Source organism: Nelumbo nucifera, chromosome 3 (assembly GCF_055504915.1).
Source record: "Nelumbo nucifera cultivar China Antique chromosome 3, China Antique-T2T, whole genome shotgun sequence".
Classification (NCBI taxonomy): Eukaryota; Viridiplantae; Streptophyta; class Magnoliopsida; order Proteales; family Nelumbonaceae; genus Nelumbo; species Nelumbo nucifera.
Genome location: NC_142651.1, coordinates 63,240,070 through 63,312,158, shown reverse-complemented (window position 1 = coordinate 63,312,158; position 72,089 = coordinate 63,240,070). Strand labels below are relative to the sequence as shown.

The 72,089-nt window shown below is 39.9% G+C and overlaps 2 protein-coding genes across 5 annotated transcripts; one reads left to right on the top strand and one right to left on the bottom strand.

The window, feature by feature from the left end:
* Window positions 1-9,035: 9,035 nt before the first annotated feature.
* LOC148801269 (zinc finger BED domain-containing protein RICESLEEPER 2-like) lies at window positions 9,036-9,782 on the bottom strand. Its single transcript, XM_088900371.1, has one exon. It carries the CDS (start codon window positions 9,780-9,782, stop codon window positions 9,036-9,038), a length of 747 nt encoding a protein of 248 aa, XP_088756497.1.
* Window positions 9,783-40,238: 30,456 nt separating this feature from the next.
* Window positions 40,239-69,745, top strand: LOC104609445 (uncharacterized). 4 transcript variants are annotated; one of them, XR_737270.3, is made up of 5 exons: window positions 40,239-40,492; window positions 40,771-41,818; window positions 67,414-68,296; window positions 68,635-69,198; window positions 69,367-69,745. XR_737270.3 is itself a non-coding variant. In XM_010275770.3 (4 exons), the coding sequence occupies exons 2-4, from the start codon at window positions 41,741-41,743 to the stop codon at window positions 69,120-69,122; spliced, it is 1,449 nt and encodes a 482-aa protein (XP_010274072.1). In that variant the 5' UTR covers window positions 40,239-40,492; window positions 40,771-41,740; the 3' UTR covers window positions 69,123-69,745. The 4 variants fall into 4 exon arrangements, 2 of the variants coding, with proteins under 2 accessions (XP_010274072.1, XP_010274073.1); XR_737269.3 differs by having other exon boundaries at window positions 68,635-69,276; XM_010275770.3 differs by having other exon boundaries at window positions 68,635-69,745.
* The last annotated feature ends 2,344 nt before the right edge of the window (window positions 69,746-72,089 follow it).

Sequence of the window (72,089 nt, the reverse complement as noted above, 5' to 3'; positions counted from 1 at the left end):
ATAGGTATCATGATGGATATTCCAATTACTAGACTGTTCACCAACATGAAGAGAAGGAAAAAGAGGAAGGGATCCCTATCGTCGACTTAGTCGAAGAGGACCAGGGAACAAAGTCCATGCCTCACGAGCCCAAGGTGGCCAGGACACCTGAGCCTCAACCCAGTCATCCTGAGGTCAGTGTTTCCCCCCCAAACCCCAAGGAGAGCCAGAGTGTCTTCAATCCCTGGGTGGTCATCACCAAGAGCAAGGAGGTCGTCTTCCTTGACGAAGTCCTAAAGCGTGCCGAACTATCACCTCATCAGCTCGCCACGAAAGCCTTAAGTCATCTCATGGTGGTATGTTTCCTCCAACCTTTGTGCTACACTCAAACTTGTATTTTTCTTCTTTCCTTAGACGTGTTGTTCTCTTTTTTCTTGCAGATGAACTCTATGATCCATTCATTCCTCAAGCAGTCTGAGCTACAATCCGCTAGAGTACAGGCTACCGAGGCTAAGGCAAGAGCTTTTGAAGCCAAGGCACAAGTTGCCAAGTCCAAGGTCACAGAGTTCCAGACCAGACTGCTAAAGGCTGTTGACTGCACAAGGAAATGGGAGGTCGAGGCAAAGTCAAGGGGCGAGCACATTGATGGGATGGTGAAGGAGGTCGATGAGAAAAAGCTATTCTTGCTGAGCGTTTAGATAGTTTTACTCGAGATATTAAGGAGGTTGGGGTCCTTGCTGTCAAGGCTTACAAAGATTCACTAGAATTTAATCAATTCAAGCAAGCTCTTGCTACATAGGCCTTCTAGAAAGGCTTCAAGCTATGTCGTTTGCTAGCAAGGTGTACATTCCCCCAACTTGACCTCGGCCTGGTCACCACCGTTGGGTTACTATAGAGATGGTCATTCAATCGGAGAAAGAAGACCCTAATTCCGAGGAAGAGGGTGATGACAGTGTCAACAAGAGAATCACAGAGAAGTCAGGCAGCCCGGGAGCTACAACTAAAGAAAGCATGGGAACCAATGAGGTTGATGCTATTGAGGATGCAATAGAAGCCGAGCATGCTAAGGAATCTTCTGGAGATGTTGAAGGTGGGGGCGAGGAGTCCCATAAGGATTAAACTTGCATCTTTTCTTTGGACCTCCTTGTATACATAGTGTAGGTCAAGCTTCCGAGCTCGATTCAGTAGACCTTAGTTTTTCTCCCCTTTTTTTTTGCTGAATATACAAGACATTTCTTTTAAAAAGTAATGAAGCACTCCCCTTTTTTGTCACTTCGTGCACAACAATTTAATCTTGGAAAATTTTTTCTAAGTATAGGTTACCTCAAGGTGTCGAGCTGACAAGCTAGGCATGGTAAGGGATAACCTAAAGTTAATGTGAGCTGAGATGGATAGACATTGTAGGGTATATGCCTGACCTGCCTGTGCATCGACAAGGCACAAGTTGAGAATGCCTGTATTACCGATATGCTTAGGAAGCGACTAGGTCTTATTTGTGTCTAGCGCCGAGGTCACTTATTGGCTCGACACCATGGCCCTTAGGCTTTGGGAGCGATTCGTAGTCCACTCACTCTCCATTGTATTATTTAGCCAGCATGCAGCCTGACCAGTTCACTAGTCATTCGGACTTAGGAAAATCTTGCATATGCCTTTGCTCCTGAGCTTACAAGTAGTATCTCTTCAAGTTGTCGACATTCCAGGCACATGACACCTGCTTCCCTTCCAATATCTCGAGCTCGTACGTGCCTTCACCGAATACCCGTCTCACTTTGTATGGACCCTCCCAATTTGGTCCGAGCTTACCCACACCGAGCTCAAACACCATTACTTTCCGAAGAACAAGGTCACCAACTCAAAATTGGTGTCTCTTGACTCGGGCGTTGTAGTACCGAGCTACCCACTGTTAGTAAGCTGCAATCTGGATGTAGGCCAAGTGCGCACCTCTTCAATCAAGTTGAGGTACATCAGCAGCTCGTCGTCGTTGGCCTCCTCATCGTATGCCTCTAGTCCCAAGGTCGGTACTTCAATTTCATTTGGGATGATAGCTTCCATTCCATATATCAAATTGAATGGTGTCTCGCTCGTTGCAGTCTTGATGGTGATCCTATAGACCCAAAGGACACTGGGAAGATCTTCCACCCACAAACCCTTACCTCACACTAAATGAGCTTTCAGTCCATAGAGAATAGCCCTGTTCGTCACCTTGGCCTATCTGTTCGCTTGGGGATGTGCTACTGACGTAAAATTCTGTTGGATACCCATCTGTGCACACCAGTTCTGAAAATTGATGTCTTCAACCTCGTTGCCTGAGATCAGCACCTTGGGTAGTCCAAAGCGACATACTATGTTCTTCGAGAAGAAGTTCTGCAAGTTCCAGGCTGTAATCGTTACTAATGGCTCGGCCTCCACCTACTTCGTAAAGTAATCAACTACCATGACCAAAAATCTTCTCTACCTAGTTGCCGGTGGGAATGGGCCGAGGATATCTATCCCCCACTGGAAAAAAGGCTAGGGGCTAGTCAGATACGTCAGGTCGGTAATAGGCTGATGAAGGATGTTGGCGTGCCTTTGGCAGTTGTTGCACTTTTGGACGAGCTCGAGTGAATTCGCTTTCATCGTAAGCCAGTAATATCCTTGGCTTAGCACTTTTTGGGCGAGTACCCTGCCCCCTATATAGCTGCCTGTCGATCAGAACATACAGGGATGACTGATGCTCTACCCTGCGAGCTGCGTTATGCTTTGTCGGTAGGGTCCCATGGAGCAGATAGTCAACAAGTGGGTCGACCCAACTCAGTTGTGCTTGCAACACAAGCGACCTCTTCTGCCCCCCTAAGGATGCTGGGTTGAGGCAGGTCTTCAATGTATGTCGTCCTCCCGTCGCTTGTGCTTGCCAATTTTGAAAGTGTGTCAGCCTCGGCATTCTCCGGCCTCGGTACTTGTCGGATGAACAAAGAATGGAAGCTGGACAAGAGTTCCCTCACCTTGACCAAGTAAGCCATCATGGCGGGTTCTCGAGCCTCGTACTTGCCGTTCACCTGGTTCACAACCAGTTGGGAATCACTGCACACCACGACATGCTTTACTCTGACCTCTTTCGCCAAGTTCAGCCCGGCTATCAACGCCCCATACTCCGCTTCATTATTCGATGCCTCAAATCTGAACCGGAGATGCTCTAGCTTCACTTCACTCGGCCGGTACAATATGAGTCTAGCTTCACTTCCTCGCTGATTAGACAAGTCGTCAACGTAGAGGATGTAGGGCTCCTCGTCCTAGGTCGAGGCTTCCCTGATAGGAATCAGTGTCGCGTTGGTTGATGCCTCCAGCGTGCTGGTCGACTCAGTCACTTCAGGGGTCAGCGTGCTGAATGTGCATTCTGCGACGAAATCTGTTAGGACTTGAGCTTTAATGGATGAGCATGGCTCAAACCGGATATCGTATAACCCACTTTGTCAATATGCCTGAGACCTCGGGCTTCTATAGAACGTGCCTCAATGGTCTTTCTGTGAGGACAACGATGGTGTGAGCTTGGAAGTAGGGGTGTAGCTTCCGAGCTGCGATCACTAGGGCGTAGGTCAACTTCTTGATGTCAGGGTACCTTATCTTAGCTACCTGCAAAACTTTGCTTATATAATACATGGGCCTTTGGACCTAGTCTACTTCTCGAATTAGTGCCGAGCTGACCACCTCGTCATTCACTGAGAGGTATAGTCTAAGCTCGTCTCTAGGTGCAGGTCAGGTTAAAACTGGTGGTGTACTTGGGTATTTTTTTAGCTCGTCAAATACAAGCTGACACTCCTTGAACTATTCAAAATCCTCGTTTTTCTTGACAGCCTTAAAGAAGGGTAGGCATCGACTAGCTGATTTAGACATAAACCGATTTAGGGCAACTACCTGGCCAGTTAGCCTTTGTACTTCCTTTATGTTTCGGGGTGGTCTCATATCTAGTATGGTCTTTATTTTTTCCAGGATGGCCTCAATTCCATGCTAGTTCACTATGTAACCGAGGAATTTTCCTAACGTGACCCTGAAAACACACTTGTTCGGGTTGAGTTTCATGTTATACTTTCTTAAGATTTAAAAAACATAGTCAAGATCATTAAGTAAAGAAGAAAACGCAGTCTTCATGATCATGTCATCTAGATAACACTCAACTTTATTTCCAATAATTAGTTCAAAAATTTTATTTACAAGTCGTTGGAAAGTCGCTCCAACGTTTTTCAATCTCAATGGCATTACTTTATAACAGTATAGGCTCAGTTCAGTTACAAAAGCTATTTTCTTCTATTCAGCTAAGTCTATCCTAATCTAGTTGTAGCCAAAGTAGGCATCCATGAAGCTCAGCAACTCATGCCTCGAGGTCGCGTCTACCAGACAATCTATTCTGGGGAGGGGGAAGTTATCATTTAGGTAGGCTCTGTTGAGGTTGGTGTAGTTGACGCACATGCACCACTTGTAGTTGGCTTTCTCTACAAACAAAGGATTATCTACCCAGCTCGGATATTGGACCTCTCTAACGAAGTTCGCTGTGAGGAGCTTCCCGACCTCCTCGTCTACTACCCTCCACCACTCTAGGGCGAGGTCCCTTTTTCTTTGTCTAACTGGCCTAACTTAAGGGTCCACATTCAACTTATGAGTTACAAAACTAGGGTCTATGTTGGGCATTTCTTTTGCTGACCAAGCAAAAACATCCAAATTATTTAGTAAAAAACTTACTAATTGTGACCAAAGCGGTTCATTTAGGCGAGCACAGATTTGGAGGGTCTTCGTCGACTCGGCATCAGACACCAAGACCTGGATTGTCTCCTCCATTGGTGCAGCTCACTCCTTAGTTTGCTCGAGGGGTGGTTCTAGCTCGACATCATCCACCAATTTCGCCTTGCCCTTTAGCGCAGCCATATAGCACTTTTGCGACTCTAGTTGGTAGCCCCATATTACCCCCACTTCGTAGCTCATTGGAAATTTCATCGCGAGATAGTAGGTTGACACCACCGCACGTAGGGCATGAAAGATGGGTCGACCTAGAATTGCATTGTAGGGGATGGGGTCGTGACCACTAGGAACGTGTGCTCGAATTGAATTGTGTTGGGCCTTGCTCCTGCTACAACCGGAACCGTGATTCTGCCAAGGGGCTTCACCCGACCAAGGGTGTGTTTATGCTAGCTTCAAGTCTTTCTGCTCCAGTTGTAACTTATCGAACGCCTCCAAAAATAGGATATCTATGGAGCTGCCGGAGGCCACCAATATCCGCTTAACCTCGAAGTAGTTAATCACCATTTTGACTATAAGGGCATCATCGTGCGGGTACTGGATCCTATGAGCATCATCCTCGGTGAAGTAAATCACCTTTTCCACCCGAGGGAACTTAGGCAGGTTTCCTTCTTTGTGCACGAGCTCCCAGATTGATGCTTCCCCTATTGCCATGTTGCACCCGACAACAATTGATCCACTGGTGATCATGTTGATCACCCCGTAGATTGGCCTGTCCTCCAATGGTGGAGGTTGCTGAGGTGGTTTCTGGTCACGGTCAGTCTGCTTGCTTGATTCTGGCGCATCTCTCCACTAGTCGGTAGGTCAGTTCACCACTTCCCTGTCTTCGTACTTGATGAAATGCTTCAAGTATCCTCTGCGGATCAGCTCCTCAATCTCATCTTTCAAGTTGTGGCAACCTTCAATGCTATGTCCAATGTCGCGGTGGAAGTGGCACTACAATTTGGGGTTTCTGGCTGTTGGGTATCCTCACATCCTAAGCAGCCACTTGACATAGTTGGTGTCTTTTATTGCCATCAGAATCCCACCCCGTTTTCTCATTCAGGGTGGTGTAGATGGACCTTTGGATGGGAGGAGTTCTAGATCGCCGACCTGACCTAGTACCCCGAGGTGGTGACTTATTCGGCGACTTACTTCACCTGCTGCACAAGGACTTACTTTGCTTTGGCGACTTGCTCTTCCAAAGATGGTGCTTGTTGCTATTGCTCTCCTCATCTTCTCTCTTCCTCTTTTCACCCTAGTGTAGCTCTAACCTTGACCCAAGGGCCTCTTCCGCCTTGATGAATCTGTCAGCCTCAGCGAGGAACTTCTCCATGGTCTTTGGAGGGTTCAACTCGAGATGCCAACGAAAATCGGCATGGAGAATTCCCTTCTAGGTCATAGTGAGCTGCACAGCGTGATCGAGGACAGGTATCTACAATCTCTCCGAGTTGAATCTCTTGATGTAACTCCTAAGGGACTCGTTCTCCCACTGGACCACGTTTAGAAGGTTGTCGCAAACTTCAGGAATTTCTTACTTGTGATGAAGTGGGTTGTGAATAGGTCCACGAATTGCGCCCAGTTCTTGATCGATCCCAAAGGCGGATTCTTGTACCACGTTTTGGCTAAGTTTCTGAATGTTGTCAAGAAGGCCATGCATAGGATTGCATCATTCACTCCAGCAAGTAGCATCAATGATTGGAAGCTATTGACATAGTCATTGGGGTCGGAGTTCTCGCCATACATCTCTAGGGCGGGTGTCTTGAAGTTCTTTGGCCTTGGAGCCGAAATGATTTCTAGTGCGAGGGGGAAGGTCGGCTCAACAAAATAAGAGCCAGTTGTGCAGCTACTAAGTTCACTTCTTCCCTCCCCTTCTCTACCGCTGTTGTTGGGGCATTGCTTTTTGCCAAGGTGCGGCGTGCTTTGTGACAGCGTTGCTTCTTTGCTACTTCTTGATTAGTGTTGTTCAACTAGGTACTAACTAGGACCTCGACCCTAGTGTTCTCCCGATCTCGGATACTACTGCTAGGAGGGAGCTAATCTCTGTTGCTGGCATTTTCATGAACACGAGCTGGCTCCTGGCTGTTAAGGGGGATAGAAGGGTCCCGAGCTGGGTCCACTCCTCTTACCCCGGGCTACTGGTTGCTGACTTGTTCTCGTTGTTGCGGTGTTGTTGTTCATACGTGATCGTTGATGCTAATCATTGTGATGACTACGTTGCGGCTGGTTTCTCTAGTCCACAACCTATCGAGGTGGTGATGGATACCGACCTAGCGAGGGGTCCAGAGGTGGTGTCTGGTTGCGGGGTGGAGTTGGGACCTAAGGAGGTGTTCGGCGTCCGTTGAGGTTCATATTTTGGTTCTAGTTCTGGTTCTGCTGGTTCGGTTGAGTCTGCTGGAGAGGGGGGAACTACTGCTGATAGTATTGTTGGTACTGGTACTGCTAAAATTTTTGAATTTGTTGCATCTGGATTTGTTGCTCTTGGAACTACTGCGCTCTGACCCCAGGAAGAACCACAAAGGGCTCTGTGACTGGGATGGTGGTGCTCACATGAGGCAAAGGTGCACTGATTGACTGAGTGCTGAAAGTTTGGCTCTGGACTTTTGATATTAGGGGTGTCCATGGTTCGGTTAACCGAATTGTGGGCATATTTTATAAACTGAGCCGGTATCCCATGCTTTTGCATTAGTTCAAACCAACTGATCTTCGGTTTTTGATTTTTTGATTTTTTTTCATTTTTATTAAAAAAACACAAGTGAGAGATATCACTAATATTCCTCTCAATGGGTTGCAAAGGAATATCATGGGGACTATGGGGAGGCTGTTTAGTAGATCAGCCTTGGTCATTTGATGTTTCAATAAGTCTGTAACAGATTGTTTAGTAGACCAGAAACTAGCCATTCAAACTGGCCATTTGATGTTTCAAACACCTGGCCATTTACCTGTCAAAAAAAAAAAACACCTAGCCATTCAACAAATCACTATTTCTCCCCATAGTGAGAATTATTCGGTCAACTTACAGACAATTTAGTAGACTAGAAACTGAAACATCAAATTCAAAAAGCAAACTGGAGTAAAATTTGGCCCCTTAAAGTCCCATATAGATGTCTAATCTTAGTCTAGAAATATTACTTAAGGGCTGTGAAAACAAAAACAGCAAGTTGGAGTAGAAGGAAAGAAGGTGATCAGTTGTATTATGTGCAATAACACACCTGAAACATAACATCTATTTTTTGAGTGCAGCTTTTCTAAAACTTTATGGCTTCAATCTCAAGTGGGGCTGAACCCACTCAAATATTCAATAAGATATCTTATATCTTTACAAAAAGCATTCAATAACACAGGACAAGCAGTTTCTTTCAACACTTGGCCATTTAACAAGGTTCACAAATCACATTCAAGTCTTTTTCCATAGTGGATGGCTTATGGTACACATTCAAATATTCAATAAGATATCTCATATCTCTACAAAAAACCACTCAATAAGTTATTTCTTTCAATACTTGGCCATTCAACAAGGTTTACAAATTACAAGTTCACAATCATACACAAGAAAAAAGACCCACAACCATGAAAGTTTAAAATTCAATGAGGTCCACAAGACCACAACCATAAACATTCAAAACAACCTCCAAGGTTCACAATTCACAAGTTTACAACCATAAATAGTAAACAAGGTCCACAAACCACAACCATGAAAATTTAAATTGAATGAGGTCCATAAGACCACAACCATAAACATTCAATCATTAATAGCAATAAGATGATGCTCCTCGCTGATACATGATATCTCTGCAAAAAAGATTAAGACAAACACAAATTAGAATTAACATAACAAAATAAAAATGAACAGGAAAAATAGAATAGAAAACAAAAAGCTTACTTGATTCCATACTCTCAAGTTCTTCTAAACTCTCATCTAAATGAAGATAGCCATGTGATCTTTGTAGCCAATATTGCCCACAAATGATAGCTTCCACCATTCTTGAAGTTAGAGAACTATGGAATGAATCAAGCACACGGTCTCCAGTGCTAAAAGCCAACTCACATGCAACTGTAGATACATGCATAGCTAACACATCTCGAGCCATCATAGAAAGCACTTGATATTTAGACGAATTAACTTTCCACCAAGCCAATATGTCAAATGATTTATTTTTTGGATCTTCACATTACTCCCCTAAATATTTATCCAATTCTGTTTTGGTATCTATACCTCCTTGGCCTACCTTTTGCTTTTTATGCAATGCATTCATAAAATCAGCAACATCTTCTACACTATCAACTTCCATCTCATTTGTGTCTTGAATTTAATTGCTTGATTGAATATTATGAGATGACTTAGCTGAACTATGGAACTCAAACATGGAGACCAAAACATGATTCACCCTCTCTCTCAACACTTGAGCATTATCAACATCATAGGATTCATTAATAACCCAATCCACATACTCCGATTTACATCGAGGGTCAAGAACCACTGCAATGAACAACATAATGTTGATATTCCTCACATTTTCCCAATACTTTTCAAACTTCTTTTTCATCTTGGAAGCCATCAAACTAACACTAAAATCATCACTGGTACACCTCCTAGAAATAACAAGCCCAATATCATAAATTTCTTTCATGTATTCATTTCCATTTACATAAAGTGACCTAGACAATTTCAATGTAGTTTCATAGAAAATTTTAAGAAAAGGAATCAAACACCGAGTATATTCCCAATCATCATCATTAGGCAAACCCTTATTTTTTGAACTAGTAAGGTCCTCTATGTACTTACTATCAACAGTCTCTAACAAATCAAATGACTTCTGAAATTTTAAAGCAAATTCCAACATCAAGTAAGTAGAGTTCCACCTACTATCAACATCTAGGCAAGTAAGACTCTTACTCTCTATCTTTTCTTTCTCTACGCAATCATTAAACCTTTGCAATCGTAATGGAGAAGACCTTGCATACTTCACTGCAGAACAGATCTTAAAAATAGACTTATCCAACTCTGACAATCCCTCTTTGACAATTAAACTCAAAATATGTGCACCACATCTCATATGTAAGAACTAACTCTTTAAAACACTTTCCTTACAACTGTTAAGTCTCTTTTTCAAGTATTGAATTCCCACATCATTTGAGCTTGCATTGTCTACTGTTACAGTGAAAACTCTTTCAATGCCCAATCAAGCAAGCATCTCTCAATTGCCTTGCCAATCACTCCTAAGTGAGCAGTGAGGCACATATAACTAAGATTTTGACAAGATGTCCATGTGTTTGTAGTAAGGCAGATCCTTGATGGCAATTTCTTAAAATATTTCTTCAACTTCCCCTTCTCCTCCATAAAGAAATCATAGCAACCTCTAGTTATTGTTTGATGTGAAAGGACTATAAATCATGATTGCATGGTACCATAAAAGTCACGGAACCCCTCCCGTTCTACATGTTTAAAGGGCAATTCATCTACAATAATCATTCTAGCAAGTGCCCTTCTACAATCTTCTTGATCAAACTTGTAAGTTACAAGTATTGGCGTGGTACCCATCCCCCCTCTTTTGCATTTTGATATGAAGACTCCAATTTTTTTTTTGTTTCTTGTCTGCATTTAAAAGATACTTCTTGCATCTAATCAAGTGATTAATCAAGCAACTCGTACCACTTGCACTAGGACAAGCTAAGTCCTTACCACAATAGTTACATGATGCTCTTTGATCACTTTTAACTTGATCTATCTTAGTGAAGTGATCCCACACCCAAGATTTTTTTTAGAAGTATAAGAAAGACTAACCTTTGAATCAACCTCCATAATAGGTGGATTTGATGCATTGTCATCATCACTTTGAGGTTTAGGAGGAGGATTTGTGCATGTGTTACTATCACCCATACTTGACATCTAATAAAGAAAAAGGATGAATAAGAATGAATGAATAAGAAAAATAATTAATAAGAAATAATAAGCATGAATGAATAAGAAAAAGTTGGGAATTTTCAAGGCCCAAAAAATTTCCAAGAAAAAGAATGAATAAGTATAAATAAACATGAAACATCCATTGTTGAATATACAACGCAAGTAAACAATTGTTTACTTGATTAAATAGGTATCTGTTAAAGTTAGCAACTGGTAGGAATTGATCTTTCAACATAAATCATATTATGCAATAGAAGTCATCCATACAGAATCATAAATCCATAACTGAAGTTTGATTCATATTAAGAACTCTATTAGGACAAGATTAATTTTGTAGAATTATTTATCCTTTTCTCAAGTAGAAGTGCATTCTACTAAAATATTACAAATATCATGAAAACCACTAGCACAAGTTTGATTCCATACATAAGTTAAAAGTGCCAACAACAATGCAAAATAAATCATCACAGCTTTCTCAAATCTCCTTCTGAGTTCACCTTAGTATATTAAGCAGTAGCAAAACCCCTGTTCAAAGAGTAGCAAATTGTAAAATATAGAAAGTGGTGGAATGGCTCTAGTATAGCCTATCTGTTCATTCTTGTAAAATATATTAAGCAGTAGAAAAACCCTTGTTCATTCTTGAAAATTAATCACATAAATTTGAATTGGTCCCATTGCATGCCAAACATTCTATATAGCCTATATCAACCAAGATTATTATATTTGTAGCATTTTCCAAAAGAAAAATATACCTAAATAAGAGTCTAGAACTTAAACCAAAAGAAGGAATCTTTTAGTGGCATCATTCGACATTCAGAGTTTCAGACATGAGACATTCATATTTTAAACAAATTTTATATCAAATATTTAAGTAGTTTAACTAAAAAAATCATTTACCTGCAAGTCTACCACTATTGAAGTAAAACCGATGATGGCAACAGCGAATGGAGAGGACAAATGGTTCAGTATTCTGTGATTTTGTTTAAGGAGAAGAAACCATAGCCCATAGACGATGGCGATGGGGGAGAAATAGAAAGAAAAGTGGCATACTGGACGACAGCAATGACAATGGCGACGTCAGAGAAAAAAGAAGAGGTGACGGAAGAGGAGCGGCGGCAGACGGCTTAGTTGCTAGGGTTTATGGCGACTTACGAGTGACTTCTCTATTCAAAGTTCAAACAAGAAGAAAGAAAGAGGGGTTTTGTTGTTTTGGCCTTCTGGGGTTCGAATGGATGAAAAAAAATCATTTTTTTGGGCTTGAGCCGAGAGAGAGGGTCAGAGGGGTGCAGGGGGCTGGGATGGGATGGGCCGTTGGGGCAAGGAAATATAAAAAATATATATAATCTATAAAAACCGATCGGTTTGGTTAACCACCGATTTTTTGATAGGTTAACCAAAAACCGAACTGATCCTTCAGTTTTTTTAAAAAAACAAACCAAACTAAAACCGAACCGACCGATTCGGTTAACCAGATTTTTCAAATCAGTTTCTTCGGTTCAGGTCGGTTTTTTGGTTTTTCGGTTTCTTATGGACACCCCTAGTTGGTACCCCTGAAATAGTGAGGGGGATGGTAAACTGGCCGATAGTTACTGAGGGGATCTCAGGATTAAGTGCAGGATGCTCCTGCCCCCAATAATGGCGGTCATCTCGATGCTCTTTCCGGTGCTTGATGAAGCCATTAATAGGAAATTTGCAAGAAAAAAAATAGGGTAACTAGAAGTGAGAATGTAGCTTTTGTGTAGCGGTTCCCAGAGACGGTGCCAATTGATTGTGTGCGATCTAGTTGCTCCTAGCTGGATGGCAGCTCGGACGTCAATTGCTTAGTTGGCCGGTCAAACTACAAGGAAGGAATGCTCAGAGAACCCAGGGTGGCTCACCCGGTGTGGTTACTCTGATGCTTAAGTTAGTATCTAATGTGTGTGAACTGAACACTAGAGAGTAAGAGAGCTAGAATGCACTAAATCTCACGTACCTGGGTTATAGGGGTTGGTGCCCTTTTATAGATGAGCTACCGTGGGTCTCGCAAAACACCTCCGACATCCTCGGCTCACACTATTAGGAGTTCGTTCCACACCGGGAGGTGGATATCGTGCTAACCGATAAGGCTTATCATGTCCGCTTGATCCGATGAGATGAGGATAAGACCTACAGTCGTGTGGCGTGATCCCGAAGGGCTCAGAGACAACTGGCTTGCTTCTAAAAGTCTGTGATGTGTCACCTTGGTAGGTTGGGCCATCCCGAGCTACTCAGACCTTGGTCTTGGCCGAGGTGACCTAGCCTGCTGAGGTGGCAGGAAATGTTGAGTCATTGTCCAATCATCAAGTCACGTCCACGTGTCCGCTATTTAGTAGGTCGGGTCAAATCACCCCTCATCACTACTATTTTTATTATTGTTGTAATCTACAATGTTTAAATTATATAATTTCTAATCTATACAATATTATTGTTATACAATACGAAAAACATATATAGGGGAGGTTTATTAACTTTTATTTTTATATGGTCTCCTTGAAAGACAAAGGAAGACTGGAAGCAAGAAGTAGGTTGGAGGCTAGGGAAAGTGTGGATGATAAGATGATAGGATCGAATGATGATCTCATTATGAAATGGACCCCATTTATAGGGAGAAATCCTGAGGTCCCGAAAGGGAGGAGCCAAAAGTGTTTGACTCCCACTAGGAAAGGGAATCTCAGATTCACTATCAGTTATCAGGGAGAACTACTGGGATTTCTCCATGTGTCTTATGAGATCTTTCAATACGCACTTTCCTTTCGTCTAAGGATTCTCATAATCCATGTGTGCTACTTCCTTTTGTGACCCATTTAACCGACGTGGCACAAGTAACTTCATCATTTAATGGGTGTGCCTTTATTAGACCCACGTGGTGCCTTATCATGCACGTAATTTAAAGACGTGTAGCCGATATTTATTCTCGGTCTATAGTGATCCCACGGTTCTAGAATGGTCTCGAATTCATTGCAACTCCTCGAACATCTGAAGTTCATCGCAGGTTCGCACTAGCTGAAGTTCATCACGATATGTCTCGAGTATAGGTTTGTCGCAATCATGTGATGAGTCATATATTCATCGCAAATGTCCGATGAGTTATAAGCTAATCGCAAGCCACTACTGAGTTATGAACTCATTGCAAGGGTCCATGTGGTATAAATTCGATATCCTCTATATTTTGATGGTCAGAGTGATCACTATGCATCTACAAATACTACTATTTTATTATTTTAAATTGAACTAAAATGGATTTTATTTTTAACAACAATTTTATTTTTATTAAATATGTCTAAAATGCATGGGCTTTCTTAAAAAAAATTAAAGTATAAGAAGCCTTAAAACATTTCCATTTAGGAATAGTTGGTCAAAGTCCAACCCAATTATTAATTTTTTGATTATGTAATTTTACATAAATTTGTCTTATATTTTTATGGATTTTAAAATAAAAATTATTTTTATGATTAATAAACTTTTATTATTTTTTAAATGGAACCTAAATGGATTTTTAAGTTTTGATAATATTTGTTAATTATTAGTTTCACTAATATTTTATGCATATTAGTTGTTTTAAGATTAATTTGCATTAATTTTTAGGTATATAGAATTATTATGATTAACTAAGTTTGATTAATTTAATTATTCCTTTTATCAAGCTATTTTAATTATTAATTATTATATTAACGTGGTCATATTTATCTAAGTTGAAATTATATAATTAAAATAAAATATTGTAATTAAATTTTACTAAATAATTAAATTAATATTGTCTAAATTAATCAAAGTAAAGTGAACAAATCCAAAGTTGTGTACTATTAAATTTATCTAAATACAATTAAATTAATGTAATAGTTTTCCCTAAGGCTGTGTTTGGTTGTTGTGCAATGTTATTTGCACTAGTACAAATGCATAGGAGTGCAAATGAAAATAAAAAATGCAAATTCTAGTTTAATTTTATTTTGGGTTTTATTTTATTCTGCTGCATGTCTTAATTTACTTCATTTGTACTGCACTCAAACAAAATAAGCTAAAAATTGAAACAAAAATAGGTCAGAATTTACACTTGAATAATTTGCACTGTAATAGTTTTGCATCAGTGCAAATTTATTTGCATTGCAGCCAAACACAACCTCAAGAAACTTAGTTAATGAAAGAATTATTTATATGATGTGAATGGTGTCCAATCAAAGAAGTAATTAATTAAGTTATGAGGAAAGATTGTTTATTATAGTTATCTACAATACATTACTAAATTACAAGCGGGTCTGAAGAGACTTGAATATATATCCTTCCTCATCCTTGAGCAAAGTGTTGGAACTTTATTTAAATAGTGGAAGCAATGCACACCCATGTTATAAAAACAAATAAAAAGATGTTAAACGTTCTACAAATAATATCTGAGTTCAATAAACCGAGAAAAAATTGGCATTTTTTGAAAGACATGAAATAAAAGATACATGGAAGAATATTCAGTATTAATGACTATTGGGTACAAAGCCTTTCGTTTTATATTATTTTTTATGTATTTGTACTGTACGTATTTGTATTTGTATTCTTTCCAAACTAAGCCTTGAGTACTTGCAAATGAAGTATATTCTTTTGGAGATGGATGGTGATCATCCAAGTGGTAGAGACATCCACTAATATGATGTAAGGCCAAAACCAAAGATTTTTCGATTCATTCGTTATGGCACTCCACATGAACTCGTCTTGTCTAATTTTTCCATGAAAATAGAAAAAAATAAAATACCATTAGTGATTGCTAACCATGTTGACAAAACCAAAGTACCATTGAGAGCCCACAAACATGAATGAATATTAAGCAGGGAATTAAAAAATACCTAAAATTAAAAGAAAAAAGGAGAAAAGATAGACTTCCTTATTTTAGTGTATATATAGATTACAATTATTTTTGTGTTTTTAATAAAATTTTTAAATTATTATATAATTTTGTTATTTAACCTATTTTTTGTTATTTAAATAATATTTAAAACATGGTTTACTTATTAATTTTTTTTATATTTAAAATTTAGTCATTTAAAATAGGAAAAATGTCTAAAACCACTACAAGAAAATTGACCTTTGGCAACAGGCACTTCATTACAGTTATAATGATTGCTTCAACAATTTCAACAATTCCAACTCTACCAACAACAAGTGCTACACTAGGTTTCCCAATACCAATACCAGCAGCAGTTCCCCTCTCTGCCTCAGGCCCAGTCATCGCTTCCCCCTCGGCATATGACCACAAAGCAGACCAAGCCCTTCCGCTGGAGTGAGCGACCTTGCCGGGAAGAGGCCTCCCAGGCCCAGGATCCCTCCAAGAGCCAAGCCTCTACCCATAGCAAGAAGGAGAGGCCAACTACCCCCGCCTCGCAGCCTGTGGGCAGGTCGGGGGCCTCCCAGCCAACCAAGCCTGTATCGCCCCGGCCTTCGCAGTTTGAGCTCCCGCTCGCGGAGAATCTGTTCGAGGTCCTGGCCGCAGACTATGGGCATGGCCCTTCGGTCCAGAGTCACCACCAGCAGTCTGAGCCCGTCGAGCTCGGCGACACTGAAGCATCAAGCACCAACGCCGAGCCAGCGAAGCAACAGCGAAGACGCCGACAAGCTCGCCGAACTACTACCTAAGTCTCTCCCGAGCTCAAAGGAAAAGAGGAGGTATGCTCAGGTGAAGTGAAAGCTACCCCTCTCCTCTTAGTTTCTTCCCCGCTATCTCCAGAACTCCTCGCTATCTCCATGCCAAGGGACTTCAAACTCTCTCCACTGGACAAGTATGACGGATCCTTTGATCCAAATGATCACGTGGATGCCTTCCAGTCTCAGATGAACCTGAGCCAGCGAGTCCTGCATGTGCGTGGCCTTCTCCACTGAAGGGATGAGAGATCCATCCCATGGACGCCCAAAGATTGCGGAATAAGGGGCGAATTTCAAAAAATTTTTCCTCTCCCTTCAACTGGGAATCATATTCCCTATTTAGAAAATCATATTTTCAAGGATCAATCTTGAACCTTAAACTGAATCAGATCTGAACCAAAAGGAGTAGGGGAGAATTATACCTGATACGAAGAAGTAGTATCTCCCAATGGAGGTGTTCACGCCCAAGGAAGGATCCAAAAACTGCTCCCACTAAAGATGGCGCAGTGTAGGATGGAGCAGAATCAACAGCGTTCTTCTCTAAGAACTCTGTCCTTCGCAAGAATCAGCAGGATGGTACGTGAGCACAGCTTCCTTTCAATCTTTTCTCAAAAGAACAGATGTCAAGATCCAATCTTGACTTCTCCCACAACTAGAGATCAAACTAGTAAGTAGGGCAGCAAGAACAGGGAGGCGGCAAGAGGGTATTCGCAAGGAGCAGAATTCTCTTCTTCTTGATTTCAGTACTAGAGAAAATCTGTTGTCTGTGTATGTATATCTAAAGGCTGCCGCCCCCTTCTTCTTTTATTATCTTAAAGGGATCAGCTCCTAATCAGATTAGGAGTTGCTAATCCAAATCATATTTGGGTTAGAAGTCCCTTTAAGTGATAAGGGATAATCCTCATCTTATCTGCAGATCAGATCAGCCATCTCCTAATCTAATTAGAAGGTTTCCAGGTCTAAATCTCATTTAGATCTTGGACTCTCTAAGTGGATAGGGTCTAAGCCCAATCCTATTAGCTGATCCACTTTAGAATTTGCCCCTTCATTAACTAGACAAACAGTCCAGTTCGAAATGGGCTTTAGGCCCATTAAGCTTATGTGCTCACTTAACCTTCCTAACTACTGCCCAGTTGGGCTTCCTTGTATGGCGTGGGACCCAAGCATTGATCTACACATCAGCCACATAGGTTCGGCCCAGCCTTTGTTACAAGGCCTGGCCGAATACACTGTTAAAGACAGTGCACCCCCTGAAACCCATCAAATGGGCTCTATGGGCCCAACACTTACCCTAAGTGGTTCCTGGGCCAAGCTACCTTGTAACACCTAGGGACTGTGGGCAGATGCAAGATTAGCCCATCAAGCATTATCCCCAATGGTCTTACACTTAACCTCTCAGCCCATAATGATCATACACTGCCTGACAAGAGAGAACCTCTCCCTCGGCTACAAGGAACAGTGTTGCACTCTCCACTTTTATGGATCTCGGGAATTAAAACCTTTTGCAAACATTTTGGAAACCATAATATATATACATTTATATCTCATATAAAATATACTTTGCAAAACAAATCTCAACGGTTGAAATCGGCTGCCGGCAGTCTTGGTTTCCATCAGTGAGAGTGCATCCCCGATCATTACCTTGGTCCGACAAAGGGGCTGATCCTGTCACTATGATCACCCACTCAGATGAATCTCGGACTGTCCCAACATACCCAGATTTTGACCCCTGCTAAGGATCTCACTGATTGGTACATCAAAGACAGCCTGATCTGACACCTAGTGCAGTATCATAATCGAGTCTAGGGGTCGAGTGTAACTTTCTAGTTTTGCCCATCAATCTCCAAGGTCCAGGGCAATACTGGAAAACTGGTCCAGTTCAAAGATTCAAGTAATCCTACACTGTATGTGCCTAGGGTCTCACCCTGGCAGTTGAGACAAGCCACCCCAACCAACTTGGTGGCACCACAGTGTCAGCCTTGTCAGGATAGGTCTCCCCAGACCGATCCACTAGCTGTGAACATTCTAAACTAACACGAGCCTCATTAAGTGTCCAGTTTAAGGGTATTACACAGAAACATACCAAGGGAACATGAATCAAATATGTATCTTTATTCATTTACAATAAACTCATAAAGTACATCTTTCTTATTGAAGCTAAGGGCATACAAAACTGTCTAACATCCACCACTTTCAAAGGAGTAGCCCACACCTGGTACCGAAACCTCGCGCCCGGCTCGATAAGAAGTTGGGCGCAGTTCGTGCAAGTTTTCACCTCTCACTTCATCACGAGCAAAAGGTGCCCACAAACTCAGGAAAGCTTCCTCGGCATAGTCCAAAAGGAAGGGGAGTCAATTCGGAGCTACATCAAGCGGTTCAATGACGCTTGTTTGCAGATACCCGACCTGGATCCCGCAGTTCACCTCACAGCAGCCAAGCGAGGTATCACCCACAAAGAGTTCAAGTGGCACGTAGTTGTCAACCAACCCAAGACCATAACCGAGTTCCTTAAGCTCGTGGATCAGTTCATAGGGACAGAGGAGGAAATCAACCAGAAGGGCGAGCAGGCCCCAGAAAAAAGAAAGAGGGAGCCAGATCCCCCGTATCAAGGCGACAGCAGGAAGAAAAAGGACACAGCTCGGGGGGCAAGGCCAGTCCAGCCCTTCCGAGCTCCAGCAGTAGAAAGGGACTATACACCCCTCAACGCGAAGCAGACCGAGATCCTCATGGCAATCAAGGACACTCCGTACATGAAGTGACCACCTCGGCTGAAGGCCGACCCTAACACTAGGAATAAAAATTTGTATTGTAGCTTTCATAAAGATCACGGTCATAGCACCGAAAGTTGTAAAAATCTCCGCGATGAGATAGAAGGACTCATCCGTCGCGGGCACTTGAGAAATTTTTTACAAAGTAATGATAATAATAATAAAGCAGGTCGACAAGGGGAGCAAAGTAGAGACGCCCCCGAGTCCAGCAGGCAAGCGGAACAGCCGTAGAAGTAGCCCCTCGAAGAGAGACCAGTTCGGGGGATCATCCATGTTATAGTCAGAGGTTCGATTGTGGCGGGTTGCACCTCAGCAGCAGCTCGTGCATCAGCTCGCGAGACTAGCAGGGAAGAGCAGAACCCTCCGAAACGGCCAAGGATGAAAGAACCCATCTTCTTCACAGAGGATGATGCACGCGGGGTCCACAACCCCCATGACGACGCGCTCGTCATAAAGGTGAAGATCAATGACTTTGAAGTCAAGCGAGTCTTTGTTGATTCAGGCAGCTCGGCGGATATCCTCTTCAAAGTGGCCTTCGACAAACTCCAGCTTCAGGAGAGCGACCTAAAGCCCGTGAACACTCCCCTAGTAGGCTTCAACGGAGAGGAAGTTCAGCCCCTAGGAAGGGTGGCAGTACTTGTGGAAGTTGGCACCTGGCCTAGCATAGTGAGGCTCAACCACGACTTCTTGGTGGTCGCAACCCTCTCCCCGTACAATGCCATAGTAGGTCGGCCAATTACCCATGCCTTACGGGCTGTGGTGTCCACCCACTACTTGGCCATGAAGTTCCCCACGGACTTCGGTATCGGGGTAGTGCGAGGTGACCAGCTTGAGTCTCGCAAATGCTACGTCGCCACCCTCAAGGGAAAAACCAAGGTGACTGATGACCTCGAGCTGGAGCGACCTACGGAGCAGAGCGAGGAGTGAGCTGCGTCCACAGAAGATATTGTCTCTATCCCAGCCTCGACAGAGGACCCTGCCCGAACGTTTTAGATCGGTGCTTCCATCGAGGAGCCTCTGCGATCCAAACTGGTACGGATACACAGACATGATTGATAGTGATTGAGACTCACCGGAAAAGATGAAACAAAGTGAACGGAAGAGCTCGGGTAGATTAGATGGATGCGTGACCTCAGAATCCGAAGACAGCAAGATAGCATGAAAGGAAATGAAGCCTAGGGGGCCCTTCTATTTATAGTCACTGTGCCTCCGAATCAACGGCCCAGATTGAGGCAGATCTGACGGTTCGCAGTCAAGCTGACTGCACGCCTTCTGAAACCGAAATGTGACTGGCTGCACGTCTCCCATGATTGAGGTAATGGCGGCTGCACGACACCCAGAATTAAGAGCCGCTCAGTGCATTTTCAATATTCGAAAAGTCAGAAATCCCTTGAATCCCGCGCACGCATTTAATATGAGCAGTCAATCAAGTTTGAATTTTGGTCAAATCAACCCGTCACACTTCATGAACTCCCCACGCTAAGGCAGCACTCTTAGCCCGAGGAGTGGGGGGCAATTGATGGAGGATGATTTGACCCGACCTACAGAGACGATGACATGTGGATCTGACTCAGCACGAGCAACAGCTCAACATCATGGCCTGACCACAACTAAGTAACAAGCCTATAGAGCAGCTCGCTACGTCATAGCTCGCTATAGGGGGAGCTCGCTACAACGCGAGCTCCAGGCCCCCCGAGCTACTGAGAAGGGAATACTCTAAGACTATTTCAGCTCGCAAGATAAGGAAACCAGCTCGCTCCAGCACCTGAGCAGAAGAACTGCCCCAAAGACCAACCTTGATGAGGGTCACCTCGAAGTACCCCTAAGAGCTTGCTACAAAGTAGTTCGCGGCAAGGATAGCTCGCTACGAAGTAGCTTGCTACTGAATGATGCGATGCTCTCAGGAAGCTTCCACCTGACAAGACCGTACCGGTCAGACTGCACTACATTTCTCGACTGGCGGCGTAGTCCTTGTCCTTTCAACAGTCTGCACCCACGTCTCTTGACAGATGGAGGCGTGCCTGCCCCCTTTGGGACGTGTCGCTCAGCCAAGCGGATAGTACACTATAACGATCGCCTGCGCAGAACTAGCAGGTAACGGCTGCGACAGGAGCCCAGTGTCGGTTACGCCCGATTTGACAAGAACGCCCCTCTAAAAGCCTTTTAGGCAAAGGAGAGAGGGACAATCACTCACTCTGGAATTTTCATCTGAATTTGAATTATCTTACTTGCTCATGAGCTAACCTCACAAGCACAGTGATCTAGCGCGACCTACACTCTTAGCCTTTTACACTCTTTTCTTCCTCTCCAGCGTTCTAACTTAAGCTTCGAAGTATTCCCGCCGGACAAATCCCCGGGAATCCTTCTTCTTCGTCTTCTCAGGTGCCGTCTGTTGCCAACAAGGAGTCAGTCAGCAGCCATCTAGGAGTGCCCGGATCGTGCCGCATCAATAGTGTTGTAGCTTGCTTGGGTTATTCTTGTTGATTACTGATCTAGGGTTTGGGGAGAAGAGTTGATATCCTGTATGTGTTATTAAGTCTCGATTTTTTAGTTATGGATGAAGAAAGCTATCATTTTTTCAGTTCCCCTAATTTTGCTGGGAATTTTAGTTTAATTGGGGAAGGAATTGTGGTTATTCTTGCTCGTGTAGGAACAACTTTAGATGGATTTTTGGGCTAAAACATTGATATATGTAAACTGCAATTTGTCTCGTTGTTTAGCTAATTAGTTATGTTGTTTTATGTATTGTTTTATAGGAATCAACCCACTTCTCTCCTTACTCCCGAATCCTCTGGCGCTTCATAATCACGTCCGAAGGAAGGGTTGGCAGCAGTATTTCGAGAAATCAATTCAGGGAAGCCTGCGACTGCTGGTAATGGAGCAATGTATTCTATTTTTGATGGAGTCATCTCTTTTTTAGATGGCTTATAATGTCATTTTAATTTGAATCCTTCCTTCATAGGTCTAAGAAAGGTAACGGATGATATGAAGAAAAAGAACCGTGCTAATAGAACTGGCATTGTTGGAGCTTCAAATGGGTCGCAAGTGAGGATCCTAAGATTTTCTTTAACAATGAAAGCTAGCCATGTTTCAGGAAGCATCTTTCTTGATAAGCTTTATACTTATGAAAGAGGTGGGTTTGGTATTTGATTTGTCTATTGTTACATATTTAACAGATGGGTGGTTAAGAATCAAATTGGGAGAAAGAACTTGGTTATTGATGATTGTGATGCAAAACAATCTATATATGTTTTGCAAATCCAAGGTCATTGCTGCTTCCCGTAAGCTGTACCAGTATTTTTTTGGCTGGTTATCCAACTACTTATATATAACAAGGTTGGGCATCCAGCCCATGAATAAACTTTTCTAGGTTTTATGATCAGAAAGTAAATGAATTTATTATTACCTAAACAATTTGCAGGGAAAGTGAATAATATAACAGTTGACGAGTTCTCTAAGATGGGGATTGAATTCACGGTTAGTACATATGAATAAAATGGCTATTCTATTATTGCAAGAGACTTGAACATAGATTGGACTTGACTCTGATATGTGGCTTTTATGGTTGAAACACAGGATGTTGTAGCATTTGAGTTTTAAAAGGTTATGCAAAAATTTATCAATTAGAAGAAGGTGCATTCACCTTCCTGAATGAAATATGAGAATGGATTAGAGTTTGCTTCTTCTACTTTTTCTTTATTTGCTTACCAAAACAGTGAGATTTTTTTAGTTCGTTCTAGCAACTATTTCCATCTTCTACTGCTTTCAGGGCTCTCGACTCCAACAATTTCAGTGGACAATACAGGAGGCTGCCAATTATATCTGAGAAAAGAGTCCCTGGGGGCTTCTATAACAACAACTAAGTCAAGTGAAATAAATGTATTAGTACCTGGTGGTGGCCTTGATGCTGATTGGGTATGGACTTGTCTGGGTTTATCTGGATTTGCTAAATTTGCACTTTTGCAGATGCTGATCGAATTGTTTTATTTGGGTGGGGTGGGATGTTTCAAAGTGTCTAAATATGTTTCTCTAGGGTATTTATATTTCTGTTTTTATTTTGTACCATCTAATATAAAGTACCAACCTTTTAGAGTTTCAGATTATATAAGGAACCCACGAATTTGCATCTGATCTACCCCTGGTAAAAAGGAAAATAAAAAGAAATAGAGTTTCAGTTTGTAAGAATAGCCTTTCTTTTTTTTGGCGCAAAGTTAACTGAGAATTTTATTCAAAAGCAAGAGAGTTTGCAATTTGACAATGTGATTATTACTCTCTAGATAACAATATATTGCCCTTTGCCATAGGCTTTATATACCATAGTCAGTTCTTCATGTGGAGAGAGGCTCTCTTCATCTGCACAAACTGGTTGATGCATCAATTTTATATGTATGACGTTTTTTACTCTATAATTGTATAAAACTAACATGGTTTTGGCTTTATAACATGCATGGAGCATCCTAGTACTAAATCTTGCACTTGTTTTAACATTTTTTATTGAAATTGATATGAACTCTTTATTTATGAGACACCATCCAATCACCCTCAATTTTCGTGGAAGGAAACATGTTTAGAAATTTTGGAGGAATAACTGAACTCTTTGGCCAACATGTGGAATATATCTTGGAACTAAAATAAAAGGCCATTACCCAATGTTGGTCCCAACTATCTAGGGTCTTTGGAGGTGTGGACTGAAAGCCTTTGGCATTTTTTGCACAAAGTGGATGATCTTAGACTTGAACCCACATTCTCATGCATGGCAGCCCAAGAATTTTCTAATAGCATTACACCAAGTAATGGCCCCTATTATGGAACTAAATGAAGGGATGAGAAATCCATCATATGGATGGCCAAACCTTGCAGGTAGGTTGAGCGAAATTTCAAAAATTTCTCTCTCCCACGTGGGAATCACATTCCCTATTTTTGAAAACTGCATTTTCAAGGATCAATCTTGAACCTAAACCAGATCAGATTTGAAACCAAAAAGGGAGTTGAGGGTTATACCTTATATGAAGTAACAATAACCTCCAATGAAGGTGTTCACGCCCAAAGAAAGATCCAAAGACTACTTCCACCGAAAATGACACGGTGCAGGATGAAGCAGAATCAACAGGATGGCTCTTCAGCAAAAACCTGATCCTTCAGCAAGAATCTGATGGAGGGCTAGTGAGCACGACTTCTGATTACCTTTTCTGCCAAAAGGTAACATCAAGAACACTTCTTCATCACTCCCACAAGTGGAGATCGAACTGGTATGGCGGCAGGAGCAGGAAAGAGTAGAAGACACGAGCAGTCGAACTGCAGGTTCTTCATCACTCCCACAAGTTGAGGGTTATAACCGAGAATTGTGTTTTATAGCTTTTAAAGAGATCATCTCCTAATCCCATTAAGAGTTTCCTAATCCAAATCTTGTATTTGGATCTGGACTCTCTTTAAAAGATAAGGATAATCCCTTATCATATCTACAGATAAAGATCAGGCCTCCTAATCTAATTAAGAGTTTCCTGATCCAAATCTTTATTTGGATCTGGACTCTCCGAGTGGATAGGGACAATCCCTTATTCTATCTGCTGATCTAAATCCCAGAACCGCCCCCTTTTAATTAATCTCATTAAGCCAGTTCGAATTAGGCTTTAGGCCCGTTAAGTCCATCTACTCACTTACCCTCCAAACTACTGTCCAATTGTATATCCTTGTATGGCATAGGACCCAAACATTGATCAACACATCGGCCACATGGGTTCAGCTCAGCCTCTATTACAAGGCCTGGCCGAATTCACCGTAGAAAACAGTGAACCCCTGAGTCCATTACCATGGGCTCTTAATGGAACCAACATTTACACTAAATGGTCCCTGGGTCAAACCACCTTATAAAAACCCAAGGATTGTGGGCAGATGCAAGATTAGCCCATCAGGTATACCCTCAATGGTCTTACACTTAACCTCTCAGCCATTAATGATCAAACATTGCCTGACAAGAGAGGACCTCCCCCTCGACTGTAGGGTACAGTGCTGCACTCTCTACTCACATGGATCCTAGGAATTAAAACCTTTTGCAAACATTTTGAAACCATAATATATATATATATATATATATATATATATATATATATATGTGTGTGTGTGTGTGTATCTCTATATAAATATATTTTGCAAAACAAATTTCAACGGTTAAAATCGACTACCGGCAGTTTTGGTTTCCATCAGAGAGAGTGCATCCCCGATCATTCACTTTGTCCGACAAAGGGGCTGATCATGTCACTATGATCACCCACTCAGATGAATTCTCGGATTGTCCCAACATACCCAGGTTTTGACCCCCTCTAAGGATCTCACTGATTGGCATAATCAAGTCTAGGGGTCAGGTGTAACATTCCAGTTTTTCCCATTATCTCCAAGGTTCAGGGCAATACAGGAATTCTGGTCCGGTTCAAGGTTTCAAGAAAACCCACACTGCATGTATCTCAGGTCTCACCCTGGCAGTTGAGACAAACCACCCTAACCAACTTGGTGGCACACCAGTGTCAGCCTTGGCAGGATAAATCTCCCCAGATCTATCCAACGGCTGTGAAGATTCTAAACTAACACGAGTCTCATATGTGTCCAGTTTAAGGGTATTACACAAACATACCATAATAACATGAATCAAATATGTACTTTATTCATTTACATTAAATGTCATAATGTACATCATTCTGATTGGAGCTAAGGGCATACACTGTCTAATAGTTCCCACTTGCACTTAGGTCCAATCTGGTATAAACCGGAGTCTAATGCTTTCCACATGTTTCTCAAACACTTTTTTGTGTTAGTGGCTTAATCAATGGGTCTGTTACATTTTCCGCTGATGCTACCTTCTGAATTAGGATGTCCCCTCTTCCAACTATCTCCTGCAATACATGGTACTTCCTCTCGATGTGTTTCGACTTCGAGTGGGCTCGTGGCTCCATAGCCTGAGTAATGGCTCCAGGGTTGTCACACAACAATGGAATGGGTGATGTGTTAGATGGAACAACTTCCAATTTGTGAATGAACTTCTTCATCCATACGACTTCTTTGGCAGCTTCATTTGTGGCAATGTATTCGGTTTTGGTTGTGGAATCCGCCGTGGACTCTTATTTGCTACTTTTCCAGCAAACAACACATGATCCTATCGTGAAAACGTATCCAGATGTAGACTTTCTATCATTTGGATTTGACTGGAAGTCAGCATCAGTATACCCCTGGATCTATAGTGAACTACCATCGAATACCAGACAAAACTCTTTTGTCCTTCGGAGGTACTTAAGTATGTTTTTCACAGCGGTCCAATGCTCCTGCCCTGGGTTTGACTGGGATCTGCTTACCACACTCACTTCTTGAGAGATGTCAAGACGAGTGCACAGCATGGCATACATGATGCTCCCTATGGCGGAGGCATAGGAAACGTCCTTCATGCCCTCAATCTCTTCGGGAGTCTTGGGAGACATTCCCTTGGAGAGAGTGACTCCATGCCTGAAAGGAACATTTCCTTTCTTAGAGTTCCCCATGCTGTATCTCTTGACTATCTTGTCAATGTAAGTAGATTGGGATAATCCTATTATCCTCTTCGATCTAACTGTATAGAGCCGAAGACCCAGTATGTAGGAGGCTTCTCCAAGATCTTTTATGGAGAATTGTTGTGAAAGCCACACTTTCACCGTAGTCAACATTCCTACATCATTCCCAATGAGTAGAATGTCATCTACATACAGAACCAGGAACGTAACCTTATCCCCACTGGACTTCCTGTAAACACAAGGCTCATCCGGATTTTGCTTAAAGTCAAACTGTTTAACGATAGAGTCAAACTGGATGTTCCAACTCCTAGAAGTTTGCTTAAGTCCATATATGGATCGATTTAGTTTACATACCATGTGTTCCTGACCCGCAGTTATGAAACCTTGCGGTTACTGCATATAGATATCTTCACTAAGATCTACATTCAGGAACGCAGTTTTGGCATCTATTTGCCAAATCTCGTAATCATGGTACGTTGCTATAGCTAGCAGGATCCTAATGGATTTAAGCATGGCCACCGGCGAAAAGGTTTCCTCATAATTAATTCCTTCTTTCTAAGTGTACCCTTTCGCCACAAGACGAGCCTTGAAGGTCTCAACCTTACCATCAGGGCCCTTTTTCCTCTTATAGATCCATTTGCAACCAATTGCTTTTATCCCAGGGGGTGGATCTACCAGAGTCCAAACTCCACTGGTCTCCATTGAGTCCTTCTCAGCTCTCATGGCATCTACCCATTTCAAGGAATCTATGTCCAACATAGCTTTCGTATAAGTCATGGGATCCTCCTCACTAGTCGTGGTTTCCACTAAGTAACTTTCTTAGTCATAGCCGAAATGAACTAGAGGCCTGGAAACCCGGGTAGATCTTCTAGGTTGGTCATTAACTGGAGCTTGTGGGATATCTCCCACTACCCCTAAGCTCTCCTCATCAAGAACAACTTCTTTACGATGATTGTTCAAGATGTAATCATCTTCCAAGAAATGGGCATTTCGACTATAGAACACCTGTTCTCTTAGGATCATAGAATAAGTAACCTACAGAGCCTTTGGGGTAGCCTATGAATAGGCAACGGCTGGTCTTGGGTTCCAATTTGTCAGAAATCATTCTTTTAACATGTGTCTTGGGTTCCTGCATACTAACATTTAGCTTATTCATGTTATAATTCATGATGAACTGATTGAAGGAAGGAGGCAAAGAATTTAGGATGGTGTCAACCTTAGTGACATGATCAAGCCCAGATCCAAGAGCCTCAAGTTTATTGATATATCCCATCATCTTAAGACAATGGTCATGAATTTGCTGGTTCTTGGACATTTGCGTGGTCATTAACTGTTTCAAGACCTTATGACGAGTAGAACGATTCTGCTCCTCATACATCATCCTCAGACTGTCCAAGATATCCTTGGACAATTCGATTTGATCGAACTGTCGTTGTATCGGATTGTCTAAGGATGCTATGATGTAGCAGCGGGCAAGGGAATTTTTCTCTTCCCATTCTTGGTAGTCCCTCCTACGGGCCTCAGAAACCCTTTCACCTGGACGATCTGGAGCAAGGTTTTTAGCTACTTTGTCCAATTTTTTGGACGTCAGGACCAACAAGAGGTTACGATATCAATCAGCGTAGTTTGGGCCCTTAAGTTTGTTGTCATCCAACAATTTGGCGAGTTTTTCATTTGCCATTTCTGATAAAAAGCAAATATTAGTCCACAACCTTGTTTGATTCATGTTATGTACATAGATATGACTTTTAATCTATGTTCTATTTCCATTTATTCATCTCTGAGATTTACCTCCTATCTCAGTGATAGAGACTGCAAATTATGTCTCTAGAAATGTGGGAAATCACATAGGGTGCATGGAGCCAACTGTTTCAGCTGCATAACCCCACCACCTTTCTGTGAAGGATCATATCCACTCATCTTATGAACTTTCTCTTTGGCCTCTGTTAGATAAGGTTCATTGCCATTTTAGGTTAAACGTTTCTGTCCAGTGAGTGCTCACCCATCATATTCGTGAACGCCAAGGTACTGTGAGAGAGTCTTCCATTTTAGGATAGGCCCCTCCTACATCAGTCTATGACGCCCCTATCATCTTATGAAACATTCCAACAGATCCAGTAGCAAATGAATAGCCCAATTCTATGGTGCGTTTCCTCATTATTGAATGACCCATCTTCATGCTAATGATGAAAGGCCTTTAGAGAGTTCATCATATGAATCTCCCTATCACATGCACTCATATTTCAGTGAAGGGAACGAAATATTACACCCTAGTTTAATTTAGGTCAAACCAAAGTGGCTCCCACTGACTTTCATTAAGCCAGATTTAGGTGGGCCCTAAAGGGCTAGGCTTCCGCACGGTTCCTCTCGGGGAGGTGTGGAGCACACCACGAAGGGAGATCATCCAATGATCTTAAGGACACCATGGCAATTATGTGCATTCAGCCATGGTGTGCGCAAGAGCCACTATCGAACCAGCATGGGCCAAGTGCTTATGGCCTATGAACGTTGCACATCACACATCCATACATCACATGCAGGAACAAAATTGATCAAATCAATTAATAACTGTAAAACCCATGATTAAAGCCCATAAAAATTCATAATATTACTGATTAATATTATCTAGGTATATGGGCTGAATTGCAAAGAGCAGTTCGGCCCATATAGCTTTTATGTTGAAATGGGCTAAACCAGTTTTAACATATTAAAACTGGGTTTTACAGGTGTGAGCTGAATTGCATCTTGCAATTAACCATCAACTCCTGGACCCATATATTGAAAAATTAGGGCTAAGAACAGCCCCCATCAAACTATAAATTCGGTCCAACCAGTTTGGTCCAATCTAGTTCGAATGGGTCTAGGGTTTGATTTTTAATTTAAGATTTAATTCAAGAACATGATCTGAAATTAAATTACTGAAACAAGACATTCAAGAATTAGTAGGAGGGTTGTTCGTAGGACTACTACCCTGCAAAATAAAAGTTAGATCGTAGCATACAGTTTCCAAAACTGCAAATCACAGATGGTCGAACCCTAATCTGCGAAAATCTCCTCCTTGTGCTTTCTGCTTCAACTTTGAATTGAATAAAATAGAAAACCTAATTTCTATTAATATTACATCAAATTTAATTCCTATACATTCAGTCTAAAATTAAAAAAAAAAATAATTATAGACCAAGAATGTAAAAGAACAGCAAAAACGCAGATTTCTTGCGCCATTAAAGATTTCAATCTCCATCGTACGAACTGAAGGGATGAGAGATCCATCCTATGGACGCCCAAAGATTGCGGAATAAGGGGCGAATTTCCAAAATTTTATCTCTCCCTTCAACTGGGAATCGTATTCCCTATTTAGAAAATCATATTTTCAAGGATCAATCTTGAACCATAAACTGAACCAGATCTGAACCAAAAGGAGTGGGAGAGGATAATACCTGATACGGAGAAATACTATCTCCCAATGGAGGTGTTCACGCCCAAGGAAGGATCCAAAATCTGCTCCCACTGAAGATGGCGCAGTGAAGGATGGAGCAGAATCAGCAATGTTCTTCAAAAGAACTTGACCCTTCGCAAGAATCAACTGGACGGCTTGTGAGTACAGCTCCAATCAATCTTTTCCCAAAAGATTGAAATCAAGATCCAATCTTGATTGCTCCCAAGAACTGGAGATCGAACTGAAGGAATGGCAATGGCAGGAAAGTGGCAGCAGAAGAGAATTCGCAGTATGCAGGAAATCTCTTAATCTCTCTTTCTTAAAGAGAAGAATGCTATAGATGTTATTGTGTTCTTCAAGGCTGCCGCCCCCTTCCCCTTTTATAATCTTAAAGGGATCAGCTCCTAATCAGATTAGGAGTTGCTAATCCAAATCATATTTGGGTTAGAAGTCCCTTAGTGATAAGGGATAATCCTTATCTTATCTGTAGATCAGATCAGCTATCTCCTAATCTAATTAGGAGGTTTCCATATCTAAATCTTATTCAGATCTTGGACTCTCTGAGTGAATAGGGTCTAAGCCCAATCCTTTTAGCTGACCCACTTCAGAATTCTCCCCCTTTAGATGACTGATCAAATCAGCCCAGTTCGAAATGGGCTTAAGGCCCATTAAGGTTATGTACTCAAAAAACCTTCCAAATTGCTGCCCAGTTGGGCTTCCTTGTATGGCGTGGGACCCAAGCATTGATCTACACATCAGCCACATGGGTTCAGCCCAACCTTTGTTACAAGGTCTGGCCGAATGCACTGCTGAAGACAGTGTACCCCCTGAAACCCATCAAATGAGCTCTGTGGGCCCAACACTTACACTAAGTGGTCCCTGGGCCAAGCCACCTTGTAACACCCAGGGACTGTGGGTAGATGCAAGATTAGCCCATCAGGCATTATCCTCAATGGTCTTACACTTAACCTCTCAGCCCATAATGATCATACACTGCCCAACAAGAGAGGACCTCTCCCTCGGCTGCAAGGAACAGTGTTGCACTCTCCACTCATATGGATCCCGGGAATTAAAACATTTTGCAAACATTTTAGAAACCATATATATACTTTTATATCTTATATAAAATATATTTTGCAAAACAAATCTCAACGGTTGAAATCGGCTGCCGGCAGTCTTGGTTTCCATCAGTGAGAGTGCATCCCCGATCATTACCTTTGTCCAACAAAGGGGCTGATCCTATCACTATGATCACCCACTCAGATGAATTCTCGGACTGTCCCAACATACCCAGGTTTTGACCCCCGCTAAGGATCTCACTGATTGGTACATCAAAGATAGCCCAATCCGACACCTAGTGCAGTATCATAATCGAGTCTAGGGGTCGGGTGTAACTTTCCAGTTTTGCCCATCAATCTCCAAGGTCCAGGGCAATACTGGAAATCTGGTCCAGTTCAAAGATTCAATTAATCCTACACTGTATGTGCCTAGGGTCTCACCCTGGCAGCTGAGACAGGCCACCCCAACCGACTTGGTGGCACCACAGTGTCAGCCTTGTCAGGATAGGTCTCCCCAGACCGACCCACTGGCTGTGAACATTCTAAACTAACACGAGTCTCATTAAGTGTCCAGTTTAAGGGTATTACACAGAAACATACCAAGGGAACATGAATCAAATATGTATCTTTATTCATTTACAATAAACTCATAAAGTACATCATTCTGATTGAAGCTAAGGGCATACAAAACTGTCTAACACGAACAACCCAAAAATCAAGAAAAATATTCAGAACAATTCTAAATATAATTCAAATTTAAATATTTAATTTCAGATCAATTGCCCAAAATCTAGGAACAAATTTCCCAAAAAATGCTAATTTGCGCAAATCGGGTAGAACGCCTTCTACCCATTTGCGCAGTTCCAGATCTGGTTAATTTTGGATCAAGATTTGAACCTGGCTCTGATACCACTGAAGGGATGAAAGGTCCATCATATGGATGGCTGAACCCTGCAGGTAGGTTGGGCGAAATTTCAAAAAATTCTCTCTCTCCCACGTGGGAATCACATTCCCTATTTTTGAAAACTACATTTTCAATGATCAATCTTAAACCTAAACCAGACCAGATTTGAAACCAAAAAGGGAGTTGAGAGTTATACCTGATACGAAGTAACAATAACCTCCAATGAAGGTCTTCACGCCCAAGGAAAGATCCAAAGACTACTTCCACCGAAGATGACACGGTGTAGGATGAAGAAGAATTAGCAGGATGGCTCTTTAGCAAGAACCTGATTCTTCAGAAAGAATCTGATGGAGGGCTAGTCAGCACGACTTTTGATTACCTTTTCTGCCAAAAGGTAATATCAAGAACACTTCTTGATCTTTCCCACAGGTGGAGATCGAACTGGCATGGCGATAGGAGCAGAAGATAGGAGCAGTCGAACTACAGGTTCTCTCTTTAATCTCTGAACTAAGAATTGTGTTTTGGAGGTTCTCCCTGCTCTATTTATAGCTTTTAAAGAGAGCATCTCCTAATCCCATTAGGAGTTTCATAATCCAAATCTTGTATTTGGATCTAGACTCTCTTTAAAAGATAAGGATAATCCCTTATCTTATCTGTAGATAAAAATCAGGCCTCCTAATCTAATTAGGAGTTTTATGATCCAAATCTTTATTTGGATCTGGACTCTCTGAGTGGATAGGGACAATCCCTTATCCTATCTACTGATCTAAATCCCAGAACCGCCCCCTTTTAATTAATCTCATTAAGCCAGTTCGAATTAGGCTTTAGGCCCATTAAGTCCATCTGCTCACTTACCCTCCAAACTACTACCCAATTGGATATCTTTGTATGGCATGGGACCCAAACATTGATCTACACATCGGCCACATGGGTTCAGCCTAGCCTCTGTTACAAGGCCTGGCCGAATTCACTATAGGAGACAGTGAACCCCTGAGTCCATCACCATGGGCTCTTAATGGGCCCAACATTTACACTAAATGGTCCATGGGTCAAGCCACCTTATAAAAACCCAAGGACTGTGAGTAGATGCAAGATTAGCCCATCAGGTATTACCCTCAATGGTCTTACACTTAACCTCTCAGCCCATAATGATCAAACACTGCCTGACAAGAGAGAACCTCTCCCTCGACTGTAGGGTACAGTGTTGCACTCTCTACTCACATGGATCCCAGGAATTAAAACCTTTTGCAAACATTTTGAAACCATAATATATATATATATATGTATCTCTATGCAAAACAAATTTCAATGGTTGAAATCAACTGTCGGAAGTTTTGGTTTCCATCAGAGAGAGTGCATCCCCGATTATTCACTTTGTCCGACAAAGGGGCTGATCCTGTCACTATGATCATCCACTCAGATGAATTCTTGGACTGTCCCAACATACCTAGGTTTTGACCCCCTTTAAGGATCTCACTGATTGGCATATCAAAGATAGTCCAATCCGACACCTAGTGTAGTATCAAAATCGAGTCTAGGGGTTAGGTGTAACATTCCAGTTTTGCCCATCTATCTCTAAGGTTCACGGCAATATTAGAATTCTGGTCCGGTTCAGGGTTTCAAGAAAACCCACACTACATGTACCTCAGGTCTCACCCTGGCAGTTGAGACAAGCTACCCCAACCAAATTGGCGGCACATCAGTGTTAGCCTTGGTAGGATAAATCTCCTCAGATCTATCCAACGACTGTGAAGATTCTAAACTAACACGAGTCTCATATGTGTCAAGTTTAAGGGTATTACATAGAAACACACCATAATAACATGAATCAAATATGTAATTTATTCATTTACATTAAATATCATAATGTACATCATTCTGATTTGAGATAAGGGCATACAATGTCTAACACTAAAATGATAAGGTTGAAACAATTTTGTGGCATTATGCTGCCTTCAAAAAAAAACGTAACAAACAAAAGAAAAGGATTAAGATGGTTGAATAAATATTAAGGAAGATGATGCAGCAACCTTTACTGATTAGAAAAGTAAATTCCATTATGAGAGCCTCCAAAGAGACAATGCAGATTGCGGAGAACTAGAAGGGACAAGTTTAAATATTCTCAAGTCACATCCATTGAATTAAGTAAATAGTTTTGATGTCAGTAATTTCAGAGATAGGGGTATGCTAGAGGGTAGTGTGAGGATGGCAGGTTAGTGGAGAAAGTGTATGCTTTGGGGGGGTGGGGATAGTTGTAATTAGTTTTTGAGATAGCTGGAGTTGAGGGCAGATTTTCTGGGTATTGTTGCTTGGGATCTGTCTTTTGAGGATGGGGAGAGTGACTTTTATGGGGGCATTGACAGGAATGGCAAGATATTTTAAGGTAAAGAATTAGACACTAACTCCTTCATTTGCCTTTCCATGGTGTGAATTGCCCATTTAGTTTTGGCATGTGGTGTGTCTATTAATGGCCTATGGAGAGGATGGCAAATAGTTGCTGCCTATCAAGTGAAATCAGCAAAGACAAGAAGAGGTGAAAGGAATAGAATGATTTTTGACCAAAAACAGTCTCAAGAAGAGGTGTTGATTAAACAAATTATTGAAAACCTTAGAAGATGGTTGAGTATTAACCTACAGTTCAAGGATGATCTTTTGTCTTCTTTTTTTGTTGTTGACATTTTTTGGGGTCTCTTAATGGTTTATATGTGCACGATCTCTTTGTATAGTGAACTAACATACTTGTATACTTCTTTTTGATTAATATTAATACAATTTTACCCTAACTTTTAAAAAAATGCTGTACTAGTTGCTCTCACTATGTCCTTATAAATGGTGTTTATGTGCTAATTACTTTTTTTTCTAATTCTTGGTCAATAGTTTTATTATTTCTTGGTTGGTGCTCATTTGGTAAGTTGTAGTAGGGTTAGTAATTGATTTTTAAGTTGTAGTAGGATTATTAATTGATATTTAGTGTTTTAGCTGATAGAGTTGGTAGGGGTGTAAAATCTCAGGCTAATGTGAGTTGGAATTTGAGAGTAGCCACTTTATACAAAAATGCCAAATTTTAGGTCCATATCCAGTCCTCCCCTCCCAAGACCCTAAATAGCCAGCACCAACATTGGGTAATGACCCTTCTAGCGGTTAGAGTTGGTATTTGAGTTCCCATGTAGGGTAGTTTGTAAAGGACCCCCTCCCCCCCCCAAAAAAAAAAATAAAAACAAAAACAAAAGAAAGAAAGAAAGAAAAAAAAGAATTCAGGTCTTGTCTACATCCTCCACCACCAAAAAGATGAAGTTGATGTCCACTAAAACATGGATATCATTTCTTAGGTTACCACTACCTGTTGATGTGTACAAGGAGGTAGACTTAATAGCCCGTTCTTTGGTTTACTCTTTTTCAACTTTTATTTGTTTTATTTTAAATACTTTGCTTAGGCTAGTTTCTTTGTTTTTTCTTTTCTGTTACATGGAAAAGTTGCATAACTTAGAAAAAAAAATGAGCAAATAATAGAAAAATGAAGTCATAGAGAATAAGGATACAAATCCAAAATCATATTGATATTTTATAGAGTGCTCACCTGCATTATTTCCAAGTTGAAACTTCATGCACACAACCTACGTGAAAATTGAAATGATAGACAATAGAGTGCTCACTTCAATTATTTCCATGGTGCAACCACAGGTTTTTATCTTTCACACTTGCTGAAATTTAAATTGAACTCCTTAAACATGTGGAAAGCAATAAAAGGGTCACAATTGATAGTTAATTTTGCAATGGTGAAACCTCTATTAGCTATGGTGGATACACCAAGTTTCCTTGGTTCAATGGAAATTGAGCAGTCTGCTTAACCAAACCTCCCAACGCGTTTGAAACTGGAAGCTCTTGTCTACTGATAAAATTCTCTTTGTCATGAGAAATCTTCAAGTGAAATTCTACCATGTCATCATTGGGCGTTTGCAGTTTCAGAGCTGGCAAGGAAAGTACATGTTTCTGTTGGGGAATTTGAAGAAGTGGTTCTTGGGATTATTGAGGAGGAGAGAACTGTAGACTTTATGCAATGGATGCATTGCCTTGTTTCCGGTCTTCTCTTATATATGTGGATGGATACATTGGATTAAATTTTTATGTGTTAATTGTATATAGTTGGGATGTAATTTAACAATAGTTCACAAATATTTATGAGAAACATTTATTTAATTGTGGCCACTTTACAATTAGCAACGATTGACTTGATTGTTACATATAGAACCTTAAGGTAACAAGTGCTTGATTGTTATTAATTCAATAACAATTCATAAAAATTGTTGTCACAAATATTTATAAGAAACAATTTGTTCAGTTGTTGTTAATTTACAATTGGCAACAATTAACTTGATCGTTGTATAAGAAACTTTGGGGCAATAATTGTTTGATTGTTGCTCATTCAACAATAGACAACAAGGTTATACAGGTTATTGTCTAAGATGATTGTTAGATACAACTCTTCAATTGTTACAAATTTACAATTAACAATAGTTAACAAAATTGTTAGGGATGGTACCATTAGACAATAAGTAATTGGTTGTTGTTAAAACTATATAGGTAACAATTTTTATACATTGTTGCTATACAATTTGTTTGTCAACGTTGCAAATGGTTGTTGCAAAACACTATTTTTGCTAACAATTGGACCAACTATTGTAAAAAACATATTTCGCAATACTTAATTATTGCAAAACACTTTTAACAACAGCTTCACTAGTAACAGCTCGTTCAGTTGTAAATAAAACATTTGGCAATAGTTTTTTTTATATTGGAAATAATATTTGGTCTGTTGCCAAAGATCAATTTTCTTATAGTGAACTCACCATGATTTTTCAGCGTTTCTCTTAAACTCACCATAACTTTTTAAAATGTCCATGGAACCCCATGTCAGTAAATTTACGTTAAACCAACTAACGTTTGTTGTAGATTACTATTTTACCCTTTGCTATATATTTGATCCATTTTACAATATTCCAAGAATACCCCATCATTATTAGATTCAATACCTTAATTGTCTGAACCCTATCAAAAGAGAAAAAACAACACCACCGCTGAATCTTCACCACCTGAAACAAAGAAGATAACTTCCATCAAAGAAGAAATGGACGTCGTTATCTAATCGGTGGCAACAAAAACTGTGGTTTTACTTTGTTTTGGACTATTGGTGAGAGGAAATCAGATTGTTGACAAAAAACAATCATCACCTCTGCATCTTCATCGCTTGAGATGAAGAAGAAAACCACCACCGGTGAAGAAATGGATGCCAATACTTGATTGGTGGCGACAAAAGTCATGGTTTTACTCTATTTTGGACTACCAAGGAAATCAGATTGCTGACAAAACCAATCACCACCATTGCATCTTCATCACCTTAGACGAAGAAATGGATGCCAATACTTGATCGATGGCAACAAAAACCAAAAGAAAATCAGGTTGCCAATTTGGTACTTTATCGTCATTTGAAAACCCAAGCAAATATCTTTGTTGCTAGCTACTGTTGTGCATTCTTGTACATTGTGTTGGTTTGAAGGAAAAAGTAAGGAAAGGAAGGGAAAGGTAGGGAAACCTTTACAAATAGGTTTCCTACCTTTCCCTTCCTTTCCCTACCTTTTCCTTCAAACCAAAGATAGCCTAAGGGTTTGGAATATCTGCATCACTGTTATGACAGGCCTGTCATACATTGTGATAGGAAACCAAACAATACACTTTTTGGATGAGCTTTTGAAACCTCGAATCGCTGATTTTGGGCTCGCAAAGATTGTGCAAGTGAGTTGTAGGAAGGACTCTACGGCTGTGTTTGGTTTGAAGGAAGAGGTAGGGAAACCTTTACAAACCTTGTATAGATTTCCCTACCTTTTCCTTCAAACCAAACATAGCCTAAATGTATAAGGCAATTGGAAGCTTAAGGGAATTTTGGTCATAAAAATATGGTTAATAAGGCCGATTCACCATTTAGGGGCAGTTTGGTCATGAAAATTGCATTTATGCTTACATAGACAGCTTTTGTTAATGAACACTAACATTCCTCTAACAAATGGTGAGTTTTGGAAAACAAAAGCTCATTGACGTGGGGTTCTTTGGATGTTGTGAAAAGTTATGGTGAGTTTAAGAGAAATGCTAAAAGGTCATGGTGAGTTATAGACAATTTCCCTTTAAAATATTACTTAGTTATATAATTTCATTATTTAAATATTAATTATTTTTTAATTGAACAATTCACAAAATCATAGTTTCTACTATTATTACATAATTTTTATTAACTTTGTAAAATATAAAATTATTATTAATTTGAATATTATGAAATGCATTATAATTATTTTTCTATTTTTATGATTTTTTTAAATTTATTACATAATTTAATATTAAATATTCTGTTGTACAATTATTTAGTTCTAATGTTTTGTTAAAACATATAGTTATTAAAATATGTAAATAATATTTAAAATTTTTTATTTATTTAAAAAGCACTTAAATAGTTTTGTTATTTAATTTCTTAAAATATCATTTAGTTATCAAATTGGATAATCTATAAAATTATAATTTATATTGTTATTACATAATTTCATTATGAATTTTGTAAAAAAATAAAATTATTAATCCAAATATTATTAAATCTATTATAATATTGTTATGTTTTTAATAAATATTTTAAAGTTATTACATAATTTTGTTATAATATTTAAATAATTCTTAAAATTTTTAATTAAATATTTATTTAGATACATATAGATGAGGAAGTGGGAGAAAGGATAAATAGGAAATAGAGATAATTTAAGAGGGAATAATGGGTATGTTTGTTTGGAGAAATAATTTTTTAAAACAACACTTTTTCTATGGGAAGAGTGGATGAGATAATAAAAGGGAATCAAAATGGGACTCTAGTAAATGGGGTAGTGGTGCTACTTGACTATATATAATTAGATCAAATGACACATTATTTTCACAAGCAAGAGGGCTTTTCCATAAAACAATTGGGACTATATCTTCTCAAGAAAGAGGATCCAATAATTGAGTACCTTCCACTTTCAAATAGAAGTTTTCTTTATTAAATATGTGTATATTCATTATGAGAAAAAATGGGAATAGTTAACTCAATTCTTAAAAAACATGTTAACCTTAAATGCATGATTACTTAGAAAAAATTATCTACTCCAAAGAATATGGGGTTCATATTAATTTTTGTAATTCAATTGTATAATTTAAATAAAAATCATTATAAAAACTTTTAAATTACAAATTAAGCCTAATTTAATTATTTAAATTAAATATAATTATTAAATAAATAGTGTATCTCAAATAAAATAATAAAGATAATTGTAATTGCACCATATTTTTTTGGGAGAATGATGGTTCAGCCCAAGGGTCAGAATTTTTAGGCCCAAAGTACAGTTGGGGTGGGTGCCAACACGGAATTGATGCCAATTCATGGGTGGGCATTGGTGTATAGAATGTGGGCTTTGACATTTTGAATGTTTATAGCACTATAGTGGAAATCAGAAATCTGCATTGGGCCTGTCCGTATTTCCCTGTATTTTTTTGGCAAGAGCACTCCAATTAGACAGATGGATTGCCCACTCTACGGTAAACAACCGCTACGTGTATGGACAGATTTAGGGGGTGTTCTTTTTTCAGATTTTTAGAGGGGGGGAAGTTGGTCAATGGGATTTTGGTTCCCATTGACCAAGAATCCCATGTTATTTTTTCATATGGGGGCCAGGGAAAGTTTATTTTTCTAGATACCCATCTCCTAGGTGGGTAAATAACTTTCCCACTTAAGGGGAAAGTTGCCAAAACTTGAATGGGACAAAAATGCCCTTTTTAATAATGGATTTTTATGACTAAAATGGTCATTGCCTTATTTACATGAGAAATAAAAGAATATGAGTAAATACACTTACTCGGGTAAGTGTTTCGCAGGAAAAACTTACTCAAATAATTGCATTTACTCATATAAGTAATTTATCGAAAAGCGAACGAGGCCTTAAATTCAATGAGAACTGATTGGATCAATATTGCCACGTGTTAGATATAAGTCGAGAAAGAAAACCAACCCACATGTTCTCCCAATTAGGGCTTCTCTTGTATGTGTAAGTTTGTGCACTTTTTACCCCATTTACAACCCAAACCCCCTCGGCCACTCTCCTCCCCATTTAATTTCTTAGCATGTTTTGTTGTGTTCTTTTATTAACCCTCTTCACTTTCTCTATTTCTAATCTCTCTTTTCTCTCTCCTCTCAGCATTTATAAATAGGCGTTGCTTAGACGCTTCGAGAAATTGGGGTCGCACTCCTTTCAAGTTTCCATCGCGTATGACTTCTTTGGGGTCTGAAGAAAAAAGGAAAAATAAATATATGGACAGAGTAGACAAAGAAGAAAGAACCGAACACACACATACACAGAGAGACACGCACGACAGAGAGAGTGAGAAACAAGAACAGCTTTTGAAATCGGTTTTGATGATCTTGTCCTCCTACAATGTCTTCTTTGTAGCGGACAAGGTAATTATACATAAAAATTAATAAGGTTTTCATCATCATAAGTCTTCTCTCTTCCCTTTCCCCTCGTTGCATTAATGCTCTCAATCGAGCTTCTGCAACTCGTCTTCTGTTTCGGTAGAAGCCGAGAAGAAAGGGGAGAGAGAGAATTAGTTTCTTTGTTTTATTAATTTACTGGGTTTGACATATTTGTATTTTTGATTCGCTTTTGAACAATTTAATATTAGGGTTTTTCTTACTGGGGGTATGATTGGCGTGTTTCTGCTGATGGATTTTGCTAGGGTTTGGTCGGATCGTCAGTGGGGACGGCTCTAATTTTGTGGGGTTCGACTGTTAGGGTTACGATCAGTGTACAGGTTGGCGGAATAAGGAGGGGAGTATTGGATTATTGAGGTGGTGTTGTTCAGTGTGAAGTCGAGATCGAGAGGGGTTATATTATGGGCGCAAGTTTGGATTTTGTTCTGAGTTGGCTTTGTGGATTCAGCTCTTCTGGGGTTGTGTTTAACGACGTTTTTGTACGGTGAATCTGCAGTAGGAGATGGTAGAAGATTGCTTTTCTGGACATGGAAGAAGATTGTATTTTAGAATTTGTGAAAATGGTGATTCAGAATTTCGTATTTCCTTGATTGGAGGTTTGGGTGCTTGTATCTTGTGCTCTCCGAGTAGTTGATTTTCTGTGCTGGGAGATGCTCTTTACATTGGTTTTCTCCGATAAAGAGCAGGTGATGGTTCTTTATTGTCCCGTAAGGGGAGGCAGAGAATTGGATTGCAGTGGACATTCTTCGTTCCTCAAGAAGCCATTTGGATTGACTTAGCTTGATGTATTCTGTACCTCAGATGCTATCTTGTTATTCAATTTTTCTGTCTGGGATGAGATAACCTTGTTCACTGTCTGGATACAGTTGATTTGTTTTTTCTGGTATTTTCCCTATTGGGCACCGGTCAAGCTAGTGCACTGACCCCTTGCAGTAGATTTAATAGGTTGAGTTCATTTAGTTTTGATTTGCGTGGAATCTACACACATCTGCTCAATCCCCGGTTCCATTTCTGGCAAGAGAAGAATTTGGGAAATTTTGGGGCTGAGAATATCATGGGGCGTTATTGAACCTGGAAATGATTGCGGGGACATGGTGCATGGACAGGAGCGCTGTTGCTGGTCCGTTCCCTTCTTGGAACAACAGTACTGGAAACTAAGTCACGCTTTTGTGTTGGTAGAAGGAACCCAAGTTGCTAATTCTGGGCTTCCGTGCAATGTCTCGCTGCTTTCCATTTCCACCACCAGGATATGGAAAGAAGGCTAGGACTGATGATGCCGACATACTAACAAAGGTTCATCTCTTATTTATTTTCTCAATTCTCTTGATTGAACATATTTGCTGGCTTCAGTTACAGTTATTTTGCATTGAATTGTTTATTGTAGCTTCCTATTTTCTTGTTTTACAATGATATTTATCAATGAGTTAGTGACATACGATGTCTCATGAAGCTTTGGTATGACATTCTGTCTGGGTTAAACTATTAAATTTGTTGTGTAACTTATGTTGTATATGCTGATAGTTCCTATGTGTTGAATTGGCTACTTTCTCAAGAGCCTCTGAAACAGTTAGGTTATCAAGCGAAGTATTTTAAATCATGGGTTCATATTTTCCACCCCATGTTCTCAGGGTTTTGTTGCAAATAACCAAGGTTCAAAATTTTGATACTATACGCCCCGTATTGGGCGTATCGTTAGCTTTCTGAAACCCCAAATAAGGGGTGTTTTGGAATTTTGGCACTTTCACGGGGTAGGCAAGCCTAAAACCAACCCCCTGAAACAATTTGAAAAAAACTAAAAAAAAAGTTATAAAGCATTGAATACCCGAAACGCCTGTTTGTGTGTATTGATACTTTAAACCATGCAAATAACACTTTGTGCATGTTCAATCCATTCCTGCAGATGTTTTATGAATTGGGCCATATGGTGTTTATCATCTACTCATAGATGAATAAACCATTGAGAAAGGCTAGAAACAAAAAAGGACAAAGAAAAATAAATACAAGTTTTTGTTTTTCATATCCTCAGATTTATTCTTTGCAATTCAATTCTGACACCTTAAAGTGCAGCTGAAAATAAAGGCAATCAGGTCATGATATCTTCTTTCATATACCTGGAGATATTGTATTTACAATTGATTTTTGGGATACTCAATAAATCTTTTTCAATCTAGTGTAGATGGTTGACCTGCATTTATATGATCGATTGCCAATACCTGAATATTAGACTATTTGCATGTAATTCTGGTAGCATTGGGAAAGTTTTAATTATAAAAATAGCCCAATAAAAACAAGCTAGGTAATGTCATTTAATAAGTCTGTCCCATGTGTCTATAGGGAAAGCTAAATGGACTTTTATTATCCTTTATACATAATTGGTGCCACTTGAGCTATGTTTTTTGATATCAAGACCTTATGCGACCTTTCACACACACAAAAAAAGACCTTATGAGAGGCTTTGTTGTGCATATTTTTTAGAACTACCTGAGCCCAGAGTTTCTGGTTCAGATACATGAATCTGCCAATTATAATGTTTGAGGTGGTGCTTGGATATATTAGTGAAATTCCTAGAGTTGGAAGTTCATGGTGCTTGGACTTTCTCTTCTTGACCACATGTGCTTCTTGAAGAACATGTTGCATTTTTTTTTGAATAGTAAATCAAGGAAATATTGCAATTAAAATAAAAAGGAGTATGGTGCCAAATAAGGTCTAGCACCCCATCTCAGAAAAAGAAATACATACAACAGAAAACAGTTTTCTCATTTTTGGATTTCAAATTTCAACCTAAGATGCCAAACCACAGAATTAGCTCTTTTTTTTATCAGCAACTGTAAATTTTCATTAGATTAGAAAAATGATATAGTGCAGTGAGTAAAAAACATAGAAAAGACAGTGAGAGATAAAACATCTTTTCTCTCCCCTTAAATTTCACCCTTCCCTTACAATTGTGCCCAGAACAGAACTTGTCGTTCCACCCCTTGTTTTGCTAGAGTATTTGCAAAAGAGTTGGTGCTATGCTTGCACCAGGTGAATGATACTTCCATATCCCTGTTAGCCATCTGAATATTTTTCTTTTCATTGTTGTAAATTCACATCTTCATTTCATCACTATGCAGCCAATTTACAACCAACCGTGAATCCCCCCTTCCACTACTAATCTCCTAATATTCAAAGACCTTGCGCTTTGGACTCCTTCCATCATTGCCAAAACCTCTTCTCGAAGAGAATCTCCCTCTCCCGCCAGGCCTGAAAATAATGCGATTATTCTCCCCTCATCATCCCAAAATACACCTCCAATTCCGGATGGTCTTGGGTTTCCCATTCTACTACCATCAAAGTTTGATAAATCCCATTTCTGGTGGAAACCAAAGATGAGTAGTAGCAGGTGTATAAGGAACAGATTTTTGCCACTTCTTCCATTTCCTAAGAATATCATCCATAGTTACATAAGAAAAGGTTTCAAAAGCCCCAGGCCCAGATGGATTCACTATGGCTTTTTATCAAGACTGTTGGGACATTTTAGGTGATGACCTAGTGGAGGTCTTCTTGGAATTCTTTGAAAGAGGAAATATAAATGCGGGTGCAAATGCTACTTTCATAGCTTTGATCCCTAAGAAGGTGCCTGCAGTTCGGCCCAAGGACTTTAGACCGATCAGTCTGATTGAGAGTCTGTATAAGATCGTTTCTAAAGTTCTTGCACTAAGACTCAAGAAAGTCCTTCCTTAATCTCACCAAATCAAGGGGCCTTTGTGAAAGGGAGACAAATTATTGATCAGATTTTAATAGCCAATGAATGTGTGGATTACAAAAAAAGAAAAGGAGAAAAGGGTTTGATTTGTAAACTTGACTTAGAAAAGGCTTATGATTTGGTGGATTGGGATTTTTTGCTAGAAGTGTTGAAGAATAGAGGCGTTGGGGAGAGATGGTGTAAGTGGATGAAGGGTTGTATTACCTCTTGTCACTTTTCAATCTTAGTGAATGGAGTAGCTAGGGACTTCTTTCCTGCAAAGAGGGGCCTTAGACAAGGAGACCCTTTGTCACCTTTCCTCTTCACCTTAGTAGTGGATGTCCTAAGTGTCTTGATTTCTAGGGCTGATTCAAGAAATCTACTAAAAGGTTGGAGAGTTCGGAGGCAACAAGTGATTGTCACTCACCTACAGTTTATGGATGATATCATTCTCTTTTGTGAAGGGGAAATTGAGGAGATGGATAATTTGAGATTGGTGGTGATGCATTTTGAGAGAGTCTCCAATATGAAAATCAATTGGAACAAGAGTTGTGTAGTTGGTGGCTAGGGCTTTAAGTTGTGAGGTAAGTGGTTGGCCTCTGGTATATTTAGGTCTGCCCCGGGGGGGAAATCCTATAATAGAAAACTTTTGGTACCTAGTTTTAGAAAGATTCACTAAAAAGTTAGCAGGGTGGAAGAGAAATTATATCTCACTAGGGGTAGAATCACTTTAATCAAGTCCATTCTGGCAACCTTCCGGTGTATTTTCTGTCTACCTTTAAGTTTCCTGCCAAGGTTGCCAATAAGTTAGAAAAGCTCATGAGAGATTTTCTATGGGAACCGGGTGACTCAAAAAAGGACCATTTAGTGAAGTGGGAAGTAGTTTCTAGGAAAAAGGAAGCGGGGGGTCTAGGCATTGGCAATATAAGATTAAGAAATGTAGCTTTGTTAGGAAAGTGGTTGTGGAGATTTCCTTTGGAGCAAGACAGTTTGTGGCACTCGGTGGTGGAAAGCATTCATGTGATGGCAGCTAATGGATGGGATGCTGTCGTCGACCCTAGGGCTTCTCATTTCTCCCCTTGGAAAGCAATTGCTAGAGTCTTGCCTTCCTTTCAGCCTTTCATCAGATTTGATGTGTGCTCAGGTAATAAAATTCTGTTTTGAGAGGACCTTTGGCTTGGGAACACCCCCCTTAAGGATAGATTCCCGGTAATATATTCTCTTGCCCCAAATAAATTCAAAACCATATCCTCACTGTGTGTCTGAGGGGACTTGGGATTTGGGTTTGAGAAGAGGCTTGAGGGATTTAGAATTGGTTTCTGTAGGTGATATTCATTGTGTTGAATTCAATTTTCCTAGATCTTTCCTACCCAGATAGTAGAATTTGGAAAGAGTCCTCTTTAGGGACTTTCTCTTGTTCATCTTTTTTCAACGCCTTAGTTCAGTCTTCTGTTGTGTTTGTCTCTTTTCCTGCTAAAGAAATCTGGTATTCTCTTGTGCCGCTAAAGGTTAGGGCTTTTTGCTGGGAAGTGGCTCTTCAAAAGATCTCAATACTATGGATGTACTTCAAAGAAGAAGGCCAGACCGGAGCCTTTCCTCACATGTCTGTTACCTTTGCTTAAGAAATGGTGAGACATCGACTCATCTTTTGATTTTTTGTCCTTTTGCTTATTATTTGTGGGATTGATTTTCCTCTTTGTTTGGTTATAGATGGAACCCCCCTTGGGTGTGCTGAACCTTTTTTACTCTAGCTTCTTCCGACAACCAAGGAAAAGGGGTAGGGTAATGTGGAGAATAACAAGAGCAGCCATCCTATGGTCAATTTGGAAAGATAAACAATAGGATCTTCCTAGGGCAAGAAAAGTCCAAGGAAGCACTTGTGGAGGTTGTCACCATCAAGGTTATGCATTGGTTGAAAGTACATCATCTCTTCAAGGACTTCTCTTCAGCTGACTTAATTAGAAATTGGAGTGCTATAGCTGTATCCTCGCCTTCCTCCCCTGTGATACAAGAATGTTGGGTACCACCGCTTCAGTTTAGGGTGAAGCTAAACTTTGATGGAAGCTCCTTGGGTAATCCAGGTTAGTCGGGAGTTGGGGGTGTGTATAGAAACAAGGAAGGAATAGTCTTGGCCCTTTACTCAGGCCCAATTGGGGTGGGAGATTCATTAAGGGCAGAAGTAATGGCCTTACTTAAAGGTTTGAAACTGGCAAAACAATGGGTAATGCAACAATTAGAAGTGGAAGGAAACTCCAAGCTGGTAATAGGGTGGATGCAAGCTGGAAACCTGGGAGTGTGGTCTCTGTTGAGTTGGGCCTAGTTGTTTTTTTATTCTTATTTTAAGCTATTTAGTTAGGAAGTTGTTGTGCTTTAGGCCCATTAGTTTATTTTTTTAAGTTGTGATTGTTTAGCTACATTAGTAGCCGCCCTACTAAGGGCATCCTTGTAATATCTCATCCTTTAAGTTAAGTATAAATATAATGAGGGGTTGGCAGCTAGGGTTAATTCAAGAATCCTGGTTGACTTCCTACTCTTTTCTCTCTTTCTTTTCTTCTCTACTATTGAAATCTTTATCTTCTTCCCCTTTTCCTTTCACAAGAAATTCAACTAAATCTACAATCAGTGATTTCTACTTGGTATCAGAGCAAGGTTGAAGGTTCCTTGAGTTGTTTCCTCATGCAGCCCTAGATCGGCCGACTGCATGGTGATTTAAGAGGCTGATCGAAGTTCTCAGGTAAGCCCAATTTTTGGATTTTTTGGTGGATCTGTGTGCCCTGTAGCTGGTCTAGGGTTTCTCATCAAAATTAGGAAAAACTGGAGAAAGGGGAAGAGTCCTGTTTCTGTTAGACTCTTCAATTTTGACATAGGAAGTGGCGTCGTAATTTTTTAGGGTTCCTTGGAGTTTTCTAGAAGGGGCGGTTCAAGTCCTGCCTGATTTGGAGGCTTCTAGAGAGAGCGGCTGCCTCTTCTCTCTCTTCTTCTGTCCCACAGAAAAGGAATCTTTTGTGGGAAGACGGTCTAGGACACCAGAAAGGTGTTGTTGGTTCTAGAAGTATTTCATTTGATCTTGTTACATATTTCAGTTATTTTCTTTACACTTTTTGAGAAGCATGGAGGATCACGGAGTTGAAAATAAGCTCGAGAGTGAAATGGGACCAGTGGGAGGAGGTGCTGGAGACCTTTTCGGGACTGGGACCTTTACTACATTTAGAAGAGGGCGGAAGTGCCGACAAAGTTAGAAGAGGAGGTTGGCTAAAACATGGTTTGGTTGGTGCTGGACTGAAAAAAATTTAAAAAGGTTTATAAAAGAAGAGGGGGGAAGGTTTTAGCATCTTCATTTGAAGAGTTTGGGGAGGTGGATTCTTGGGCTCTCATCAGTTCAGACCATCAGGTGGTAAAAGAAAACGAATCAGCTGTCAGTTCTGAAGTGAGATTGGCTGATAGCAGTCTTGAGGAGCGGGAGGAGGGATCTAGAAGATCCCCTATCAAGAAAATTGTTGAGAGAGAAGGTGAGATTGGTAAAAGTCTTGACTTAATTTTTTTTTTGGGAGGCGAGGAGTTTGCTAAGAAGGCTTTTTAGGTGTTTGAGAGAAAGAGGATGGAAGAGAGGCTGAAGAAATTGGAAGTCAAGAAAAGGGGTGATTTGTGGGATGAAGAAATTGACGGGGAGGAGGTTAAGTCTTGAGGAGGAGATGTAGGGAGATCGGGTGTATGGATTCTGATTAGGGTCCTTGAATTTGGAGTTGATTGAAGGTGGTTAATGTGGAGTCTTTTGTCTTGATTATTTTATGTTTTTAGGTGGTCCTGGGTGTAAGTTTTTAGTGTCTGTTTTCCTCTCGGGTGATTTCTTGTCACGTTTCTCATGTAATATCTTTTTCTTTAATTAATTTTATATGTAGTAAAAACAGTTAAGACAGTTTAGCTCCCCTTTTTTTGTACTTCAATTTTTTTAATGATTAGTGAAAGTTACTTGTTATTGACAAGGAATATGTCTACTTCTATACAGTGGGTGGGGAGATTGGCAAATGCTTTGGCAGATGTGTTAGCCAAGCAGGGGCAAACAGGGAAGACCTTTTCTGGTCTCAATTGTGATATGTGTTGTTTCTTCCTTGTAATTTATTGGGGGAGGCTGCAACTCGTGCCTCCCCGAGGGTTGTATGAGCTTTCATTCTCAAACCTTTTTTTTATAGATAATAAGAAGGTATTGTATTAGTGAAAAGAGGAGGGCGAGAAGCCCTCAATCATATACAAAAGAAGTGTGCCTTTAATATGCACAGATGATGTACAAAGAGAGCTCTATAATTTCCAAAAGAAAGAAAACTCAAAAAATGATGGACTGCCACTGATAAGAGAAAGAGCTAGCAGGCACATCCACAGAAAGTTTCGATCACCTAGTCCAGCTCACAAGCAGCCTTTCCACCTTCCCTAAACTACCTCCACTGCATTGGATTTAGACTAAAAAATCCTCTGATTGTGCTCGTTCCACACCATCCAAAAAATTGCAAAAGGCAGGCTCTACCACAAGAATTGGCCTTTATCTGAGAAGCAGTTTAACCTCCAACCTGAGATTAAATTGGCCACAGAGGCAGGGGAAACCAGTGATTTAAAAGGCGTGCCTAGGTGCACAGGTGAGGCGCATCTCAGGGTAGGCGCGCCTCGCTCGGGTCCTAGGCACTGCCCTTTCAAAAGGTGCACGCCTGGTGCACCTAGGCGTGTGCCTTTTGAAACTTTGATGCTTTTTTGCTTTTTTTGTGTCTAGTGGCTGGGCCAGGGGCTTCGAGAACCCCCTATTTGGTAATGTTGTTCATTCATTCATCCTAATAAAATGTCTTCTTAAAAAGCAATTAAAACTATAAAATCATTATTTTTTTTTGTGTGAGGACTAAGAGTTTAAGACCTAACGTGGACCTTGCCTCAAGGGTTGTGGTACAAAGGCGGCTCATAGAATCAGGAATGTAATATGTTTTACATCACATTAGCTACTACTTGAAGTAGTGCAATTGAGAAAAAAGAGATTGCGGGTTTTATATGCTTGAAAATGTTTTATATATTTAATTTTATTTTAAATTCTCATTTGAATATGCTTTACATGTTATATTTATGTATTTTAATATTAGATATTAGGTTTTTTAAAGCATTTATTTAAAATTAAAGTTTATATTTTATTAATATTATGTTTAATAATTTTTTTATTTTTTTGCATTTTTTGAAAAATTTTGGCATTTTTTTTGGATTTTTTAGCCATTTTTATTTTTGTGCCTTGCTTAAGAAGGTGCACGCCTTGCGTCTCAGGCACAAATTGACCCCTGCATTTTTTTTTGCGCTTTGCGCTTTTAAAACACTGGGGGAAACCCAAACCAGGTGGAACAGCCTGATGAAATGACACCAGACCTGATAGGTGTAGGGACAGTGAATCAATAGATGATGGATGGATTCATATGCTATGCCACAAAAGCTACAGGTGGTATCCAGCTCTATTCCGTGCCTCAACAGGCATTCATCAGACTGGACCTTATCCTTAACAGCCAACCAAACGAACTGAAAACTGAACCTCCTTCCTGTTCGACCACGGCCTGACATCCCTGGAATTAGGATTGGGTTGGATAGCATTCAAACTGCTTAACAACCCTCCCAAGAGATCCACTTGGAGTCATTAGATTTCTATGAAATCTGGGAACCCACACCACCTGCCTACTAATCAGCTCAAAGAAATCTTTAACAGCACCATCCTTACAGATAACGAGAAAAGGGGGTTGGAACAACTCTGCCTGAGGCTGATCTGAACACCAAATACCATTCCAAAAGGTGATTCTACTTCCATCCCCCACCTTGAAAGAGACATGTTGCTGAAACAAAGGGAGCCGAGCCATTATTCCATTGCAAACACTAGTGCTGTAGGCCTGTTGTGGAGCAAGAGAAATTAGTTCGTTGTAGTTGTCCTTGTTGTTTTCGGTCTAGGATTTGGTGCAGGAGGAATTAGTTCTGCTGTTCTCTTTCCAGAGTCTTTTGGTGGCTATTGTCTAGTGTAAGAAGTGTCCAAGTAGTCTTTCCGTCTTTCCTTCTCTCGGGTGATTTCTTATCACCTTCCTCTGTAATTATTTTTATTTTAATGAATTGTGCTCTTTAATTTTCAAAAAAAAAAAGACCAGGTGCCACAACTGGTGCAACTCTTCCCCATATCTCCACAACCATTTACACATTAGAGCATCATTTAACAAACACAACCTTTTGAAACCCAAACCTCCCATAGCTTTTGGGGTGCAAGCAGAATTCCACAAAGCCAAATGCAATTTCTTTTCCTCATTAGGTCTATCCCATAAACAATGCCTCCTTAATTTCTCCAGAACACTGGCAACTGAAGCAGGCAAAGAGAATAGTGATAAATAATAGGTTGGCAGACTAGAGAGAACACTCTGAATTAAGACCACCTTCCCTCCTTCAGACAAGAACTTTCCTTTCCACCCTGCCAATTTCCTCTTCGCTCAATAACTGGATCCCAAACAGCAGTAGACATGTAATTTGCACCAAGAGGCAGGCCCAAATAATTTGAAAGCAAAGAACCTATCCGGAAGCCCAAGGTAGCAGCTAACTATGCAACTTGTGGGACCTCCCCTATCGGAATGATCTGGCTTTTTTGCAGATTTATCTTCAGACCTGACGCTGCTTCAAAACAGATCAGTAAACATCTGAGGAACAACAAATGTGAGTGAGTAGCTCTTGAGAAGATAAGAGTGTTGTCAGCAAACTGTAACAAGGTAATTGTTGGGCCATTAGTACCCACCGAAAAACTTTGAATAAAGCCTTCCTTGACTGCCTTGTTCACCAACCTGCCTAACGGCTCCACTACTAAAGTAAAAAGAAAAGGGGATAAAGGGTTACCTTGATGAAGACCCCTTCCTCCTTCGAGAAAAACCTTCCGACTCCCCATTAATGAGCACTGAAAACCAGGGAGCTGAAATACAGCGGAAATCCTTTTCCTCCGCACAACCCCAAACCCCATTCTCCGTAACACGTAGTCAATAAAAGGCCAAAACACATGATCATAGGCTTTCTTGAGATCTAGTTTGCACGCCAAACCAGGTTCCCCTTGCCGCAATTGAGAATCTATGCCTTGCTGATAAAAAAATCGAGAATCTATGCATTCGTTTGCAATAAGAGGACCATCCAAGATTTGCCTTTGGTCCCAAAGGCACCTGAGAAGGAAGGACCAACTTACCAATCACCTTTTTGAGTCGGTTGGTCAGCAACTTAGAAATCACCGTGTAGAAACTGGTTATTAAGCTTATAGGTTGAAATTTTATCATTTATAAAAAAAAAGTATATATATATATATGCAGTAAAGGAACAAGAGATAAGTAGATGGGAACAGTTCTCACCATTAGCTTTGCATAAAACACACCAGTGTGGGGATAAGCATAGTTGTCAAGGCGACCGCCTAGGTGACAAGACGCCCTTTGAGGCTCGCCTCGCTTGATCGCCAAGCAGTTTTTTACTTCCTACTATAAAATACTTTTTTGTTCATTCTTTTTTGAGATTATAATTATAAAATAGACATAATTAAATCAAAATAATCATTTTGTGTGTTTATATACTAATTCCTTTTTATTGTTTTCTTATTTATTTAGGGTTTAATCAACACAAACATTGCTAAATGCTGTATTGAACCCTCAAAGACTTCAAAACCTGAACCAAGTAAGCAAGAACTTAAAATTTTATCTAGTCAGCACATTTTGTTCTTCCATATATTCTTCTTCTTCTTCTTCTTCTTTTTCTACTACTACTACTACTACTACTATATGTTGATTTTCTATACTTTAATATGAACTTTATACTTTTCTTGTGAAAATTATGAATAATTATTAATAAAGTATGGCTATGGTACCTAGGGAACTACCTTAGGACCTATCTTTTCAACATAAAAAGAATCCATCGCCTAGGTGATGCCTAGGCGCATGTCTAGGTGACTAGGTGACAAGATGCCCCCTTGTCGCCTAGCCTCGCCTTGGCGGCAGGGCTATCTAGTTTGAGAGAGGACTCTATAGAAGGAAGCACAAGAGAAAAAACTAGGAGTACAAGTCCAAATTTGACTATCTAGTTTAGAAGGTTCAAGGAAAACTTTCACCAACAATTGGAGTAAGCACATCACATTTTGAAGCTCATAGTCTCTTATACCCCTCTTGAGCCTTAAATCCCAACTTACCCCATTGGTAGAGTTTGAGGGGACAAGGAACTTGGAGATAAGCTTATTTTTTAAACAAGAAAGGGCAAAGAGAGAGGGGAATTGTTCTTTTAGAGGGGAAGAGCCCAGCCATGTATGTTCCCAAAATTTAATCCCATTACTACTGCAAAGATTATATTTGATGAAGGGAAGGAAAGATGGTAGGATTTCATTTACGGCCTTCCAAGGAGAAGCTCGATTTCCCTTACTGATGCTCCAGCATCCCATCCATTGTCCAAGAGCCCATGAATACTTGCTATGACCTTAGCCCATAATTTCTCTCTTTTCAACAACAATCTCCATAACCATTTCCCTAGGAATGCAATGTTTCTCTTTTGTATATTCTCTATGCCCAACTCCCTTTATTTTTGTCCCTACATGCCACTTACCATCTTATCCTATGATCCCTCTTACCTTCCCCCGTTTTCCATAAGAAATCCCTTATTACCTTCTCTAACTTCTTCCTTACACCTATTGGGATCTTAAATACTAACAAGTAATAAACTGGTAGGTTACATAGTGCTGACCTAATTAGAGTAATCCTTCCTCCCAAGGATAGATACCCTCTATTCCAGGATGAAAGCCTCTTGGTAATTATTTCTATTACTGGGTTCCAAAAGCTAATTTCTGTAGGATTAGTACCAAGAGGTAGGCTTAGATACATCAGAGGCCATTGAGCTAAGCTATACCCCAAAATATTTGCACATTCTGCCATCTCCCCTTCAGCCATGTTGATCCCAGCAATACAACTCTTCTCAAAGTTCATTTTTAAATTTGACATTCTAGCAAAGAGTTGTACTGACAATTTTAAGTTTTTCACCCATTCCATTCACCTCCCTCACAGAACAATACTGTAACATCTGCAAGTTGTAAATGGGTGGTCAACACACTCTCCTTCCCCGCTCTCCACCCTTCCACTAAACACCTTGAATTTGCCCTTGAAATGATCCTACTCAGAACATCTGCAATAAGAGTGAATATGAAGGAAGAGGGGGGTCTTCTTGCCTAGTCCCACACTTAGCAGGGAAGAAATCACCCACTCTACCATTTACCAACACCGAGTAATGACAAGTCCTCAAACAACCCCAAATCCACTTGAACCATCAATCACCAAATCTACAATGCCTTAAAATCTCGATTAGGAATGTCCAGCCGACCAAGTCATAGGCTTTTTCCAAATCCAATTTACAAATCAGACCTTTTTTCTTTGATCTCTTCATATCCTCAACACATTCATTTGCAATTAAGGTCTGATCCATAATTCGTCTGTTCTGCACAAAAGCTCCTTGATTTGGATATATAATAGCAGGAAGAACTTTCCTGATCCTCTGAGATATGACTTTGGCAATTACTTTGTAAAGACTATTCACCAAGCTAATTGGTCTAAAGTCTTTTGGGTGAATAACTCCACTCTTTTTAGGAACTTGGGTGATAAAGGCATTTAAACCTGGGTTTATTACTCCTCTTTCAAAGAATTCATTAAAAATCTCCATAATATCAAATTTTATTATTTCCCAACAATCCTGGTAAAATGCCATAGTGAAGCTGTTTGGCCCTAGAGCTTCAGACCTATCCATTGAGATTATAGCTGCTTTGATTTCCTCTTCCTCATAAAGTTTTGCCAACCCAGCTTTTAAGTCCTCAGGTATAGATGGCCACTCCAACCCTTCAATCCAGATTCTTTCACCAATGGGCTGCCTGAAAATAGATTTAAAATGATCCAGAAAAGCCATTCATCAAAAAAAAAAAAAAAAAAAAAAAAGATCAACAAAAGCCCTTGCAATCTCTCCTGGTGGAGATAGAACCTCACCATCAATCTCCAATTTGGATACAAAGTTCTTACTTCTTCCGTTGGCCTCAGCATGAAAGAACTTTGTGTTTCTATCTCCCTCTTTAACCCACTTATTTCTCGATTTTTCCTCCAACTAATTTCTTATTTTAGTAATATATCCTCCATTTTTTTCTTCAAATCCCATCTTCAAGAGAGCCTTGGATCTCCTTGTTATCCAACTTTTCAATTTGATGAAAAACCTTTTGTTTAATTTCTTCCAATATGCCAATGTGCAAAACATTCCATTCCTTGATTTTGGCTTCCAGCACTTGCAATTTCCTATGGAATTGCATTCCTTTCCAATTGGCTCTGGGCCTACCTCTTCCCACCACTCCTTTATTTTATGAATAAACCCCAGATGGACATAACAACATGTTCTCAAATCTGAAGGGAGTTGGGACCCAACGCCTCAACTCTTCGTGTCTTCCTTATAAAGTGCAACCGGCCAATGGTCTGAGGTTAGTCTTGGTAAATCCTTCGCAATTAAACCACCCAGTGCTCCTCCCAATCCACTGAGAATAAAAATTTATCTAATCTAGAGCAAACAGAGTTAGGTTGGAGGTTTGACCAAGTAAAGCTGTGATGGGCTAAAGGCAAATCCTTGAGTTCAAAGGAATTCACAAATAAATTAAATTTCCTCATGCTAGTTGTGATCCTTTGCCTTGGATTATTTATTTACTCTGAAAATCTGACAACATTGAAATCACCCTCAATACACCATTATCCCTCCTGCAAGCCTCTGATAGCACTGAGTTCTTCCTACATTTCATTTCTTTCTATATAGGTATTCAGTCCATAAATATTGGTTAGAAGTTAGAACCCATTAAAACCCATCCTTAACCTGTTTAAACTTAATGGACACTGTAAAGTTTCCAATCAATTCTTCTACTCCTTCCAATACTTCAGTCCTCCATAGAGTGGTAATGCCACCCGAGGCCCCCCAAGAGGGGGGGTCATGCCCAACTTATGCCCCTGGATTTTCATAAGCTTTTTACCCATCTATTGTCAAAGTCTGCCAATTTGGATTCCTGTAACAAGACCACATCAGGCTTTTCTTTTCTGAGAGCCTATTTTCTTATAACACTTTTCCTTGCACTCCTCAAACCACGTAAATTCCAGCTTATTATCCTCATTCTAACTTTGTCAAAAAACCCCTTTACTAGTTCCCTCTTCTTTACTCCCCTGTTCACCTTTCCCCTCTACCACTGAATTCCTTGTCCCCTTCAACATCTATTCTTAAGCTTTCAACCTCACTTAATTTCCTCTCCCTTCTTTTTTCCCCTTCTTCCATCTTTCTAAGGTAGGCTTTCAGTTTGTTAGGATCCTTAATCTTACAGCCTAATTTCCCAATAAAGCCAGCAACTGAATCTTCCTCCCCCTCCTTTTTCTAACTTGTTCCTCAGACCCTCATCAGGATTTTTTCCTCTTGGATCTGCTAAGGGACTTTCAGATTTCTCTCAAATTTTCCAGTTTTCTTTTTTAATGCCTCAAGAAATTCACTAATTAAACTCCAGATTTTTTCCCCTCTTTCTCTATTTCCTCCCCCTCAATATTCCAGATTGCCCCGTCAGCCACCTTAATTGGAATTAGCGATTCATTGGCTCTTGGATGGGTAGGAGAAGAGGATACTGGATCACCTGTTTCGGGCACAAAAGAAGGATTGGTACTAAAAACTGAATTGACTTCAATACCTGGTTCCGGAGGGGGAATGTTTGGCACAATTAACAAATCGTTCTTTGATTTCCCATCCAGCTTAGATCTAGGAGCAGCATCTTCCACTAGGGGTGTTACTAAGTTGGGTTTGCCTGTCATGCCACTGTAACTACTTGGACTGCTTTCAAGTGTCTTTCACTTATCCCTGACCGGTGCATCTCTGCTAGGTTTTTGGTAATCAAAGTTTCCTTCTTTCTGAACCCCTTGTAAATGTTGAGATTTGGGATATAAGTTTTCCTCAGTCGAGTTTTCAGTTTTCTCCTCTGATTGTGTCCTCTGCGCTAGAGTGTTGCTAATTCCTTCCTCTTTCAAGTTTTGTTGAGGTTCAGAAATCATGCCATGTTCCTTCATTTCCCCTAACAACCAATCAGTCCTTAAATCTATATCATTCTCTCCCTCCAAAGTGTTGTCTTTGCTGATGTTTCCTATGCTGGTTCAGTGGAAAGTCTTGGGAATCTTTGCCTACTTAGACCTCACTTGGTCACTGGTACAATGCATTGCTCCCAGGTGACCTCATGGATGGCATCATAATGGTCTAATCTTATCAAGCTTATATCATTTCCTCTCTCTTAGTAATATCTTGTTGACATGGAGGTATCTTGGTTAATTTTGTATCATATAAATCTGCATCTTTTACTGTTGTCAGGAAGTGTTCTACTACTACGACAAATCAATTCATATAAGCTAACCGCTTATTGGTTGTATCTCTTTATCAGAGGAATAACGGATGTCATTATTGGCTTACTTATTAGTTGGCATTAATAGGGACAGAAGAGTATTTTTGGAGCAATTTTCTGTTGTTATTGAAAGTTTGAAACCTTTTTGGGGACCCCAAATTACTATGTTTTATTTTGTTCCCTATAATCATAAACAAAGACCAAATTCCCCTAGCTTTATTGCTAGATATGAGCCAAATGTATCTGGTTATGACATTCTTTTAGACAACAAATTTTTTTCCAATCCTTGAGAACCAATAGGATGGGATATTTATAATTTTCAGTCTCTCCACTATTTGAGAAGAGTCTTGTTGTTTACAGTGAAAAATTGGAGCACTGATTTATTTGGAATTCACTGTTGACCAAGTTAGTCTATTTTGCTTTCTGTCCAATTAAAATTAGCAGCCTTTCAGGTTAGCGGCAATGTTGCTAACCTTTAAGCTTAGAAGTCATGCTAATTTATTTCCTAAGTGCTCAGTTTTCTTCTATCATGGAATAATAGTAAACTGATTATGTTAGTGGACCAATTATATCAAATACTTCTTAATTTACATTTAGTAGTTTAAGTTTTTTTTGATAAATAACATTAATTCCATTAAAATAAAGAATAAATACAAGAAAATCCCCTTAGAGGCGTGAGGAGCAGCCTCTCCAAACAGCAAATACACAAACTACAACAGAGAAAGCATGAATGTTGAAATTAAAACAATAGTTACAATTGTGCCTAGAACAATGTTTCCCTATTTATCCCTTGTTTTGCCAAGACATCAGCAAAAGCATTTTCTGATCTCCCAACCCATTGTACTGTTATAGACATATTTCTTGTCAGCCATTTGAATTTCTTTAACTCATTTTTGTAGCCCCAAGTGACATCCTCCAGATTATTTAACCAGTCCATCACTGTCTTAGAGTCTCCTTCAATCAAAAGCTTCTCCACGCCCACTTCTTTTGCAAGAAGTATTCTTTGTATTGCAGCTAACAGTTCTGCCCGGATAGAGTTCCCAACTCCTAAAGGGCCAGAGTAGATTAAGATAACCTCTCCAGCCTCATTCCTCAGTACACCTCCCATCCCAAAGGGGCCCGGGTTACTTTGTCTACTCCCATCAAAATTCAGCTTCACAGAACCAAGAGGAGGGGGGACCCAGCTAGTCACTACCCTTCCCTTGTAGGAGGAACAGCTTGCTACCAACTTCCAATCCTTCCAACAATCAGTAAAAGTGAAATGGTTAAATAATTCTAGAGTCTTTAACCAATGTAATGACCTGGACATAATGCAGTCCTTTAAGGCTTGATTGCTTCTTCCTTTTTCTTGGAAGATTCTTGTTTTCCTTTCTTCCCATACTGTCCATAACAATGCTGCTCGCGAGCATCTCCACATTTTCCTTTCACTTTTATGGGGCCAAGAGAAGAAATAAGGGTTAAAGATTGTGCTTACTTCTGCTGGTATATTCCAACTATACCCAAACAAAGATAGAAGCCAAGCCCAGAGCTCTATAGTTACACTACAAGATAAAAATAGATGATTACAATCCTCACCATGAGATCTGCAAAGGATGCACCAGTTTGGTGAAATACAAAGGACGAGTCTTCTCTTTTGTAGGTTATCAATCGTGTTTACTTTACCATGCCACACTTCCCAGCACAAAGCCATAGCCTTGGGGGGACCAGCCTACACCAGACTTCTTTAGAAGGGAAACTCTGTTGAGAGGGAGATTGGCAGAGGAACTTGAAAAAGGAGCCACAAGAGAGAGACTCATTGGGGTGAATGGCCCAAATCCTTTTATCAAGTTTCGAGGGATCCAGCCAAACCTTATCAAGGAGACACAAAAGAGTAGACAAACACTTGATTTCCTCATCCCTTAACCCTCTACAGAAACTAAAGTCCCAAGACAAAGCTAGTAAACATAAATTCGACAGAAGGAATTTTGAGATCACCTCTTTTTTATACAAGGAAACAGAGTACAACGAAGGAAAAAGGTCTTTCGGAGGTTGATTTCCAACCCAAATGTCCTCCCAAAACCGAATAGAATTACTTGAGCAAGCATCATACCTGACACCGCTGAGGAACTGTGGAAGAATTTTGTGAATTGCTTTTCAAGGTATGGCTAGGTTAGCCCTCCTTGATGCACTAGCATCCCAACCACTCTCTGAACATCCATGAATACTCTTCACTACTTCGTGCCAAAGTCTATCCTGCTCCAAAGGCCATCTCCACAGCCACTTCCCTAATAGAGCTGAGTTCTTTTTAAGCACATTTCCTAGCCCTAATCCTCCTTCCTCTTTGCTTCTACCCACAACCCCCCAATTAATTAAATATTCTTTTTTACTTTCTCCCGGTTCCCACAGAAAATCTTTCATCAATTTTTCCAACTTCGCTTCCCTAGACGGTATCCTAAAGACAGAGAGATAATAGGTAGGTAGATTCATGAGGGTAGCTTTTATCAAAATGATCCTCCCACCCAAAGAGATATAATTTTTCTTCCACACAGCTAATCTCTTTTCCAACTTCTCCAAGAATGGGGCATAGAACCTACTCTCCCTAGGGTTTGCTCCCAACGAAAGCCCTAAGTAAGAAAAAGGCCAGGAGGAAATGGAGCACTCAAGACAGCCTGCAATCGCCTCAACCTCCTCAAAAACTAAATTTACTCCGGCTATGCTACTTTTTCCTAGATTGATTTTCAAATTAGAGACTCTTTCAAAAACTGTAATCAATTCTTTCAAATTTTCCACCTCACCGAAGCCTCCCTCACAGAAGATCATCAAGTCATCTGCAAACTGAAGGTGAGTGATTAGAATTCGGTTTGTGCCTACTCTCCAACCCCTTATCACATCTTCCCTATCAGCCCTATTAATAATTCGACTAAACACATCAGCTACCACGGTAAAGAGGAAGGGTGAAAGTGGGTCCCCTTGTCTGATACCCCTACTTACTAGTTGGAAAAAAATCCCTCACCACCCCGTTTACTAGGATGGAATAGTGACAAGATCTAACACAACCAGTCATCCAACTACACCATCTTTCCCCAAACCCACACTTCCTCAAAACCTCTAGTAGGAACTGCCAGTCCACCAAGTCATAGGCTTTCTCCAGATCAAGCTTACAAACAAAGCCTCTTTTCTTGGACCTCTTCATCTCTTCCACACATTCATTGGTAGTCAGAATCTGATCAATTATCTGACGCCCTTGGATGAAAGCCCCTTGAACCTGACTAATAATGGAGGGGAGGATTTCTTTAATCCTTAAAGATAGGACCTTGGCCAGGATTTTATAAATACTAGTCACCAAACTAATTGGCCTAAAATCATTAGGATGGAGAGCATCAACTTTCTTTGGAACTAGGGCCAAGAATGTGGAATTAATGCCTCGGCTAACTATATGCTTATCTGCAAACTCATTAAAAACCTCACAAAGATTACCTTTTATCACCTCCCAACAATCCTGGTAAAAAGCCATTGTAAAACCATCTGGTCCTGGAGCTTTGGATCTGTCCATCAAAAACGTTGCCTTCCTAATCTCTTCTTCCTCAAAGTTTCTTTCCAACCATCTAACCTAATCTTCCTCCGACCTTGGCCAATCAACTCCTTCGATTTCCCTCCTCTCTTCCAAGGATCTTCTGCAAATCGATTTGAAATGTTCCACAAACTTTCTAGTTTGTTCTCCTTCCATTTGCTACATCATGAAAAAACTTAGTATTCCCATCACCTTCCATAATCCATCTTTGCCTCAGTAGGACCTCTTCTAGGTCCTTCTTCAATTGTCCTCTCAGAACTCTCTCTCCCCCTCCTCCATTCTAGATTGAGCCTTTCTTTCATCCAACTCTTCTATCCTAGAGATTAGATTCACTTTTTGCTCCTCAAGTCTTCCAAAATGTTCCTTATTCCAAACTTTTATTTTGGCTCTTATCCTCTACAGTTTCTTGTGAAATCTTACCCCTTTCCATTTTATCCCCCTCAATTCCTCATTCCACCAAAGCTTTACTTTATTCACAAAATCTGGTGGGTTAGCCACGTGTTTTCAAACCTAAAGGGTCTAGGTCCACTGATAAAATCTTCCACACCTATTCTTATAGGACAATGATCCGAGGTCACCCTAGGCAAAGGTCTAGACACCAAGTTTCCCCAATAGTTCTCCTAATCAACATTAAAGATAAGTCTATCGAACTTCGACCACAAGGGCACTTCTTGTAAATTAGACCAAATAAATCGAGCTTGCACTACTGGGATCTCCTTTAACTCATAATCAACAATAAAGTTATTAAACTTTTTCATGCTAGTTGTGATGGTTTGTCGGGAGTTATTAGTTTCTTCAGAAAATCTTATCACATTAAATTCCCCTCCCAAACACCATGGACCAACCTTCCCATAAACCTTGAATTGCATACAGTTCCTCTCACATGTCATTCGTTTCTCTATAATTATTGGGACTGTAGACATTAGTTAACACCCAAGTAAAGTCATCCTCTACATTCTTAAATTTGATGGAAACTAAGAATCTCCCTATTAACTCCTCCACTACCTCTACTACATCATCTTTCCAAAGTGTGACAATCCCCCCTTAAGGCAGCTAGAGCATTTTATTTAAATCCTTTTTGCACGGTTTTTACTTTTCCCACCTACCTTAATTGTTTTCAAGCAATAAGTAGTGTGAATTTTCATTCTCTCTTTTAGTCTTGACTTTTTTTTTTCTTTTAAAACAAAACACAAGTAACTTGCATAGCAAGAAAAAGTTTAGCCAAGAATTTTGTACCTTGTCACTTAGATGGCAAGCCCTACAACTCTTGTTGTAAGGGTATTTTTTTTCTTCCTTTAAGTGGAAAAGATAAACTTACAAGTTTTTTTTTTTGATGAATAAGATAAACTTACAAGTTACAACAATCGGAAGTAGTAGTAAATCCATGTTACACTTATTTTAAGATATACTGAAAAAGCATTAGACCTGTAGGCCTGCAATAATACCTGTAATGTAAACATGTAAATTGTGACATCTATTAAGACATACTTAGAATAGTGAGGCAAACTTTGAGTCTTTGACTGTTTTAGATTATTCTTCCAAAGGTTTTGAAGCAATTGTTTTTGGAAAGGATCGAGTAGTAAGCCAACCCTAAATGGAGGGATGAAGTTCCTTCCATTGTTCAGAAATTCTTCAAAATGGTGGAAACTCCGTTTGAGAAGAGAATCAAGATAATAAGGTTTGATAATGCCAAGGAGTACTTTGAAAAGCATCTTCAACTCTTCCTTGAAGAAAGAGGAGCAATTCATCAAAGCTCATGTTCCCATACTCCACAATAGAATGGTGTGGCAGAGAGAAAAAATAGACATGTGGCTGAAGTTGCTAAAGGGCTTCTTTTCCAGATGCGTGTGCCCACTCGTTTCTAGGGAGATGCAGTTGAGGCAGTGGTGTATCTCATTAATAGACTTCCTTCACGAACTCTTCACCTTTAGTCTCCTCATCAGCTTCTTTTCCTGAATGATCCATTTTTCTATCTTCCTCTCAGAGTCTTTGGTTATAGTTGCTTTGTTCAAGATTTGAGTCCCTCGCCTCAAACTTGATCCTAAGTCTATCAAGTGTGTTTTTCTGGGTTACTCTTCAGTCCAAACGGGGTACAAGTGCTTCGATCTTCACTCTAGTTGACGGTATGTGTCTAAGGATGTTATATTTATTGAGTCTACTCCTTTCTTTCAATCATCTCGTCCTTCACTTTAGGGGGAGAGTGTCAATGAAGATCGGACTCTTTTTTGTCTTCTTGTTCCTGCCTCTATGGGCATTTCTAGTAAATATTCCTTTCTTCCCACTTGTAGTGATGATATTCTTGTTCGTCCTCCTTCTCATGTTCCTCATCCACGGTCTTGGCAACAGTGGTTTATAAGGCATAGAAAGAAAGTTGCTCATGATGCTGATTGTCCACCACAACTTGATCACCTAGCTCCAAGTAATTCTAAAAGCAACCTTAAACCTGAGGTTCTTATTGCCACTTCTACTGAGCCTCATACCTCACAATTTGACCTTGACCTTCCCATTACAATTTGAAAAGGAAAAACAGATTGCATTGCCTATCCCATCACTATGTTTCTTATGATGCCCTTTCACCTTTCTACTTTGCCTATGTTTCTGCCATTTCCTCTGTTTCTATTCCTTGTAACATTATAGATGCAGTGCGGTCCCCTCAATAGAAATATGCTATGAACCAAGAGATGAAGCCCTCATAAAGAAACAAACTTGGGAGATTGTTCCTTTTCCTAAAGGTAAGGTCCCAGTGGGTTGCAAGTGGGTGTATATAGTTAAACACTGGGTGGATGGCTCAATTGAAAGATACAAAGTTAGGTTGGTTGCAAAAGGATACATCCAAATATATGGGATTGACTATTAGGAGACCTTTGTACCTATAGACAAAATGAACTCTATTCGAGTGATTATGTCTCTTTTCTGCTCACTATTCATGGCCTCTATACCAGATGGATGTGAAGAATGCCTTCCTTAATGGAGATCTTCAAGTGGAGGTCTTCATGGATCTTCCCCAAGGAGCAAGCTTCGCTGGCAGTGAGGGGAAGGTTTGTTCTCTAAAGAAATCCCTTTATGGGGTCAAGCAATCTCCTAAAGCTCAGTTTGATAGATTCAGTAAGGTTGTTATTAAAATTGGGTTCATTTAATCACGAGCAGGTCATACTATCTTCATAAGAAGAGTTAATGGCCCAGTAACTCTGCTAATAGTATATGTTGATTACATTATTGTCATCGAAGATGATAACTCTGGAATAGTCCAACTAAAGTTATTTCTTGCTTCTGAATTTGAGATCAAAGATCTTTGGAATCTTGGATACTTTCTTGGAATTGAAGTGGCAAGGTCAAAGGAAGGGATTTTCATTTTGCAAAGAAAGTATGTTCTTGACCTCCTTCATGAGGTTGGCAAAGTTTGGGGGTGCAAACCAATTGAAGGTCAATAATCATAAACTAAATGCGGATGACGGAGACGTTCTTCTAGACAAGGGTGTTTAGCGAAGACTAGTTGGTCGACTTATCTACTTGTACTTGACCAAACCTGATATGTCCTATGCTGTGAGTGTGGTGAGTTAGTATATGCATAACTCTAGAACTTCACATATGTAGGCAGTTAATGGGATCCTTGCCTACTTAAAGGAGTGCCTAGGCAAAGGAATGTTGTACTCCTATCATGGGCAACTCAAGGTTGAAGCTTATACTGTAGGTTCTGTAGATGATAGGAAATCCACCTCTAGTTATTATGCATTGGTGGGAGGTAATGTTGTGTCTTGGAGAAGTAAAAACCAATCAGTTGTAGCTCGATCCAGTGCAGAAGCAAAATATAGGGCTATGGCTCACGATGTATCAAAATTACTTTGGCTGAAGACCTTGTTATTTGAGATTGGAATCCGAGCTGAAGTTCCATTGAGGTTGTATTGTGATAATCGAGCTGCTATATACATTGCACATAATTCAGTCCAACATGATCACACAAAGCACATTGAGGTTGACAAACACTTCATTAGAGAAAGGTTAGGCAATGACGAAATATGTGTCTTTTGTCAAGTCAAAAGATCAACTTGTTGATTGTTTTACCAAGGGCCTCCACAATTTGAAGCTTGATAGAAACCTAGGCAAGCTGGGCATGATAGATATTTATACTCAACTTGAGGGGGAGTGGTGAGATTATGCATTGTGGGCAGGGGTATTTATGTCTTTTCTCCCTATTTGTATCTAGGTGCCATTCAAGAGCATATATGTAATATTCCTTTATTAAGTAAAATGAAAATTTTCTTGTGTGTGAATAGTAACACGTCCTATTCTCCTGAAATCTTCTCTTTTCTTCCTCTTCATTCTCTCTTCTTCTTCATCATCATCATATACTCTTATTCCAGCTAATTTGATTGAATTGAAGTCATGTAGATGGTAAGGAAGTCTGGAGTCACCATCAATCTAGGCTTTGATTCACCACTAGGGGTGGCCTTTTTATTTCAACTTGTACTCTAATAAGCTGAACACCAACAGAGTAGGTCTGATCCAAGCAGCAAGAATATTTGCCTTTAATAAGAATAAATCACTGCTGAAATGTCACCAGAATGAGAACCAGCTTGTGTACATGCGACCCACAGGACTAAGGAGGATAAACAGTGGCCTGATTACCTCAACAACACCATGGTTAGATTGGAAATGCACAACTTGTGACCTGATTACTATTGCTATACCACTTTGACATCTTAAAATCAGACACATAGCAATCCTACACTGCTAAGGCATAGACAGGCATAGACATTCATCATTAACCATTACCGCACCATAAAACTGACTTGAGTATTCCACTTGGACAACGGCTCTATTGTGGAGTGGTTAGATTTGGGTGGGAATCGAGGGAGGTCTGTTCTATGTTTGGGGTGAGTGTATGGAAAGGAATTATGAAACTTAACCAAGAATTTAGGAATCTTACTAATTCTTGGTAGGGAATGGGACTAGGATAAGATTTTGCGAGGATGGTTGGAGTGGAGTTGGTAGGTTATGTCAGTTATGTCCAAGATTGTTTAGATTGGCTGACCATGGCATCACTATCAACTGACACTATGAGATGTATGGGGATAAGCTGGTCTGGAGTCCTAAATTCAGAAGGCCTCCTTGAGATTGGGAGGTGGAGTGTGTTAAGTCGTTGGAAAACTCAAAGGTGTCAAGCTCTTCAAGGTATGAGCTGTTGTGGAAGGAGTGCAAGAATGGGAGATTTACTGTTAAGTCCTTTTATTCAGCTTTACTAAAGGAGCGAGTGGATGGAATCAGGTATGAAGGTGTGTGGGGCAACCCAGTTCCTCCAAGGGTAGAAGCCTTTACGTGGCTGGTGACTATGGATAATGTTTCAACTTCAGAGCATCTGAAATCAAGAGGTTTCAGCATGTCAAACATCCATCTGATGTGCATGGAGAATGAGGAAACAAATTTCACTTGTTCTTCTCTTGTAGATTGTCTGGTTTCTGCTGGAAACATTATTCAGCACTGTTTGGTATGCAAGTGTTCCAACCAAGGTCTCTGGCTGAAATCTTTTCCAAGTGGCTATCACTTGGGGGGAGTAAGAAAGCTAAGGTGGTGTGGAGCTGTTTACCATTTGCTGTATGCTGGATCATCTGGAAAGAAAGAAACAGAAGAGTGTTTGAAGACAAACAGTGAGAGGTAGAGAAGATTGTGGCAGCCATTGGAGAGTCTGTTGTGGATTGGTCGACCATTACAATCACCTTTTCTTCTTTATTCTTTGAGATCATCTCTTCTGCTACTGGTTGCATTATCTGGACCTCATCCTGTCACCTTTGGCAATGGGCCTGAGGTTTGCTCCTCTGAAAAAGGCTTTTCTGCATGTAGATCAAAGAAGACCAAATTGTTCTTTTATTTTCTTTGTGCTTAATTAAAGAAATTGAATTTTTTCCATATTTGGATTGTGGTGTTCTTCAGTTGGAAATCCTAGCCATCTATTGCTTTTTCATTTAAATTCTCAAAAGATGTGAAAATAGACATAAGAAGAGCAAATTGGGCTTTTGATCAAGAAATGGATTTTCCTTAAAGTTTTTTCCAATGCCTTTTTCTGGCCAATAGTGGTTGGAGAGAGTATTAAAATTGGATTGGTTGTTGACCAGACCCACTTTGGCATCTGGATGATGGTTTAAATTAGGGCTGTTCATAAGAAGGCCCAACCCGACCAAACCGACCAACCCGGACCGACCCAACCCGAGTCGGTCAGGTTTTCATCAGCACGAGTCGGTTTCGGGTTGTGCAAATTCCTAAACCGATGATTCGGGTTGGTTTCGGTTTTCTTGTGTGAAAACCGAAACCAACCCGAACCGAACCGACTTAGTTCCGTTCAAACATGAAGTTCCAAAGCCCATTAGGCCACCTAGTTTTTGAATGGTTGCAAGAAACTTTGGATTAGTGAATAGTGATTAATGAACAACTTTTGTGATTAACTTTTCATTTAAATTTTATCATAGGAGATGGTTGAAATGATGTTCAATTTATGATTGTTTTTAAAATTAGCAAGATTTTATCATAGGGATGAACTTAGAACCGAACCCGACTCAAACCAACCCAACCCGACCAGGTCGGTTTTGCTTAACACTGGGTCGGTTTTGGTTTCTATGTCAGGTAACCCGACCAGGTCGGGTCGGTTGGAAAAACTGCAGTAAACCGACCCAACCCGACCCGTGAACAGCCTTAGTTTAAATTACTGTCTAGTCATGGTTTAAACATTATGTTGTTCCTTCCTTGACATCACCCTGCAGACTTATGCGTATTCACCATCTTTTCCCATGGTAAAATTGACCATTTGGTAGTTGTACTCTATAGGCCTCAATGGAAAATCAGCAACTCTAATTAGGGGTATTTCTGGATTTCAGATAATACACATTATGTATTTTCAGTTTTCAACTTTTTCATGGTCAGTAATTCATGGAAGTTGCTTTCATGCTCTCATTTGAACTTCAAAGAGCCCATTATTTATATTCCTTTGATCAACAATGTAGTTTTTCTACTTCTGTTTCAAGTCTTTGTTTTCTTGAAAGAAAGCATCAAATTTTGATAAAAGAAAATTTTATTGTAACTTGGAGTTAAATTATATGTTATTTGGGCATGACATTCCGTGAACCTTCTTCCGTTTGGTTTTTCAGTTGGATTTACCTTGATCCTAACTGGGTGGTGATTTTCAGGAAAAACTCAAGGAGAAGAAGCATAAAAAGGAGAAAAAGGACAAAGAAAAGAAAGAAGGAAAGGAGAAGAAGAACAAGGAGAAAAGCAAAGATAAGCATAGGGAGAAGAAAGATCGAAAGGAGAAGCACAAAGATAAGAAGGACAAGGAAAAGGATAAAGATAAACACAAGACCTTCGGTGACAAGAGAAATGAAGGGCGACCTGAGGGGCATAATGCAGAGACACTTGGTCAGAACATTCAGTGTGCTGAGGAGATCAAAGATTCTAAATTTGTGCAGGAGTTGGGCAGGAGGATCAGATATGAAGACAAGGGGACAGGAAACCAAATGGTTGAGAACTTCACAGGTACAGATCATAGGAAAGCTGAGTTTATGTGCAGATTGGTTGAGAAGGGTATGGAAAATAGCGTTCAAGGGAAAGAAAATAATAAGGACAAGAAAAGTGATGATAGAAGGGCAGATGGGCAAAGAAACAAAGATGAGGAAAAAGGCATGGGAAATGCAATGCTTCAGAGCTCCACCAAAATGGACCAAAGAACAGCTGAAAAAACGGCTCGACCAATGGAGAAGGATACTGAGAAGAGGATGGAAGGGAAAGAAAAAAATAAAGACAAGGAAAATAGACGGAAGGATAAACACAAGGAGAAAGATCGAGAGAAGAAAGGCAAAGGAAAGGATAAAAACAGGGATAAAGAAAAGGAGAAAGTGAAGGAGAAAAGCGAGCTTCGAGAGCAGGACAAGTACAGGGAGAGTAGCAAGAAAGACCCTGTAGATACTCCAAATGTCAAAACCTTTCACCTTCCCAAGGACAATGAAAAGAGTGCTGCTACGGATGGAAACCTCAAGAAAAGAAAACGCTTCGAGATGAATGGATTTTTACATGGTGAGTCACTCATCTTTGTGCTGCATTATTGTAGTACTGTAGCATCTCTGTTTCTCTCAAGTTGTTAGAAGCACATCTTGAACTGTGTGCTTTCAACTAGGGATGTAATAGAGGCATTGCAGTACTTGATGGCCTTAAATGGTTTGTTTTGGGGATGCTGACCGATGGTTTTGACTAAACTATTTCCAACTGGTTAGGATCATTTTCTGTTGATAATTCATCGTCTTGTGTGATCAATCAAAAAAAAAAAAAATCATTGTCTTGTGTGGGTTTTCCTGTCTTAGCTTCTTATTAGCTGATGCGCAACTTTGTACTGTTTTCTTTTAATTTTCTTTCAGACAATGAAATTCGGCCTAATAAGTTGCCAAGACCCAGCTCTTCCTCTCACCCATTCCCAGAGAATGGAAGGAAATTAGAAACATGCCAGACTGCTATCCAGTTTACTTCAGATAGGCAGGGGGCAGCCAATAACCATAAGGTGGATGATAAGGAACACAAGGTTAATGGTATAATACAAGATCAACCTAGTTCTGCTTTCTCAGCAAAGCTTTCTTTCACCACAGTAAAAGCTAATGGGAATGGTGAAGCATCTACAAAACCGTCACATCCTGATTTCAAGTATCTAAGCCAGATACTGACAGTACCTAAAATGGAGGAATGGTCTGATTTTGATGACCAAGAATGGCTATTCAGCAGTGATAACCTCCGACTGGAGAAGCCCAAGCAGCAATCCTCAGGGGTTGACGAGATAACGCAGGTGTGGGCTGAAGCTTTGCGGATAGAGTCAGCTGATGTTTGTGCACTGCCATATGTCATTCCATACTGATTGATATTCAGTGGAGTTGGTGTTCTCGCCATTTCCATCTCAACACTGCAGGGGCCCGGAAAGACCCTTTTTGAAGGTATGGCAGCTTCTGGGTCTTGAGGTTGTCAGTTTCTCATACTGCATTATCCTGTTGTTAGACTCCCTGTTCTTTCAGGTATAAATTTTGCCGAAATCTGTTGCAGTAATTTATGCTTGTGCCTTCACCTTGCCCTGAAATTGTTTTATATGGAATCAAATGTGTCAGATTACCCATCATTGCTTGCTCCATACGTTGGTGCATCTTTACAGGACTTGGGATTAGAGAGGGTTTTTGGCTTCTCTTTCTGTAAGTAGTAATCAATGAGAGCCATCATAGATGTATCAGGAGAGACATGCCATATACTCCAAATCATATGTCAAGCCAAATAGAAAGGAAGGGAAATGTGGTTTGGAAAGATGGCTTAACTTGTGCAATTATTTTCCATTTGTTTCTTGAAGCTTAAAGGCTCATCTAATTGAGAGAAGCGTGGAGTGGTCTTTGCTACACCACCGCACAATTTTGATTTGTAACATATAAGTCTTATTTACAAGAAATGTACAATAGAGGGAAAAGAGAAAGCAAGAGGTATTCCTATTCATTTATTTCAGCTTGCATAATGTCTTAATCTGGATCTAAACATTAATGCTGGACTGATTAGTAGAATCTTCGTTGAGAACAAGCACAGTATGTGCATTTTATGCATACACTGACTGCATCATCACTACTTAATGTGCAAGAAATCTACTGGGTGGGCCAGAAGATATAATTATCTTTAGCTATTGAAATTACTCTATTATTTGGTCGATGGCATTTGAGCCAAATATCTCTTCGAGTCTAGAGTTAGATGGTCAAATTTCATTTGGTGAATCTTGATTATTGTTCTTCTGGTGAATCCCGGGCAGGATTTCTTCTGGTGGCAAACCCAGGCTATTCTGTTCGAAGTTTACCGGGTTCTATCATCTATGATTTGAGACTTTGAGTACCAATATCATGTACGAGCCTTAAATGTTTTTCCTACTTCGTCCTTCTCTGCTTCCTCTAAGCTGGTCCTAGTGGAAAAGGCCTTAAGAGATGGAGGCGGAGGCGGTTTCCTGTTTGCTTCTGGGAAAACGCAATGGCCGACAGGCCGAGTCCGAGTGGTATCGAAATGGCTGAATTTGTCTGTCCATATAAGTATCAAAATGCCTTCTGCAGTGCTTGCTGGCGTCGGTCCTAGTCCGTCAGATTTTTGGGATACATATGAATGCTGAAATACATGGTTTTAAAAAACGATTCGGAAGCGGAACCGTTCTGGCCACAAGTTTCTGGGTTGATGGTTCGACTGTTCGGTTCAAAATGGATGTTCTATTCTGACAAAAAATAAAAATAAAAAAACTATCAGAAACTGTTGAACGGGGTCGATGGTTTGATCGTTTGGGTCAATGGGTCATTGACTAATTCTATGGTTTTTGGCCAAGGACTAGGTTTGAGATAAAATGGAACCGGTTGCCTGGATGGTTCTCGGGCCGAATGGTCTGACTATCCGAGTCAATGGTGGTTCGAAAATCATGCTGAAATATATGGGTGACATTTTTCTGTATTAACTGATCATCCTACATTATGACATTGTGGGGGAATGTTTCTCCTATTGCTTTTAGATTCCAATTACAAACCCGTAGCCTTCAAACAAGGCTCTAAATATCTTTATGCCCGATACGTCGGTAGAGGTGTATTGGGCAGTATCAATACTTTTTTTTACTTTTTTTATTTTTTATTTATCAAAACTGATTCAAAGGGGCCGGTTTAAGGCTCCACCCCCTGAACCGGTTAGAACCCCGATACACCCTCTGTAGGGGCGTATCAGGGTGCTCTCGATATGATATGTATTGGTTGATATGGGCCGATACGTGTTGATACTTTGAACCTTGCCTTCAAATACTCAAACCTCGTTAATTTGGCTTAAAATTTTGGGGGAAATTGGTTTTTTTTTTTAAATCAGAGAGTGCTAGATCTACAACAAATAAGGTATGGTTTCTCATAAATTTAGTGGGTGTTCGGTATCGTGGTCAGACCACGATATATTGCGCTTTGAAACACACTACAATCAGTTAAAAGTGTTTGGTTGGCCTGTGGTGTGGGCTGATTCACACTATCTCATAGATCAGTCCACACCACAAGCCAGTTTTGAAATGCACTACAATCAGTTAAGGTATTCAGTTGGTTTGTGGTGTGCCACACCACAAGCCAATTTCTCATCCACATGTTTTTATCTTTATCGTGGATTGATCCATGTTGCTATGGAATTTTGTTACCCAATCTATCCCACATTTTTTATTATGGATATTATTAAAAAATAAAATATTAATTCTTTCTTTTTATATAATATTTAATGTTATGTACATCTTTTAATTAAATGTGTATATTTTATTAGTTATTATTTTTATATAAAATTAGTACTCTTGGAAACCTAATGACTTTTATTTTTTATAAAATAAAATATTTCTTTTTTCTTATTAACTCCTAGAAATCCGAGGCCCATCTGACATCCGATCCGATTATTTCGGATTTAGATGGTGTATTTATGTAATCGGATCAGATTCGGATTTGACTCTATTCGAATTTGATTATATTACAATATTTATTAATTTTAATATATAAATTTTATATAATTATATTTAAAATTATAAAAATATATTCTATATATTATATTATATGTGAATTTATATATATAATAAATTTAGTAGGTTATATTTACATTAATTTATTATATATAAAAGTTGAAAAATAATTAAATTTTTAATTTTTTTTGGTATTTTAAAAAATGCAAAGCAAAGTTGGGTTAAATCCGAACTCGAACAGAGTCTATTAAGATTCAAATTTGAATCCGAGTCTTTAAATCTGATCGGATTTGGATGCACATTTTCAGTAGTTAGATCGGATGCATCTGATCCAATTACAACCTTACATAT

Bases quoted from the DNA above. Each gene is read 5' to 3' on its own strand.
- LOC148801269 (XM_088900371.1), bottom strand. From the start codon at position 9,782: ATGAGATGTGGTGCACATATTTTGAGTTTAATTGTCAAAGAGGGATTG.
- LOC104609445 (XM_010275770.3), top strand. From the start codon at position 41,741: ATGTCTCGCTGCTTTCCATTTCCACCACCAGGATATGGAAAGAAGGCT. The intron at 41,819-67,413 runs GTTCATCTCTTA...GGTGATTTTCAG, and splicing joins ATGCCGACATACTAACAAAG to GAAAAACTCAAGGAGAAGAA. The intron at 68,297-68,634 runs GTGAGTCACTCA...ATTTTCTTTCAG, and splicing joins GATGAATGGATTTTTACATG to ACAATGAAATTCGGCCTAAT.